Consider the following 72,089-nt stretch of genomic DNA (forward strand, 5'->3'; position numbering starts at 1 on the left):
ATTTGCCCCCTGGGGATGTTTGGCAATGTCGGGAAACATTTTTGATTGTGAAGTCTAGGGAGGAGCCTGTACTATTGGTATCTATCGGACAGAGGCCAGGCGTGCCGCTAAACATCCTACAAATACAAAAGATAGCACCCCCCAACCCACCCATGAAAAAGTAGTCTGCTTTCCAAATGTCAACAATGACAGCTGAGAAACCCTGACTTAAAAGTTCTTACATCCCAAAAAGAGGAATCCCCCAGTTCCTCAAATGTGTTTGGACTCATGAGCCTGTCTTGACCCAGGACCTGATGTTAGGGAAACTTTTTTCATAGCGTATGTTTCTCTAATTCCCGTTAATTTTATATAGTGCTTTACAGTGTTCATAAGGCAGGGGATTACTTTATTTGAAAGTGATCCCTCTTACTCGCTTAAAAACAGAAATGCTCAGTTTGAATATGAAGTCCCGATTTTCCTCAAGACTTTGCTCATAAACCTCCTTATCTTTTGCAATTCCCAATCCAAATTCACCCTGAAATTGGGATGAGATAAAGGGAGGCCAAGACATCAAATTCATTACTAGAGATATTGTGTCCCATGGGACTGAAAAAAATATGAAATCCTGAGCCTCGGATGACCCTTCTAAGGAAACAAATTCTGCTGCTCTTCTTAGAGTCTGTACCAGTGTGACCTTTCGGTTTTGACATTACTTCCGCCACCCTGCCTCTGCACAAGGCCAACAGGTAACGCGTCCCGGCAGATAAAGCTGGGCAGCCCTCGGCCCCCAAACAGAACGCAACTCCCCGCGAACAGCGCTTGTTCGAAGGTGGGCGGAGCGCGGGGGAATTGGGGGCCACACACTTCCCCTGCGTACTAGACGCGCACGGCGGCCGCCTAGCCAAGTCCAGGTTGGAGGGGGCGGTCCCGGCGGCGGGCGCAGGCGCTGGCTGGCGCGCACTCCGGCCCCACCGCCCGGTTCTCTGCCGCGGTCCGCCCTCTGCGGGGCGGGGGAGGGCGCGCGAGCTGCGGCCGCCAGGGCCCGCCCCTTCGCCTTCCCGAGCAGGAGGGCGGCGCGGGGAGGCGGGGCCGCGGCGGCCGGCCCTGTCTGCGCCTTGCTGGCCTCGGAGCTGGCAGACGCTGGGGGGAACATGGCGGCGGCGGAGCTGGCTGTCCCGGCGCTCCCCAACAGCGGCGGCGCGGGGGCGCCGTCGGGCACGGTCCCCGTGCTCTTCTGCTTCTCGGTCTTCGCGCGGCCCTCGTCCGTGCCGCACGGCGCGGGCTACGAGCTGCTCATCCAGAAGTTCCTCAGCCTGTACGGCGACCAGATCGACATGCACCGCAAATTCGTGGTGCAGCTCTTCGCCGAAGAGTGGGGCCAGTACGTGGACCTGCCCAAGGGCTTCGCGGTGAGCGAGCGCTGCAAGGTCCGCCTCGTGCCGCTTCAGATCCAGGTGGGTCCCGCGGGAGGGCCGCGCGCCCAGCCACTGTTGCCGGTCCCCGCGCGTCTCTGTCTCCGCCCCCGCCGCGCTCCTCAGGTGCCCCGCGCCGCCCTGGCGCCGGGCCCTGCGCGCCTCGCTGGCTGGGGAGGGCTGCGCCGCGAGCGCAGTCCTCGGGGACGGCTCAGAGAATGGGCCAGTCCGAAGGTGACGGTCACCAGCTGTCCTCGCCCGAAGCGGGGGCGTGGGCCTCCCGGCGCGTCTGGGCACGCGAGAACGCCCCCACGTGTGTGGTCCTCGACCGGCCGCATCCGCTTTGTGTGCCAGGAGCAGGTCCAGCCGCCTGCGTAACCGAAGGGCCGTGCGGTACTCGCTGTGGTTTTCTGTGGGAGTGCTGCCGAATGGGGGTGAAGAGTTGATGGGGGTATTGGCCTTAGGGTTTGTTACCCGGAGTTGTGTTTACCAACTGCGGAAACACAAACTTTAGGAGTCAGGCCTTTCCCCGCTCCTCTCTCCAGTTTGTAGTTCCTGGAGCTTAAGCCTCCGTTAACCTTAAGTGAAATAACCATTTGAGTAGCCTCATCCTGGTAACGGGTTACTGGATCTCTTGATTATATGTACGTCGCCTACGTTCAAAAAGTCATTTGACTCAGGACTGTAATACCTTGTTAATTACCCAACTTTCCCTCCACCAGGATTTCCCGATGGTGCTGGCCGAGAAAGTTATTGCACCTGAGGATTATTTTATAGCTTTTAAATATATATACATATATATTTTTTAAAATCATGCACTAATAACTATGCGGGCCTGTCTCTTGTTCTTTTTATGCTCAGAGGATTCACTGGAGGATTTTTATTTTTGGAAAGAGAGAACGTAAGATATATTTTAGGTGCTACACTATCAACAATTTTTCTTTTGTTGAGAAACCGATAAGCCATTTCTTCGGAAGACCAAATTGAAATGTGGGAATCAGGCTTAGAAGGCGTTTTATATTCAAGTGTCATATTCTTTTTTTTTTTTTTTTTTTACGTGTCATATTCTTAAGATTATTCTCTAGATTTTTCTTCCACCCAGCTGTAGTCAGTAGCTGCAGAATTGGTTTTGTTTCTTATCACCACAGCACCCATGCCAGCCCCAGCACCCCTGCAAGAAGCTTCCAAAGCAGATACTTTTACCTGGATAAATTTCCTGTGTTCAAAGGACAAAGGCTGTGAGGTTCCACTGTTTAGCCCTGTGGGGATTCTAAAAGGATGATCTCTGATACCCCAGAATTTGCCCTGTTGTCCATACAGAGAATTGTGAGAATGGTGGTTGGTAGGTGTTTACTACAACTCCCCCCACCCCCGCCCTCCATTTTTATGTCTTCAAGAGTTTTCGTGGCTGACACCTCTCTGCAGTCTTCCTTGTTCTTGTATTAGGTTATTGTTGCCAAAATACCCAAGAAGTTGGATGCACCTTTGACAAATCCATTAATAAAGGCCAGAATCCAAATTCTAACTGAGGAGGTCTGCAGCTGACCTGAAGATGCAGACTTCTTTGTGATGCATTTTCTGTAGTGGTTGGGAGGGAGGGTGGGCTATACCTAATAAGATACTATGCCAAACTAGTGACCCCCCCCCCACATCTATAAGTCTATTCCCCTTCCCCACAAGATAAGACTTACTTATTTTGAAAAATTCAAGGCCCATGTCTGCCAACTGACTTTAATGAAACGTGCTGGAAATTAGTAATGTATATGTGTATATGTGAAATGTCCTGTACATTCTCAAAAGCCATTTTATAATTTAGGTAACTTGTGGCTTTTGAAATATTTTGCTTGGTATAGGAGATAACATTTTTTTGGTGGTGATGTTTAAAATAATAATTATAATAGCACAACTCTGTTCAGTCTTTTTAAAGATATTGTTTATATCTCATTAAATAGCCCAAGAGTTCTGAAAAGTCTGTTACATAATACCTTAAGTATTTTAAAGTTTTTAACAGTATTTTTCTTTATGCTGTCTCCTTTTAGTAATAATACGTTGACTTCTTCAGCCCGGTGCCTCCTCCAGCTATAAAATAAATGTGGAAGGCTACATACATTCCATATATACCCATAAAGCTATTCTGATACCTATTTATATGTATATGAGTATATGTCTCTAATGTAGACATATGTGTACTTAGTGTGTATATACTTAGAAGTGAAAGGGAAGATAGTTCTTTTCATGAACAATTTATTACATGTTTTTGGAACCGAGCTGTGTAATCCTACAGACATGGATATTTTATAGCTAAATGAGACCATAGAGTTCATCACAGAAACATTTGAGTGGCAGCTTTAAGTGCCTGGCACAGTGAATTCAAACACGGATAAGACCCCATTCTTGTTCCTCACCTTATAACCTCTCATTTTGCAAAATAGCAGAAAATGGAAGAAATTGCCCAAGGTTCTCTGGTAATGGTGGAGCCATCAAAGCTTGTGAAGTTCCTTCCTGGTAGCTGACCAAAGCATTCATCTTCTCTTCTCATGCTTAATGAAAATATCAGGTAGAATAGAGAACAGGCCAGAAACATGAGTTTGTAATATCATTTGTTTTGCTGGTATTCGTTGTTCTTTGGAATCCGTGCCTGTCACTTAAGAAGACTCAGGATGGTCCTTCAGTGAGGCCATGCTCCTGGGGCCTGATGGTCCCTTTCTCCCAGTAGCAGGGACAGAGAGCGAAAGTTTGGCTTTATGTAGTCCTCTGCTTAAATAATGTAACTTGTTATTTGCTTCAACTGGACCTTAGAGCCTCTAGGGCCCTGGCTCACATACTTATATTCTAGAATATATTCTTAATTTACATAGGGGAGTGGCTTTGCTTTCACACTTGTTCTGACTGCTGCTACCATGACCTTGTAACACACAGTGGTTGCTTATGCCATATGGTGTGCACCTGTAGTGGGTTAGTGGTTCTGTGGGGACTGATCTTTGAGACCCCCATTGTGAATATTGGACTTTTGAGTGTCTTCTTCTCTGAAATCATCTCATAGGGACCGAGTGTCTGCTGACAGCTCAGGTAGCTGAAGACAGCTCATGTTTCTAGCATGGTTTATGTGTTTTCTGCTTTGTCAGAATGCTTGAAGTCCGAGGCATTTTGAGACACAAAGGAAGAAATGTAAATGAGAGGATTGAACAGTGGGGATTTAGGTCATTTTTATAACTTCCAAGTTTTAATTTTTCCTAAGGTATTTCCCAAGTTTTTACTAATGGAAACATTCAACCCTGGAGACTCCTGTACATTTGATATCCTACCACCTCCAGTGTATTTTCCAGCTTGTCACCATGGAAGGCAGAGCCCAGACAGAAGAGAGGAAGAGGTGGGCATGACGAGGATGCCAGTGAGGCCATTTTCCCTTTGTATGTAGGAGGGAAGGCTCTGGCAGCTTTGTGTGGGTGGGAGATAAGGGCTTCCCTGGGAAGGTTATTTTGACCTTTCCTGAGATGGTTAATTGGGAAGGTATTTAGCTCCAGAGCACCTTCACTTTTATAGAGTTTTATTACTACTACTAATATTCTATTATTATTTTTAACAGAGGGCATGGCATTTATTATTAGCCAGAAGAGACCCCAGAGTTCATGGTGGAAAGGGAGAGAAGACCTGGTTTGGGAAGATGAAGGAAAGGAATCTGTTTCCCCTTGGGCTTGCTATTTTGAAGGTGGTGATTTTTGATTATGAAACCTCTACTGTGGGAGCATGTAGGAGGAGCAGATAGATAATAATGCTCAGAAACAGAATAGAGAAGCAGGCGGGACAGATCTCTGGGAGGTGAATAGTGTCAGGGCACTGAGAGGAAAGAGCTGGAATGTGAGGGATGTGGTTTGTCTCTCCCCCATTGGCTTGATGGGGGGGAGAGAGAGAGAGAGAATGTATTGTGCGTGTCACTTTAAAAAAAAATTTAACATTTTGTATTACTGCTCCCAGCATTGCATACTTTTTTCCCCTTAGTGGAGGCTACCTGTAAACAAGCAGTGTTTGAGAGTAGGGACTATGAATTTATTGTTTGATTATATGAAGCCCATTTAATCCTTGAAGTAGCCCTCTGAGGTAGATACCGTTTTGTTGCTTTGTTACAGATTAAGACACTGCTGTTTGAAAATGTAAATGATTTGTCTGATTTCATGTAATTGAATTTAGGGAAATTGAGATTTGGTCTCAGATTCTATTGCCCACAGCTCTGCTACCCCAGGGGAGTAGCTGTGGTAATCACATTTCCTTGCAAACATTTCTGAGTAGAAATACTGATACCCGACCGTCCCTTCTGGACTCTCTCCCAAGCATATCATGCCTATCTTGTGACTCTCATAGACTGCCTCGGTTTTGAACACATCCCATTTACAATTCCAAACTTTAATAATTCCTAAATACACACAGTTTACTCCCAGTAGTAGTTCTCACGAGAAGGCTGTTAAACAAAAGTACCACACACTGAGTGGCTTATACAACAGAAGCCTACTTCCGCCCAGTTCTGGAGGCTAACATTCAGGGTCGACTCCTGAGGACTGTGAGCGAGAATGTGTTCCATGCTTCTTTCCTGGCTCTTGGTTTTCTGGACATCTTTGGCATTGCTTGGTGTATAGACCCATCACCTTCATCACTGCCTTCATGTTCCCAAGGCCTTCTCTGTCCAGATTGCCTCTTTTTTTATAAGGATGCTAGTCATGTTGGTGCTGGCCCTCACCCTGCTCCAGTGTGACCTCATCTTGACTAATTATTTTTTTAATGATTCTATTTCCAAATAAGGTCACTTTCTGAGGTCCTGGGGGTTAGGAATTCAACATACGAACTTTGGGGGACACAATTCAACATAAAACACTCAACGTGAATTGGTTTTGTGGAAACACAGAGAGGGGCACAGAGAGAGCATCACTGAGCAAGGCCGGCCTCCGCCGTGTATGTGCCTGTCCTGAGTCACCAGGGGCACTTAACCGAGGAAGGACAGGTTCCTTGCAGATGGACAGCTGCTGTTAGAAAATGGTCAGAACACAGGTGGTAATGAAGAGGGGGATATACTGTTGTAATAATATAATAATGTAAAATGGGACTTGGGGATGAAAGTCTTTTAAGTGCTAAATCTGGTCAGATTCCAGCTGTGACATTTCTTAAGAAAATGGACAAAAATTTATATTTGCAATTGATCTCTAAAGGGTGCTACAGGTTCTGACCAGTTTTTTGTATTTGAATATGTTTATTGAGATATGTGTTATTTATGTGTATGCATGTATAGAGATGTTTGCTGATATATAGATAAATGAAGGTATGTATGTTTGCACACACACATTTTTTATATGTGATTTTTTTTCATGTTTCTTGAATATGCAATGATTTGTAATTGCTGTGTTTTAACTTGTGACAGCATTTGACCCAGTGTACTTTTAATTTGCTATCTTGCAGTTGCAGCATATTCTGAGCAGCGTTTTTAGTTATCTACAATGTTTTGCTTTAAGAGAAATTTATGAGTCAAGTTAAGAAGTCCCTGGGTTTTAGAGTCAGTGTGTAATTGAATAACAACTTATTGAATTCATGTGAATTTGGGGGATGGATTGGTGGGACATGGTTAGAGTTTCTCAGGGTAGTTTTGTTTTGTTTTTTCTCCTTTTTATTGTAGCCTCAAAGCCTTCTTTCTGGCTTATCAAAAGTAGCAATTTTTTTTTTTCCCCCAACTACCATAGTGTAGGGATACCTCTTTGTTGTTGTTGTTGTTGTTGTTGTTGTTTTGTTGTTGTTGTTTTTAAATAAGCTTTCAGTTTTAGCACAGTGTTAGAGCATAGTTGCAGAGATAGCCCGGAGAGTTCCTGGATACTTGTACCTAGTTTCCCCCCTGACTGTCATCTTACATTGCTGGGCACAGTGCATGTCACAGCCAAGAAACCAGCACTGGTACATTCAAATCTCTTGAGTTCTACACTTTATTCACATTTCACTGGTTTTTCCCGAATGCCATTTTTCTCTTCCATAGTCCATTCCAGGATACTAATTATGTTTAGTTGTCATGTCTTCCTAGGCTCCCTTGGGTCTTCAGACTTGTTTTGTCTGTATTGTATTGTGTAGTTTTTGATGACATTGACAGTTTTGCGGAGTACTGGTCAGATATTTTGGTAGAATGTATCTCAGTTAGGTTTATCTGATGTTTTTCGCACACTTCAAATGGGGCTGTGGGATTTTGAGAGGCAGATGATGAAGGTCGTTCTTAACACGTTTTTTTCAAGTCGATATACTAGCAATGTGGCATGACTGATTCTTTCAGTTTTGATCACCTGGCTGAGGCAGTGTCTGCAGATTTTTTCCATTGTAAATAATCACCCTGTTGCCTCCTCTATATTCTACTTTGAGGAATCATGTCATTTCATGCAGTCCACATCCAAGAGGGGTATCAGGAGTTAAACTCTGACTTCCTGAGAGGAGACTGTCTGGGCATTTTTGATTCACTAAATTATAGCCAGTCATCTCTGCGCAAGAACATACATGCCTTGTCACATTATCTCTGTCGTTTCTCTGTTTGCTGAAGGTTAATAGATGAGTTCCTATACTAGAAGGGGTTTTCAAGGTGGTGAGGATTTTGTGGCTGCATTTTTTGACATCCTCAGTCTGTGTCTACTATGAAATATATCTGATGTGGCCCCCTGCCCAGAATAGGAGACATCACAGCTGAAAGGAGGTAGGAACAGAAAACACCAGGAGACCACAACTCTGAATATTTAGGGTTTCTGGATAGGTAAGGCTTTATTCCTTTATGTATCCCAATTCATTTGCCCATTTTAATATCATAGTCCTGAAGTATTATATAGTTTAACATTTTCTTAGTTGAGTGTGCTAAAATGATGTCCCAATTTATGTTATTATATATATACTGTTCCACTAGAAGTCTAGATGTGGAACTAGTTGAGTTTTGATCTGCTTTTAGTATACTTTGAATTTTTTTTCTGTCACCTATCATTTCTTGTTGAAACCAGTTTGCCTGTCTCTAGCCACTTACTTTCTGATTTGCTGTTAATAACCTTCTGTGAGTTTAGAGCCAGGAGGACTAAACTTGTTGGGAATGTGTACAGAGTTCGTCTGTTATCTGAGGGGAGATCTGCGAGCTAGAGAGAGAGCGGCCACGAGCTCTGAGTATGATGGTGCTTGGCCATCTGGCACACTTAGGTTGGTTTATTTTGCTTGCTTGCTTCTTTCACTGCCGTGGAATGACGAGAATGACTGAGTTGCATTGCTGTAATTTGAAACAGACCAGTTGCAGGTAAATTGCATTCTGTCATGTGCCCTAAACACATTGTGGGTGTCTAGACTTTGAGCCCTTTGATCCAAAATTTAATTTTTACTGAGAATTTAAAATATGTATTCATAAATAGTTATTGGTTTTAAAAATTGTGTCCTGGGTACTTAAATATATGTCACGCTCCGTGCTTTGGAAAATGATACTTGCATTAAAAATTTAAGGGAGCGAAACAGTTAAAGACTGAATATGTAATTTAAGATGCTTGAATATTTATTTTGGTCATCCTTTATTGGCAAAGTAGGGAAACCTTTTACATAGTGTTAGCATTACAGATGGCACTCCCATCCTGCCATGAATTTGCTCTGTAGAGGGAGATAGGTGCCAGCGTTCCTCAGACCAGCACATAGATAAGGAAGTACAAACTCACTGGAAGGATAAGAGATTTCTTATAATGATGCACCTAATTCCTGTAGTAACTGTTTCCTGGAAGTGTGTAGGGCCAGGCTGGTGGGGAATCCACCATCATGTAATTGGGACAAAGGATTTTCTCTAGAAAATTATTAACAGACATTATCCATGGGTGATTTTTGGGCAAAATGGGAAAATTGAGGGGAGATCTGAGGGCTGGCTAGTAAGAGGAGGGGCATGGGTTCATTCAGGACCAGATTCTTTCTCTGCAGTGCTTTCTGAAATTTGAGAAGGCAGGAAGAACAGCATCGTGGACCTTGAAGAATACATCAGTGACATGAAATTCTTAACATTCACCAGCGGTTTTCCACTTTTTTATAGACTCCTCCTGCGCCCACGTTGTTTCTGTAGAACCAACTATGGCAATTAACGTCAAGCTGGGTAATCTAATACCTGTTTTTAACCTTAATTCATTAATTTCCTGATGATGATGAATTTGTTGACGAATGCAGGTGTCCAATTTATGTCTGTCCATTGAACAGTGGTGATGTGCTTGGCATTATTTCATTGCACTTCTTTTTTTGAACTCTGAGAAGTTATTCCTGAGAACAGCATCTTAATATTTCTGTCTTGATGACAGCAGCAGTTCTGAATTTGTTCTGATTTTTTAGTTTTATGTTCCGTAGTCTCTGCTACAGATTATTTTCAGGGTTACTTTTTGTACTTAGAAGCAATGCCATCATCAAACTTAAGTTGTTTACCATCATAACATTTTTTTTTTCTAACAGTAAAAGCGATGTGTACTTTTAAATAACGTCTGGGAAGTGTTTTTAAATAGCATTTGGAGAAGGTAAGAAAAGTATAAAGAAAAAAGTATTACTGACACCCATAACTGTGTAACTACTTGTTAATATTTACATGTGTTTGCTTCTACATTCTATTTATATTTTCACATGATTGAAATACTGCTGAACTTCAGTGCTCTCTTTTTATTTATTTATTTTTTTTAAAGATTTTATTCATTTATTTGACAGAGAGAGAGAGAGACAGTGAGAGAGGGAACACAAGCATCTGGAGAGGGAGAGAAAGAAGCAGGCTTCCCACCAAACAAGGAGCCCAATGCAGGGCTCGATCCTAGGACCCTGGGATCATGACATGAACCAATGTCAGACACTTAATGACTGAGCACCCAGGCGCCCCTGTGCTCTCTTTTTAAAATTAATATTAGATCATGAGCATTTCTTCATAGATGGTTCAAATATTTTTAAAAACTTATTTGCATATATTATTTTAGTTCTTTAAAAAATTTTTTCTCATGGGAGTGTGTTAAACTTTGTGAAGTCTTTTCTGTATTGTTGGTCCTTGGTTTTTTTCTGATTTTCATTATTAAAAACAATTCAGTCAATATCTTTGTGGATAATTTTTTTTTCAATAATTCAGATCACTTCCTTTGGATAATAGTTGTAGAAATTGACTTACTAGGGCAAGCAGTAGGAACACTTTTCTCCTTTATTGACCTCCACTGAAAATAAATGTCGTTGTATAACGAGTGCTAAATCATTCTTTTTTCTTCTTTCCTCAGCTCACCACCCTGGGAAATCTTACACCTTCAAGCACTGTGTTTTTCTGCTGTGATATGCAAGAGCGATTTAGACCAGCCATCAAATATTTTGGGGATATTATTAGCGTGGGACAGAGATTGGTATGTTTGCTTGTTTATTTTTTCCAATTCCCTGAAGCATGGTATACATTTATATAGTTACAAAATACATAAATTGCTAATTATCCTTGTTTTCTGTTTGTTTTTTCCAGTTACAAGGGGCCCGAATGTTAGGAATTCCAGTTATCGTAACAGAACAGTACCCTAAAGGTCTTGGGAGCACCGTTCAAGAAATTGACCTAACAGGTGTAAAACTGGTCCTTCCAAAGACCAGGTTTTCAATGGTAATACCAGAAGTAGAAGCAGCATTAGCCGAGATTCCTGGAGTCAGGAGTGTTGTATTATTTGGAGTAGAAGTAAGTGCATTTTGTTATGTTTGGGGTACATTGTCATTTGTAGAAAAGCTGCAGTGCAGTTCTATGTGTAGGCTAGGTGGTAGGTGATAGTAATGATGAGAAACATCCACCACCCTTCCATGAACGTTGACTCTTTGCATGGCAGTGATCTGTAGCTCTTCAGTCATTCAACACTCCCAGTGACTTTCTGAGCCAATGAAGTACTTTGGGTCTCCCCCTATTACAGATGAGGAAACTAAAACACACATGCTGTGCAACTTGCTTGGAGCAGGTAGCTGGTTAAGGGATGCATATCACAGCAGAAAAACACAGTGCCCCAAAAGTAGTAGTTAAAAGCAGAGGCACAAGAATCGATCAGCCTACATTCAGAGGCGTTATTTTTATTTATGTGTTATAGGATTTCACCTTGGTCATATTTTTGCTGTAGAAAAACCTCAGAAGTCCTGTAGTTCCTTGTCCTTCCCTCTTGAATCACTTATGTACCTTTTTGAAGGAAAAAAATACTCAAGATTCTTTATGTGGATTAAAATGATTTTTTGTTTGATGGTTTTTTGGCATTTATATATACAGAATGTATGTATTTATTCATAGCATTTAAACATTTATTGAGTTAAATTTTAAAATTATGGGGAAAAAAACAATAAATACAGTGAAATCCAAATAGTATAAATTTAATATACCTATGATAGTAGGTTTTATACTGTAGGTTTTAAGAGTACAAGGATGCAGCCTTAGTTTTAGGTATGCATTAAGTATTTTTGTATTTTGACTTCAATAATGATAAATACAGAGGAAGCCTATTGATATAAATATGTCATGCCAAATACTTTTGCTGACTTCGGCACTTTTTTTTGCTCATTCGTCATTATTATACCTCATGCCTAATCAAAATCATCTTTGAACAGTCCTCCAGTGCCAATTTTAATGGCATGCCACTTGATAATTCTCCAAAGCTCACTCATCACGTGCACATAAGTTTGGCATCCTGATATTATTGAAATGTGCTTTCATTGCTTATATAACAGAACTCTTGTGGGGCATGGTTTTGCTCTGTATTGTCTGCTAATGAATTGTTACAAGTTAGTACCTACAAAGATGGAATCTGTTTGATACATCTGCTTGTGCTGTATACTGGATATTTTTTGCCTTTGTCACTTGTTATTTTTAACTTGGCCTACCTTTACTACTGGGTACCTTGTACCAACTTAGTTTTTCTACTTGTTTCTCCATGTACAGTACTGCTGACTCATTCTTTGTTGGGCACTCAGAGTGAGTTCAGAAATAAACCCAACCACGAGCAGCATCAAAATGGAGTGGTAGTAGTCAGCCTTAGGAAGGTCATCCAGATGACAGATGAAAATCCTTTTGAAAAAATTGTCACGGAGCTCCAAGGATATATATGCTCAAGGATCCTAGTGTGAGGAGGCTTGATGGAATCCAGTTTCTGAGTTTACAGTGAGGAAACCAAAGCCTGAGATGTTTATTTTCAAGATGACCTAGCAAGTTAGAGGCAAAGCCAGATGGAGGGCAAGGTCATGAGAACTGTAGTGCTTTTTTCTGTTTTAGCATGTTGTCACGTATTTGTAAAATGTGTGCCCACATTATTACATAGGATTTTTAATGTCCTTCCTAGACTCATGTGTGCATCCAGCAGACAGCTCTGGAGCTAGTGGGCCGAGGTATTGAGGTTCATATTGTTGCTGATGCCACCTCATCGAGAAGCATGATGGACCGGATGTTTGCTCTTGAGGTAATTGTCCTGCTTGAAAATAAGTAATTTGTCAATTTTTCCCGATTAATTTGAAGAATCATGAATACTTCATAGCGATGAAAAATTGACATCTTCAATTTGCATGTCTTTTGACAACTTCAGATTCACTGACTTCCGGAATCTTGGTGGTATGCTGACCGACCTTTCAGGTCTTACCATTAAATCTTGTTTTATATCTTCCATCTCCTCAGATCTAGATTTCTCGTGATACCAGAAGCTCTTATATATCTTTCCTCCTGACTTTGCTATGGTTTGATGTATGAACTCGTAAGAAGCCTTCTAGTAAGCTTAATCTGCATCACTGAGAGATTTGCAAATCGGAAACAGCCCACCTAGTTTAACTCAGCCCAACCCTAGGGCATGGCCAGCCTAAGCCTGGTTCAGCCTCTGTTGGGTTTTCTGTCTTGAGTTTCTGGGCAATGGGAGGTGTGTCACTGCCTCTGAACACCACTCACACATAGTGTTTCTTGGCTGCCTGCCCCAGAGGATCAGGGTGGACCATAGTCAGGGAATCAGAGATATTTTGTCAGTGTTGCTTAACAGTACTCTTTTGTAAGCATTTTCTCTTCCAAGGCTGTTGAAAAGCAAACTACCACATAATCCTTTGAAACACTCACTCCGTATTGTAGATTGTTCTCTCTCTCGCATTTAATTCTAGTTCTGCAATAATTTTAGAGTCATGTCCATGTGGATTGAGTTGGCATATTCTTTAACTGATGATTTTTATTGAGAATGGGAAATATAGATTTATTTTGTCGTTGTTGAGATCCTCCTGTGTTCAGGCCCAAGCTGGCCTATGAACCACTTTCTGTGTTGGATTGCAAAGTCATTGCTTCTGCCAGGAGTGTTCCCAGGGGTGTTGAGGTAGGGCAAATGAGAGAGTATAGGCAAGAAAGGAGAAAAGTCTGTGCAGAGAGGGCCGATGCAGAAGCAAGTGGGGAATTGGCAGCAGCAGCTTCTTTAAGGCCCTGGTTGGCCATCCCTTCTCTAGGAAGGCTAAGGGCCAGAACTTGAAGTGTTTCCACGGAAGTGGAAAACTAAAAACATCCAAAAATAACAATCTTGCTTATAAAGAAATTGCAAGGACTTTTGTCCTCCACTTAAATAAGTTTTTTTTTTTTTTAAAATAAGATTTTATTTATTTATTTGACAGAGAGAGATTACAAGTAGGCAGAGAGAGAGAGGAGGAAGCAGGCTCCCTGCTGAGCAGAGAGCCCGATGTGGGACTCTATCCCAGGACCCTGAGATCATGACCTGAGCCGAAGGCAGCGGCTTAACCCACTGAGCCACCCAGGTGCCCCACTTAAATAAGTTTTTGAGACATGTCTTTATTATGGCATTTATTATAGAAATTTATGATTGTTGGTACCTCTGCCTCCTCCTAACACTGGGGATACAAACATAGTGAACCTCTTTACCATCGGACACTCTTTGGGAAGTCGTCTTATCTCAGTGACTAGGAGTCTGGACACTGGAGGGATATTACAGGTTTGAATGCAGGGCCTGGCATTTTGTAAATGTGTGTCCAGGGACAAATTATCTAGTACACGTGCCTCAGAGTTTTTTCTTTCTTTCTTTCTTTTTTTTTTTTTTAAAGATTTTATTTGACAGAGACAGTAAGAGAGGGAACACAAGTAGGGGGAGTGGGAGAGGAAGAAGCAGACTCAATGCGGGTCTGGATCCCGGGACTCTGGGATCATGACCTGAGCCGAAGGCAGACACTTAATGACTGAGCTACTACCCAGGAGCCCCACTGCCTCAGATTTCTTATCAGGGAAGTGGATATAGGGAAAAGCCACCCTACTGGGGGATTTGGTGAGGGTTAGTGAGGTCAGGTGTTGGTGGCACTTAGTGTACTGTCCGACGCAGTAAACACTCAAATGTTAGCTGCTGCACTTATTTCTCTTGTGGTTATTATTTGTTGTTGTATCCGTGTGGTTAGTCCTACCCAAAATGTAGAAGCAGTAGGTCAGCTTCTCAGACCGGCAGGAAGGAGGGAGTGTGGTTCTCCGGTGGCTTTGGGGGAAGCAGAGCAACCAGCATCGTGTGGGTTCAAGCACAGAAGTTGTAAAGTGAAAAGAAAGAATCAGGTCATATGGCGATGGGGGAGGCATGCCACACTGCAGATTTTTCTCTTAGTCTTAATTTTTTTTTTAAACACAATTTTCTTGTTTGCTAACTCCAAGGCCCCCCTTTTTTTTTTTTTAATTTTATTTATTTATTTGACAGAGAGAGAGAGAGAGATCACAAGGAGGCAGAGAGGCAGGCAGAGAGAGAGGGAGAAGCAGGCTCACTGCTGAGCAGAGAGCCAGATGCGGGGCTCGATCCCAGGACCCTGAGATTATGACCGGAGCAGAAGGCAGAGGCTTAACCCACTGAGCCACCCAGGCGCCCCAGTCTTAATTTTTGATGGAGGTGTTATAGTTTGTACCTAAATTATTGGGAGAAGTGTTAGTTTTATTTCTTTTACTGTAGGACTTTGAAAGTTAAAGAGCAATCCGGCCAGCTCACCTTCCCTGTTCCTTTAGAACACAGCTCCTCACGGGAATTCCTAAGACTACCCACATTGCCTATTGAGATCATTATATTAATAAGATTTATAGATACTGTTATTGAAACTTCGGGGCATGGTTTTGTGGCGAGTGCTGTCTTCAACAGAATATTTTGAGCACCAACTGTTTGTCAGGCATTGTTTCTTTCAACTAATAATTGTAGAGTAAATGCAGAATAAAATAGAATGAAACCCTCTCTGGAACTTGATACCCTTGGACTTGCAGTGGGGGTGGGGGTGGTTCGTGTTGATTGGAAGTTTACTGGGTTTAGCCACCCCCCACCTTTGCCCTCTCTGAAGGTTTCATGGCTTTGTGCCCTTGCATTTTGAGGTTTGTGGGTCAGAGTAACTTTTCCTTCGACCTTGCTGGACTGGTTTTGTAAGTGTAGGGGATGAACTTTGGAAGCCGATGGAGCCCTATATCTGTGTGCATTAAAGAGGTGCAGTTTGAAGTTTGGCCTCATTCTCAGCCGGGAAAGAGAGTTTGGGAGAAGGACTGGAGGTGTCCTTACAGCGCCTGTGGATGTGCCCAGACCTGTTTGTGTCTGCAGAAGCTCCTGCTTTTCTCTCTTTGCTCAGGCACTCAGTTTGGGGTTAGTAGGCACCGTGGGAAGGTCTAGGAGTCAGTTCTAAAAACTTTGCATGTTGCTGAGCCACGCCTTCTGCTTAAGCAGGTTCTTTGCTTGATTTTGCGGGGGAGGGAGGAGGGCTTGATTTTTTTCTTTTTTTTTTTTTAAATCCAGTCAGCCTTGGCCATATCTCCATCTTGAAGCCATGGGTTGGCGTCAGTTGACTAAGATGTGTTTCTGTGCCTCGAGCATACCAGCCCACCTCTGCCACGGTGACCCGACTCTCACCAGGGACTATTGACCTGCTGTCAGTCCAGCAGATTGTGGTCAGTGGAGCCCTAGGGAAGCTGGTGTTTTCAGGGGTTATCTGCTTTCTTCCATAACCTGGGAATAGTTTTCTGTCCTTCCTGCCTCACGGAGGAACTAGAAAGATGAGTGAGAACTGACTTCTTTGGCACTTCTACATGCATCAGGCATGTTCACAGACACTGCAAGTGTGTGATTAAGATTCAGAGTGAATCCTTGAGAGTCCCCTCATTGAGCGTTGAGGAAGGCCAGGCTGGCCACCAGCTGGTCAAGTCAGGCGCTGCTCTATTGTTACAGTTGTCCCCTGCTCTTCTCTGGGAGGGAAGCACACAGTCCTGGAGATGTCTAAGGGTTTTGATAGTATAGTCAGAACTGGACTAAAAGGAGAAGGACTTCAGTTTCCAGAAGTCTTCAAAAAACTCACTTTTGGGTATTTGTCCCCAACATACAGGGTACTAGCACACTTGGTTTTTTTCTCCCTCTTTCCTATGTAATTCTACTGTTTTTTCTTTCCTCGAGCCTGCTGGTCAGCTACCCTGCATGCTTTCCCACCCAGGCTGCTGAGATCCATGATGGCTTTCTGAGAAGTGGGCTGAGCTTCTCCCTTCTGCGTCTTTGGGGACAAAAAGGAGGGGTTTACTCAGCCAGTGGGAAGGTTAGGCCTGCACATCTGCAAGCATCCGAAGGCTTCACCTTCGCTCCTGGAGGATGTCCTGGTTCTTGTTCTGACTCCTCCTTCATGAAGAGTCACTGACCCGGGTCTTTTCCCCTGACCTGCCTGGGAATTATGTCTCTGCCTGTCTCCTTGGTTCTTACAGCAGAGGGTTTGAGGGACAGCAGTTGGCCAGGTTTTTCCCTATGGTTTCTGGTAATAGAGATGGCCAGAGAAGACAACTCGAACTTTAGAATTCTCTCTCATTCCCTTCTCTTCCCCTCTCCTGCTTGTTCTCAATTTTGTCTTCTTTGCCCTCCTCTCTCCCTTCTTCTCTCCTTGAGACTTCTGTCCTTGCTTCTTTATTATGATGCCACTGGGGCAGTTTGGCAACAACATTCTTTGATCTGTCAGCAAAACTTTAAATTTTATGCTCTTGTTTCATGATTCTGAAGTTTATGGTGGTGGCAGTGCTGGTGAGTCTGTTATCAGCCTAGGGGCACACTCTTTTTTTTTTTTCCCCCAAGATTTCATTTATTTATTTGTTAGAGACAATGAGAGAGGGAACACAAGCAGGGGAGAGTGGGAGAGGGGGAAGCAGGCTTCCGGCAGAGCAGGGAGCCCAATGTGGGGCTTGATCCCAGGACTCCAGGATCATGACCGAAGCCAAAGGCAGACACTTAAGGACTGAGCCACCCATGTGCCACAGGGGCACATTCTTACAAATTGCATGAGGCTCTCCTACCACCAGTTCTTTCTGATTTATGGGAAGGACACACATTGCTATATGTCATATGTTTGGAGACAGAAAAAAGAAATTAAAAATCATTGTTTTACCCTGATAGTCTTGATGTCCCTTCTGTGCCTGGCACGTATAAGTCATAACATTAGCTACATATTTTCTTTTCCTTGTTTCTAGTCCATATTACTATTACTGAGAATAATTCTAATCATTTTGTGGTGTGACTAGTTGGAAATCTGTCCCCATCACTTAAGTGGATGGTCTGACTAAGGACCATGGCTTTAATAGAGGACACTAATTATTGTTAACCCGCCATAGCTTTTGTTGTTTAATACAATGTTCCTTGTTGTGCTCATTTCTTGATTTGCCTTTATTTTATTTTATTTAAGCGTCTTGCTCGAACCGGGATCATAGTGACTACGAGTGAAGCTGTTCTGCTACAGCTGGTGGCAGATAAAGACCATCCAAAATTCAAGGAAATTCAGAATTTAATTAAGGCGAGTGCTCCAGAGTCAGGCCTGCTTTCCAAAGTATAAGGACATTTGAAGGTCTGGTATGCTGCTCACCATCAGGTGACAGGACTGTAAGCCTGGACAAGCTCTTGTCTCTACTAGAATTAAAATGTTAAAGTCAAAACTTGGCTCCTTTTTTGCGCCTCTTAGTCAAACATAACCAATTAGACCATTTGGGTACCAACGTTTAGTTACAACTGTCAAAGGCTTCAGGTGCTGCCTACCTTCTTCTTCTTTTTTTCTTTTTTGGGTTAATGTGCTTTTATTTATTAAAATAATTGTAATGAAGGTGCCTGTTTTGTGTATATTGTGTCCACTGGTCACTATTTTTTTAACGTGAATACTCTTGTGACATTTTCTCAAATTGTGCACTGTAAAGAAAAAATGTACCAATAATGGTTTGACTTTCATAGTATTATTAAGATGTCTGTTGTAGCCCAGACTCAGTGCTTTTACTTTACAGATAGATTGAAATAGGATTATTAGGTGAGAATTTCAAACAGACCTATGGATCATGCTACCCCTTTCTTTCACAATGCAGTCAACTTACTTGAGTAAGTAGTGTTGATCTAACCAAACAAATGTATACTGAATAATTATGTATCTTTCTTGATGATGCTAATTTTCTTATTCTAGTCACTATCACTCATTTTCTGTTAATGTTCTTTTTTTTTAGCTCATTGGGCCATTCTTTGTTTTAATTTTTTAAACAGAATGGTTCGCAATGTTACAAAATCAGGGGAGAACTGTTTTAAATTTTTTTACTTTGGCTGCACGCGTTTACAACAATGTTGAGTATGTCTTCCGATATGCACCAGCTTTAGCGAAGAGTCACAGGCTAGATAAAAAAGGGTTTTCAAACGTCCATATTCTTGTTTGGTATTTTCTCTACCTACCCTCCAAATATTACAGTTAAGGCAAAGGCTTGAGTCATGATTTGGTAGTATTAATTTTGTAGTCATTGCTACCCTTCAATAAATTTATTTTCATTAAAAACTTATTAGAGGGTTTTAAAACTTTTTTTTATATCATGTGAAATATGAAACACTGCTGTCTTTTATATTAAAGTAATTAAAGAAAATGTATTATTTGAATGAAATTATTTTGTCCTCCACAACATGGCTCTGTGAGTACTATGCCAGGAATTCTAATATTTTTTTCAAAGTGTAAAATTTTGACCTTCAAGAATCTATCAGCCAAAGGGAATTTTCAAAGGAAAATTCTTTGCAGGTGGGGCAAATGGATTTTCCTGAAGGGCCTTGTCATTATTTAAGAGCAGTAGAAATGCTGATTTCTTTTGTCACGGGTAACAAACTGCAGCCAGCAATCTTGTGGGTGTGGTTGAGTATTCTCCCCCTCCACCCCGGGCAATTTGGGTATCAAAAAAGATAAAATAGTTTTGAAGAACTTCAAACCTACTGCTCCTCAAACTTTAATATGAATGTCATTCACCTGGGGCTCTCATTAAAACACTGAGTCTGGTTTAGTAGGTGTGCAGGAGGGCCTGACATTTTGCATTTCTAAAAGGCCTCTGTGCACCAGGGCCACATTTTGAGTAGCAAGCATTTCAGAAACCACCTGTTTCCTTCCCCTGCATCTATGCCCTTTGTTTCTCATGAAAAACCACTGCAGTGAAGCCTTTTCAGAGCTGAAACCAATTCCCTGACCCCCAAGTTAGCTTCCTATTATTCCCATAAGAAATTAGCGCAGATTTAGTGGCCCAATACCACAGAAACTTAATATATTATAGTTTTGTAGATTAGAAGCCTGAAATGGGTATCACTGGGCTGAAATCCTTCTTTTCCACTAGATTGTCAGCTCATTCTGGAAATACATTTTGAGAACCTGCTAAGTTCTAAACATTGTGCTATGTGCTGAGGATAAAAAGATGCTTGTAGGAAACTCCTGGTCTGGTATAAAGTCAGATCTATCATAACCTCTCAGCAAATGTAAATTGAAATAGGTTATGTCAAAAGTTCAGGAATGTCAATATTCCAGAGTTCAGAAGAATATAATTGGGAATTCTGGCTTCTCCTTCTTTTTCACAGATCATGCAAAAGCAGGGTGACATGGCCTTGTTATTATGAGAACACTGAATTGATTTTAATATATTAGGCTTTGAATTGGGAAGTGACTACAGTTTTGTAGAACAGTGTTCTTTTAACTAACGGAAACAAAGAAGTTGAGCACTGAAGCAGAAGAGGAGTCTGGTATTGAGGGGTTTGGAACAGGATTAAGATGCTTCGTTTACTGAAATGTAAAAACGTGCAGAACTTTAAAAGGAATGAAAGTGATAACTTACTCCAAGTAGGAACCAAGTACCCTGTTACTACCCATTTTAAATACCACATTTCTCTAATCGGAATATTTTCCCTTTTGACAAGTTGATGTTTGGATAAATATGACTCAAGCTGGTTGGAACTTGAAAGATCATGATCTCAAAGGTGAAATTCAGCTCTAAAATTCTAACATGGCTTTATGTTACGGATGTGGCCAGTGAGACCGAGAGATAAATGCCTTTTCTAAACATGCCCGACTGATTAAAGGTGTAGCAGAATGAAGACAAGGTTTCTTAACACATTATCTTGTACTTCCTGATACCAGTGGTTCATGCTGTGAAGATGATCATAGGGAAAGGGGAAAACAAGGGAAAGGATGCACGTTATGGTCTAGAACAGCATGGCCGTTGACATTAGCGAAGTTGATGGGACCCCCCGGTGCTCTATCTCTCCCTGGGCCTGCTGTCGTCAGTCTAGTCTTATTTCTCTCTGGACAGCTTTCTTTTTTTTTTTTTTTAAAGATTTTATTTATTTATCTGACAGAGAGAGATCACAAGTAGGCAGAGAGGCAGGCAGAGAGAGGAGGAAGCAGGTTCCCTGCTGAGCAGAGAACCCGATGCGGGACTCGATCCCAGGACCCTGAGATCATGACCTGAGCCGAAGGCAGCGGCTTAACCCACTGAGCCACCCAGGCGCCCCTCTCTGGACAGCTTTCTTAAGTAAATCGGGAGGATGGCGGGTAATACGGAAATTATGTGCATTGTCAAATAACGATAGATCAATATTCACACATCATTAATGCTTCCTTAATCCTCCACAGAGCCTAATTATCCACAGCTAACCTTTGATTAAAAAGAATTTAAAAACCACTAGGCTACCGTAATGGGAATTATCAATTATTTAGAGGAGATGGAAATGGAATTTTAAAAGAATTGCCATTGGCTTTTAGAATTCTGGTTTCCAAATTGCTTTTCTTTCTCTGTTAGGGCTGAACAGATCAAGAAAGTTTATATTTTTAGAAGAGATTAAAATCCAAAATGCTGGTTCAGGAAAAATAACCTAATAATTCCTATTGGATAGACTCGAATCCCTGTTTGCCGGCTGAAGGAAACAAAATTCCGAAATGGCTCCTCTAGTTCCCACTGTGGTGTGGGAGCGTGCGTGCGCAGGCAATGAAACCTCCCGGTGTCAGTGTAGCAGGAAAGGGTTTTTGCTCAGGTGATTCAAGTTTCAAATCAGTGCCCCTTAAGATAGACTGGCTTGGTGGCTTGTAGCTAATGAGGGGAGATTTTAAAAGGGACTCGGCTCTTCCTGAGCAGAGAGATCCTGAATATGAGCTGGATCCCTCACTCCCTGGGGCTGTGGGGGGGGATCTGCTGCTGACTTTGAACATGGATGGGATTGCAACCCTCAGAAATGTAGGTGGCTGGCAAAGAAACGAGGACCTCAGTTGTATAAGCACAAAGAGCTGAATTCAGCAAACAGCATGAGTAGAGTTTGGAAGAATACTCTCCAGAAGCTGCAGAGAAGAACGGGGTCTGGCTGGCATCTTGATTCTGGCTTGAGAGATCCTGAGCAGGAGGAATGCAACCACGATATTTCCGGACTCCTACCTGCAGAACTGGAAGGTAATACGTTTAAGTCATTACATACCTGATAATTGGTTCTACAGCAATGGGAAACATACTTTTTTTTTTTTTTTTTTAATTTGTAACCATGTTTATATGAAGAAAAGGAGGAAGGAAATAAGTGGGGTGCTCTTAGGACAATAAAATAATGTCTGTATTTTACATTCCAATGAGCTCTTACTAATTTGTTTCCAGAAAAGTTGGGGCAGGGAGAGAAAATGAATGTCTTGTAGTTTGTTATGGTTAATACTGCAGTTTTCCTTGTGCTTTTGGCTTTTTGTATTTCTCAGAGCAGCAAAGAGGCAACTTATAGCACACCTGTCATATGAGACTTGATTTCTTGATATAATTGTTGGTTGCACAGTGTATTTTACTACGGAACTCTTAAGAGTCACTAGGCTTTAGATTGGTTCATTGTTCTTGCAGCTGCTTCCTTGTTAAATTGTTCCTCCCACTTCAGGCACTAAATGCGAGAAATGAAAGGGGATGTGTCTCTGAACGTACAGTTAATACACAAGTGCTCATTGTTGACGTATATTGAATACACGCAGCTTTGAATTGGGCTTTTGGAAAATGCCTGTGTGCTTTCAGAATAGCCTGTTTGGTGGCCTCAGCCAAAAATGTGGAATACTTTGTAAACTACAAGTTGGAAATGGGGAATTCTTAATTTTTTTTTTAAGAAATTAAGACCCGAGAAGGAATGTATGCAACCTACAAAGAACACAAGTGAAAATTATTGGCTGCCACCCAAAACATTAGTAGCTTCTTGGCTGTATTGTTAATTTGCCAATAAGTAAGCGCTTTATTATTTTAGCGAATTTGGCAAAAATAAGCATCTTATGATGTCAGTATTGCATTTTAGCAATTTATTTCTGCAGATAGCACGGTTTCCATACACCACTGTTTGGGGCAGTGGCGGGGGTGGCGGGAGGGGTGTCTCACATACCTTTATGCTTAAGTTAAAAAAAAAATATGATTGGGGTTGTTGGTGAACGGAGTTGGCAGAAAAGAACGGGAAATTTTCTTTTTTTAAAGATTTTATTTGTTTATTTGACAGAGAGGGAGGGAGGGAACACAAGCAGGGGTAGTGGGAATGGGAGAAGCAGGGAGCCTGATGCAGGGCTCAATCCCAGAATCTGGGAATCATGACCAGAGCCCAATATCTGAATCACCCAGGCATCCCGGGAAATTTTCTCACTGGCAAAGTAGCCCCCATTCCTGGAGTGCATGGAGATGGGGCACCTGGCTTCGTACTTCCCTAGCTTTGGCACCTGGAGCAGATTTCCTGTCTGCACAACGAAGAGATCGGCCCACACTGCATCCTGAGTAGGGTTTGTTTGCAGTTGTAAACCCTATGCTTCAGATTAGGGAGTGAATTAAATCCAACATTTGTTTGAGTGCCCGTCATCTTAGGAAATGTGCCAGGTAGCAAAGTACTTTATATGAACTGAGTCCCTATAGCCCTGTTACGTAAATGCTGACCTGAGTAAGTAACTTGCCCAAGGTCATTGAGCTTCTTCGAAGTGGTGAGACTGAGATTCTGACTACAGATTGGAGCCTGGAATTTAGAGTGTGCAGGAATGTTGCTGCCGTGTTCCCTCCTGCTGTCCTGTGAGCCACACACCCTCCCAGGCACCAGGGAAACCTGAGGAAGCCGTAATGACGCCTAAAGCATGGGTGGCAAGGGGGAGTTCTTTACGCCCAAGTTCCTTCTTTGTATAGATAACCTTCTCTGCACTCTGAGATTTTCTATAAATAGCTAGGTTTTTGTTTTGTAGACTTCACTTTTTACTTTAAATATTTAATTTCTTTAGAGAGCTCCTTGAGAAACATAAGAATTTCACTAAATGTCAACTCTCTCACTCTCTTTAAACGTCCTTGAGACGTTCATTAAATTGCTTTAAGATTTGCCTTCCAAAATACAGTGTTCTTAGCTGGAAATTGTTCTATCAACTCACTCAACCTGTGTGTTCAAAACTTTCAGAGGTAAATAACTTAGCTATGGGGAATGCTCATTGCCTTCGAAAAATTAATTTCTGCTTATTTCATTAACAAAATATACTTAAGACTGAAGCTATCTCTTAAGCACTTGAATATTTTAGTTGGCTGGAAGGTCCCTGAAATATAAAGTCTTCTGAGACCTGAATGATGAGGACCAAAAATAGCCCAAGAACGTATTGGAATGATGAGTAACGGGAACACACATTTACTAGAGTCCTTGAATGCTTTTGTTTGGTATGTTGTTTGCCAGTCTCCATATTCTCAGTAATTCTAATCAAATCATTTGCTATAATAAGCTGTAAACACGAATTTTCAAGCTGAATTCATTGCCAGGTGTCGGAGCTGATGTTACTGTCCTTACAAGCTAAGGCAGCTCCAGGGGTGATGAAGCGTGTGCCAGCTGGAAGGCTTGCACTCAGTGGGTACCCACTTGAGCTTTCATAGCAAGCTACATAAGCAAGGCTGCCCTTCACCCAAAAGGAGATCTCAGGGTCCTCTCTCAAGGTGACCAGCTGCCTAAACAACACTGAAAAATGGCCTGGGTGAAGTGTTCAGGGTCCTGGACAAACAGCACATCACCCCGGGGGAGCCCAGGGAGGACTGTATCTGCCCACAGCCGGCTGGGGCGTGCTGCAGGGCAAAGAGCAGACGGAGTCTGTCAGGTTCTGATTCTTGGGCTAGCTCTCTCTGGTGGCCTTCAAGACTTCTGAGAGATCTCCGGCTTCTCTCCCATAGGATGTGGAAGTTAGGGGAGATGCCCAAAAGTGTCTACCTCTTCATCTACTTACTAGGTGTTAGCATTTTCTGAAAACCGACATTTAAAATAACACAGGTTGCCTAAGGCTAAAAAATGAGCCTTAGAGCCTTTTCACATAACCGAGCAGCACAACTGTAGTACGGCTGATCGCCCTCACGTGTTAAATGGATTCTTAGAAGAGAAAATGAATCATTGTAATTGTTCAATCAAGGATGCCCTTTGTAATTTCAAGAGAAATATATCTTAGAAAATGAAAACACAATTATAAATACATGACTAAGAAATACTACCTCATTTTCCTTTTCTTTGAATAAGCATAAAAAATGCAGTGATTGGATAAGGCGGAAGGGTGTTGCAAGCATCTAAAAAACGGCCATCTTTATGGGATGTGTGAAGTAGCTTGGAAAAACTTTAGAGTGATTGCACTGTTAGAAAATTGTTTTTCAAGAACAAAGGGATGAGTTCTTTGGTTGCATTTTTGAAACACATTGATGGGTGTTTATTTTAAATTGACAGAAGTAAATTCTGTGAATACGGCACTTTTGCTGAATAGTACAGTACAGCTTGGTGGATCGAAACATCTGGAAGTAGGTTTAGTCTTCTCTACCTCTTGAACACTTGTACTTACTGGAAGATCTAATAAAGATAAAAATGAAGGGTATGTGGGAAAGTGTTCAATGATTTTAATCCATACTAACTGGCAAAATAATGAAGCACAGTTCTGGAAAAATGAACCATCCTATCATTACTGATTGTGTACAACCCAAATTTTAACACTTTTAGCTAATTGGGATGTGGGAAATGGGTAGTCCAGGTGCATAGGGTTGTCTTTCTATTAACATTCTCCAATAACAGCTGTTCGGTCACTGATAGACTGACAGTGTAGATTTTGAAATATTTTAACACCTAAGAAAAATAACGCCATCCAACATCAGCTACCAAGACTTCTCTGGAATGCGTGTATGTGGGTTTATTTGTTCATTTTTTGAGTACTGCTTTAATAATTACCTACCTTGTGAAAGCCTCCCCAGTGGGGTTAGTTGAGAGAAGAGGGAACATTCTTTCTGAAGGGCCTTTGTCTAGCCATAGATGAAACAAAGGGCACAGGGCATGGTCTGTACAAAGATGACATACTAGACACCATTAGGGCATGCCAGATGACAGATTCTCCCCAGATGGATTAGAGCTTTGTGCGTCCAAAACCTATTCTCATTTTAATTTCATTGGTGCTTAGTGGGTGATTAGTTTGATTTGATTTGTTAAAATATTTTCTGGCCTTTACTTGAACAGAATAGGAAATTTTGCACCAAGCTCACTGTGCACAGGGCCTACCCAGCTTCAGTGCACAGGTGAAGGGCAGCAGAGCTACAAAATGGGTAACAGCAGTTTGATGTCGATTGAGCACTTGTTTAGGAGTCCAGCACTTCAATAGGGGCTTGATGTCTATCTCTGATTCTCAAAACCTTGACAGGGTTGTTGTTATCCCACAAATAGTGGGTAAGAGCCTGGAGCCTGGGAATGGAATGTGTGACCTGTTTCAAGGGCTTCATCCCTAACTCTCTCCTTTAATATTCCTAAATATCATGTATGAGAAGGGCAGCTTGTCAATGCATATACAGTGTCTAAAAACTGAAGAGGCTAATTTTTCATTTTGTGTACAGTCACTCTTGACTAAAGCAAGCTCTGCTGGGGACTTGCTCGTTGAACCCAGCGAGCTGGAGTCTGGGTGCATAGGCTTTGCTGAACCCCAAGTTCTCCAACTCAACTGCCTGCAGGGCAAGGCAGGGAACACAAGTGAAGGGAATGGGGCAGGTAGGCTGGCACGGGGGAAAGGGCACATACGGTCTAAGGGGGCCGACTCTACTTGGTCCCACCTGCTTGCTACCACGGGGGAATGCAAGCTCAGTGATGGCAGAGCTTCCAAATCCTGTAGAAAACAAAAGCACTACTTGTTAGACATTCCATTGGCCATGAGACCTATATTGTGCAACCTGTCACTTAAACACGATGCTTCTCTAATTCCTCTTCATTCCTGGTTTACTAGTCTTTGCTGTTTCACTCCATAGAAGCTAAGGCAGTGGCCTCAGAGCTTGTTGCCTATTAGAATCACCTGGTAAGTTCTTACAACCCAATACCCAGAGCATGCCCTACGTGAAGGAAGTCAGAATCTCCATGGAAGGACCCAGATACTTTGGAGTATTAACCCCCCAGGTTATTTGCAGTGTGCAGCCCTCTTGGAGAACCAGTGCTTAAAGACTTGGCTTAGTCAGTATGCCCCTCAGATCATTGCCATCATGCCTATGGCAAATACAGAACTGCAAGCCCTACCCTGTGCTTCCTGGGTGATTCTTCAGTGGGTCAAAATTGAAGAATCACCGGACATCATTTTAATCCTTAGCACAGTGGTTCTTAATCATGGCTCCCCATTATAATCACCAAGGAGTAAAAATGTACTCATATGCATGGCCTGTCATGGGATTTTCTAACTGAAAAATTGTTCAGTGCTAAGTCCCAGGCATCAGCATTTTATTTTCTAAAGATTTTATTTATTTGACAGACAGAGATCACAAGTAGGCAGAGAGGCAGGCAGAGAAAGAGGAAGAGAAGCAGACTCCCTGCTTAGCAGAGAGCGCGATGCAGGGCTCAATCCTAGGACCCTGGGATTGTGACCTGAGCGGAAGGCAGAGGCTTTAACCCACTGAGCCACCCAAGCACCTCTGGGGCATCAGCATTTTGAACATTTTCCAGAGCGAGGCTGATGTGCTGCCAGGGTTGAAGATCACTGCCTTAGTTCAGTTGTGTTCACAGTGTCGTTCTCTGATACCTCAGAAAGACACTGGGAGAATTTTCAGGTCACCAAAACTATTAGCTGTTCATCTAGGTGGTAGGACTGTTTTGTAATTACTTACATTAACTCTTCACTCACCACTTTTGAAAGTGGATTGGAGAGTTTTAATCTTTTAGTTGGGTGTTTTCCTCTAAAGACTTCGTATTCTTTGTGTGCTTGTCCTTTAATAAATGAGCTTTGGTTACACAGCCCTTCCCTCTGTGGTTTTTTATCTGTCTAGACAGCCAAATTGTTCAAAAAAAAAAAAAAAAAAAGTAGGAGTAGAAGCATGCACGCTTACTGTGCTTTCACGGAGAACCCCAAAAGGTGATTCTGATGGGGTAGAGAGAAAAGTCAGTCCCCAACCTGCAGTCCTGCACAGGCCCATAATACATTCCAGAATGTGTCGGCCAGATGTCTTACCCGAGGGGATTTGGAGATCACCTGGAATAAAATGAATTATGTCACTGTTCAGCTGCAAAAAAAAAAGGACAGGATTTTGTGTTACTTATCAAACTCCATAAAATGTTTTTAAAGCAATTAACACAGTGTCAAGTCTGTATAGCTCTCAGAGCCTAATTCAACTGGGCAGAATGTCTTCTCTTGACAGAAGATACTTTAAAATGGTGTGCCTCAAGGAACTTAGTTCCCCTTTAACTTAGACCCAAAAGAAAGCAGTTTTTTTTTTTTTAAATGAACTACTTGTATGCCTTTCAATCACATAAAATAAAAATAATTACCTTTGTTTATGCAGATAGCATGGCTCACCATAGTGAGGCAAGAGGTAGCCCCGAGAAGCCAAAAGGTCCTTATCATTGTGTAAATGGAGTTCTGTTTCTCCCCCCAGACAAATAAACCAGTTCAGCTGAGCAGTTCAGTTTATTAGCCTTGTGGAGCATGCTGGAAGGCTAATGCATGTGGATGAGCCTGCTATCCAGTGTACATGAAGGTTCTTTTGTCAAAGGGGCCAAAAGGTCACACCTGTTCATCATGAGTAACAGGCTCATTTATCTTGGTCATGTACCACAGTGGTTTACAGTCTTTGTTATCATAGCAGGAATAGAAATGAAAAGCTAACAGCTGTAAGACACTTTGGGGTAAACTGGTCACATTTGTCCAGGAGAGGCAACATACTCAAAGCTCTGGCTGTTCAGAGAACTGGAAAGATCCTTATCACAGTACAGTCATACTTGAAGCCTAGCCACGAAACACTTGCACCAGCTCTATGGCGCCCCCTTGGGGCACACTGTGAACATAAGGCTTTAACACTGTCTTTATCCTGAGCAGTTTGACTTGTTAGGTTTTTTTCATGTTCCAAAGACATCTTCATTTATAGGAGAGTAAGAGTCCTTAACTTTGTGGAGCTTACACTCTGGAGGTAGCTCTAATGTTTATTTTATAAAAATGGATCGGATCACCTAGAAACCACTTGAAGAAGATGAAAACCATGAATCTTCTTACTGTGGTATCTCCAACAGTGTCTTAGATTGTCTTTTAGTAACAGGTTCCTAGGTATTTTCCCCGCCTGATTCTTGTCTGTGGGAAGGCATATATCTTTTGTGATGATATTAATATCCCTAGTGAGCTACATTGAGAGGGAGTGAATGCTTAATTAGAAATTGAAAAATTTATCTAATAAATGCAACCTGAGAAATTCCCTCCATCTTTCGTGGACAAGATTGAGGTGCAGACCTCTGTTCTCAGTCAACTGTGTGTTCAGTGGGCTTCACTGTTTACCTAACCAGCCCCCCACTGTCTATCTAACCAGCCTCTGAGATTGCCCTGCCGTTTTGAGGGGCTAGTGTTGACTTTAAGCAAAGCTTTTTAAGGCCTCGTAGCTTCAGAAAGAGAAAGCCTGCTTCAATATATGAAAAATACAGATCCATTATTTCTTAATGTGAATTGTTAAATTGGAAAATTATTGTTGAGTTAGTATGATTACTTTTTTTTAACTAATTAGAATCCTATACTGTTTGATGCTAGTTCCTGAGAGGCTTTTAACCTACTCATTTGTGGTGTTTTTGAATGCCTAAATGTGATGAACATTTGTATTCAGTGTCTCTTCTGCACTGTGAATGCAGTGATGCCTAAAAAAAAGTCACAAGGTGGGGAGAGAATGAAATCTCCATTGCCCTGCTGAGTGTCGGGGCAGTCAGCTCGAATTGTTGGATTCGGTAGTGTTGTCCATTCTGATTGTTCCCTCCTTTTATTACAAATAACTAGTCAGAAATGTGACTAATACTGAACTGGACAGAGATCATCACTCCTTCTCTCAGATTTGTTTTGTCTCTAATTGCAATTTCTGTGTTTTCTATTTGTGAGATGAATTCTGATCAAAAGTCACTAACAAGGAATGATCTTACCTTAAGGCACTTAAATTCTTCAGGGAAAGTCTACTTCATCTAAGATTGCAGAGGTGAAACTTAACCTTAATTTCTCTAAGTAATCAGTAATACCATGTATATAATAAAAGCTTAGGTCTTCAGTCAAAACATTTGGTGAAACTAGATTCGTTCGTATATTTGGAAGTGTTAGAATTTTTCTTTTGTAACAGAACTAGAAACTATATGACTAGAGGAAATGCTAGGAAACCTAATTTAATGAGATAAAGACTTTTGGCAAAGCCATAACCCAACAATATATTTTTCCACAGTGAATTTTGTGTAGTTCTGTAACCCCAGGTGGTTAAAAAACAAACATAAAACCTTTCTATATGAAATTGAGGAGTATACTGTGAGCTAATTGTTTAAATTTTATGACAAGTAAGTTTGTATTTATTATTTCACTTAACTAGTAAAACAGAAGTGAATTTTCACTACTAGGCCTACTTTCTAGGTCATTTTATTTTTAATTTTTTAATTTTTAATTTTTTAAAGATTTTATTTATTTATGGGGGGAGGGGCAGAGGTAGAGGGAGAAAGAATCTGAAGAAGATTCTGCACTAAGTGCAGAGCCTGACGTGAGGCCCAGTCCCTCCACTGCAAGATCATGACCTGAGCCAAAACCAAGTCTCGGAGCTTATAGGACTGAACCACCCGGGCGCCCTCTAGGTCATTTTAAAGACAAGATAGGCTGATAGCTGGTCCTTTATTTTTCAGTAGTTCATTTTTTTTTTTTGTCCCCCATTTTCATTAAGTGTTTTAATTCCAGTAGAGTTCCACTGTTATGTATATTTTGTCCTCCAAAAAAGAATTTTAAATGAATACAGTTGCCTTCTCAAGATGGCTGATTTTGTCCACCCTACAATAAGGACAAATCGAGGGGAGCTGGCAAGTGCAGGGTAAAACAAGGTGATCTATATAGCCTCTAAATAGAGTGTGTGTTTTCTGTTGAGGAATCACACTTAGAAGGTAGCTGACAAAGACAACTGGGTGTGATTGAAAATTCATCCACAGGGGTAGAAGGACTCAGAAAGGAGACTGAGGAAATGTCTGAATGAGGTGCACTTGACACAGCACCACTCAGACCACAAAATGGTCATTTTCTAAGTCTACCTCAATTAATCTTACAGAAGCGAGAATGATAATAAAATATATTTAAGGACCACATTATGAAAAAATATTCCAAACTCATTCCTAGAATGTGTATTTCTTTCATCAAATATATTGACTTAAACAGAAACTACAGTTTTCACTCTCATTTAAACTAATGATTTCCATCCATACATAATGACCAAATCTATACCTTTGATGACTTTAGGCTTATCTCAAGGTTGAAAAAAGTCATACAATACCAAGGAATGTGATCACAACATAATTAAAATATTTTATTGGACAAAACCCTGTAATATTAAAAGGCAAACAACTGGGGAAAATTCTGTGACATTTAATTTAAAAACTAACATTCTTTTAAAGAAAAAAAAAGATTTTATTTATTTATTTGACAGAGATCACAAGTAAGCAGAGAGAGAGAAGGAAGCAGGCTCCCTGCTAAGCAGAGAGCCTGATGTGGATCTCGATCCCAGGACCCTGGGATCATGACCTGATCCGAAGGCAGAGGCTTTAACCCACTGAGCCACCCGGGTGCCCTAAAACTTAACATTCTTATGTAAAGACTTTTCCACTAGAAATTGAGGCAAATAAGAAATTATCAGGCATGTACCAAAGGAAAAGAAAAGAAAAGAAAGAAAAGAATGCAAATGACTGTGGCATGAAAAAAAATTCAATAATTAATCCTTAAAAATTACAAGTAAATACAGGAAGCTACCACTGTTCACAATACTTCCAAAAGCAAACAAATAAAATGGCAGTCTCCTACAGTTTTGAGTGTAAATTGGTGCAAACTTTCCAGAGGACAGATGGTAAAATAAAAAATACACATTAATACTGGTTAATATATAGTCTTGAAATTCAAAGAAGAGTTTCTCATCCCTGTTACTTATTAGGGAAAAAACATGGAAGATTATAAATGGTTGTGAGGAAATTTGTCAGAATAACCATTCGTTTTCATTGACTTTTGAGTCACATTAAACAAATATTTATTGACTATCCAATTTGACTGTGGCCAAAGTCCTGTATATACAGCATCGCCTCAAGCAAAAATCCCTGTGTTTAGCGCTTACATTTTAGTTGAGGCTGATACTTAGTGTCTTGTGTTTTATCCCATATGGTTTTCATTATTTACCATTTTTTCTCCAGAGCATGTGCTTTTTTGCATAATCAGAGGAAGGTTATGTAGCTTACTCTCTTAACAAAATGAGTATCTGTTCTTTTTAAGGATTTTTAGGCTGAAGATTGGCTAAGATGATTCTCTACCATGTCCCATGAAGAGTTTGGGCATGTTATATAGTGAAAGCCCCTGGCTGTATTCAAAAATCTATGCCTGTCTCTTAACTGTTTCAAGTAGAGCCATCTTCCTGTCAAGCTCCTAATAGACTTTCCAAACTTCATATTTTGAAATGTCTCCTGACAAGGAAATACTGTGAGAATCTGGGGAATGAGAACACCTGCAAAGAGGCTTTCTTTCATCTCGGGTGCTCCTGGATCCCAACAGAATCCTGAGCTGCACTTGATATTTCTGCCACTTGGAACTGGCCCTCTGTCTTCAAGGTAGCGGGGAGGAAGAAGTGGGTTTCCTCAGGGGTAGGTGTGCTGTGTGGTTGCCTCATTACCCACTCCCCCTGAGTGGTGGTTGTTGGTCTGGACATCGGAATGACCTGGGGCCATTTGTGTGAAGCAGATTGGCAGGCCCAAGAAATTGTGATTCTGTAAGCTTGGAATTGGGCCAAGTCTTGATTTTTATCAGGCTGTCTGAAGTGGTTCTGATGGCAGTGGCTACCTCATAAAAACAGTGAGAAAAAGCGCCCAGGGGCTTGAAGCGTATGTACCAGGAAACAGGAGGGGGGAAAATTGCCTCCAAGCTCCTCTGCTTCCAGCCTGGCCCACAGAGGCTTGCAAAGTCTGCACAATTCAGTGTCGAGCATTTCTTAACAGGTCAGCTTGAGGAGCTCTGCTTTTCTCTCGGCAAAAGGCCTGGGTCACCTTAAGCATGAACAGTTGTTTTCTTTGTAGGTTTTCCTATTTAGTCACTGCGTCTCAAGCTGGAGCTGGCTGTGCTCCATGGTAGGCCGCTTTCAGGTGGAAGGGTCTTCCAGATACCTCTAAATACTAACCTGAGAAAGAGCTACCTAGTTCTAAAAGAATGTTTTCCAGTTGGAATCATCATAGCAAAGGGGATTTTTCGCTTTTCGGAGCAGAACACATTTCCACTGGATTCAACATCAGTGAACACTTAAGAATTAAACACTCACCTAGAGCTTAGGGATTCTTAAATGTGTATGTAGCTTCTGTGGCTCTTTTGCTGCCAGTTTAAGGTGTATTTTTAAATCTACTTAAATGGAAAGACACTTCATGCCTGGTCATGACCTAACAGTGGATCAGATCTGTGAAGTAGATTTAAGTGGTCCCTTAACTCTGCTTGCTGATCCTGCTTTACCTGGCAAGGTGTTGATTTTACCACCTTCTGGAAACAGGCCCATCAGTTCTTTGCTGTGTGAGCTCAAACCTGCTTTTTTTTTTTTTTTTTTTTTTGTAAACTCTATACCAACGTGGGGCCTGAACTCAAGACCTCGAGGATAAGAGTCTCCTGCTCTCCTGACTGAGTCAGGCAAGTTAATTAAGCTCTGAATTAACAGCTGCTAATAGTAACTTCCAAAAAGAAGTGAATGTTTTACTTCTTCCTGTGATTTTTGGCGTTTTGTAAACAGGTATGATGCTGTTCAGGAGGGAACACGAGCAACAGTTCAGAAAAGATTGGTGGAGGGCTTTAGGGTTTTCTCTGAGATAAAAATCTTGAGATTTCTCCCTCCCCCTTGAGATTATTCTCTCCCCCTGGGAAACCACCCTGACCTTTGATATTTCTCCCTCAGGATTGTGATAATAGGGTTGTCACAAGAATATCTTCCTCATTAAAGAATTAAAATGTGCCTCCAAATGAGTGTTTTTTACTATTATTTTCCTTTGATAGTTTCCTCAAGCAAAACAAACACAGGGAGACGCATCTATATGAAATCCTATGCGTAGATAATGTATGCTTGAACATTTACCCGTATTTCCTATAAATTGCTGTAAAAATTAAAAATACTTTCAAGTAATGGCTTCTGGATGAACCAACTCCACTGTGCAAGCCTGGTGTGTGTTGTCTTGTATAGGACAATGGAGTACTAAAGTACATATCGTGTTGAAAAAATGTGCTGCAGTAAAAAGAACAAGAAAACAGCTGTACTAGCTAATGAAACTGTACAGATGTGTTTTGTCAACCCATCAGTGGGTTGACATCCACTTAAATGTAGTTTGTGATTTTTAGTCTTGAAAGGGTTTTGGTTTTGTTTGGTTTTGAGAGTCTATCGATGAGAGGGTGATGGAAGAGTTGGGCCACTTTTTTTTAGACATACGTAAGGAAAACTTGTTAATTCAGAGCTTAATGTGTTGCTTCGCTTGAAGTAGGCACTCACTAGGTGTTTGTTGATTGATTCAGGAAGTGTTAGGTGTCTACAGACTCTACAATGGCCAAGTGGAAAGTACACTAGGTTAAGTCTTGTCCCTGGCAGGCTCTGTGAGACCAAGACATTCATTTCATCCAGACTGAAATACTCATCAAATCGCAAATTTACCCAGTTCACAATTACTCACTTCTAAAATTCCATTGTTGATGGAGAAATCACATTGTCTGATAGAGCACCCTCTTTCATAGGTGGGGAATCAGAGGCCCAGATGTGTTGGAGGACTGGCTTTAAGTAGCTGGGAGCAAAACTTACTGATTTTCATCCCAGCTCTTAAGTGTATACTTAGGTCTAACGCCCTTAGAGGTTTATAGAGTGTAACAGGGTTCAGAGCTGACATTTTAACTCCTCCACAACTCTGTGTGGATGGAATTAATAATACCCATTTAACAGATGGGGGCACTGAAGATTAGGGAAGTGACTGACTCAAGGACCTATATTTTGTAGGAGTAGAAGCACCTTCCTTTTTTGCTCATCGTTATGTTGCCTTTTATAAATATTCAGTTCTCCTAAGTTATCTACCAAAGTTATGAATACAGTTGCTTTCATTGGTGATGTTTTTTATTTTCCCTTTTACTCTTTTGGAAATAATGAACTTCCATCTGATTGTGAAACTTGAGGAAAGTTACCTAACTAGACCCATCAAATAGAAAAAAAAAAAAAAAGGATAAAAAATATATGCATTCCTAGTAGCTAAAATTAATAAGCTTTACCATTCTGGATTTATTTTTAACCTGATATTGTAGTTTATGAGTATAATCTGAAACGTCCATCAGTGGAGTTTTTACTTGGGAGCAAAACACCGATTTTCGAAATTTTAAACGACTGTTTAGGAGAATGTAAAGGAAAGTTTTCAAATGAAGGGCCAAAGTCCAAGAAGCTAGAGTGTTCAAAGGTAGGAAGTTAAGTGATATTCATTTTCACGTGATACTGTGATACTTTCCTTTTCCTTCAAAAGATACTCTGTAGAACCACAGATCTCACTGGAGAGGTGGGGGAGAAGGGAAGTTCAGATGTAGCAAGAGGCCTTGGGAAGGGGAAAAGTCATTGAAATTTTGTTTCCAAATGATGAAGCTTTGGAACCACCATGAAGCAGAACAGACCTGCTTTTATAACCAAGCTTGGGAACTGGTTTATTTGGATGATAAGACTGGAGCAAGGTCCCTTGTGGTATCAGCCATATTTATCAGAACAGTTGATGTTTCACCCTTGAAAATGAAAATGCATCAATGGCACTTAGACTAAGAAACAGACTGTTGTGTTAATACTCTGATTTTACTGTTGAGAAAACCAAGGTTTAGGGAGATGAGTGGACTTGTCCACACTTCTACACCCAGGTGCCAACCAGACCCCAAACCCTCTCTTCCTGAGCCTCTATTCTAAAATAAACTATGGTCATTGAAAAAATAATCAGTAGACAGTAAATAGATTTCTGGGATCATTGTACGTGGGACATTTGCACCATCAACAAGGTGACATTTCTGCCAGAGATCGAGAATGTAGAATCAGCCAGATTGTAGGTGCCATTCACAGTTGGTAGAATGAGATGAGCTCAGATAGAAACCTATGACATAAAGATGGAATTTTTCAGTCAAGACTGGTAACAGCCCAGGTTTGGGAATAGCAAGTACATGTTAGAGGAGGTCATGAAGACAACAATGACTGACTCCACAGCTGGTTCTGGGCAATTGGAAGCCCCTTGTTCCCTCCCTGCCCTTGGAATGGAGTTCCAGCAGTGTTGTCATAGCTGCCTTGAGAGAGTAAGATCTTGAGACCCTGATGGTATACATGATTGTGTGTGTGTGTGTGTGTGTGTGTGTGTGTGTGTATTATATGTACACGCACCTAGATACATGCATATGTACATATGTACATACATACAAACTATGAAGATTTGGGCAGGTGGATGTGGATACCTCCCCATCTTGGAGCTGCCTTGTTACCTCCCTTGCCTATTAGAACTGCCATCTATGAATCTGGAATGGTCTGGCTCTTTCTGTGGTCTCTCCTTAACTTCTGTGTATGGGGGAAAAATAGGTGAGTGTTTTAGGATATAGTTATTAAAATGCCAGCAAGTAGATTTTTTGGTTTTTCAACCAAATGGCACAAATCTGAGAGACAAGCTTACACAGAAAATAGAGTCTCTGTGGCCCATGTACTCAAGAGAATAGAGCCACTTTAAAGCCCCTGAAGGCAAAGGAGTTGTGTTCTTTCACAGATGCTGGAGAGAAGTTACCTTTGATAACTTGTTCCAGTGTTTGACTTCATATATATTAGGAGTTTTTTAAAGCCTAAATATCACACGATGAGGTTTAAGTCTGTTTGAGTTGTAAAATCCAAGAAGTTTTAACTCACTGATTCTGTTCACCTTCAGTTTTCGTGCCTTTCCTAAGTCTTCTTCATACCCTTTTTGGCCTTATTTTCTACAGGAGTTACTCAAGACGTGATTTCCTCAAGCAGTTTTTGTTTTTTTGTTTTTTTTTTTAAGTTTATTTATTTATTTGACAGACAGAGATCACAAGTAGGCAGAGAGGCAGGCAGAGAGAGAGGAAGGGAAGCAGGCTTCCCAATGAGCAGGGAGCCCAATGTGGGGCTTGATCCCAGGCCCCCCCCCCCAGGTGCCCCCAAGCAGTTTTTGATTTACAACAAAATTGAGCTGGAGATCAAGATTTCCCACATTCCTCCCCCACCTCCCCACCCCTGCCCACACTCAGGCATAGCCTGTTCCCCTTTCCTAATTGCACTCACCAGGATAGTATTGATAATTACTTCCTTGTTATCCAGGATGAATCTTCGTGCATCATTGTTTACCTTAGGGTTCCCTTATGGTGTTCTACATTCTCTGGCTTTGGACAAATGTTAAATTACGTAGATCCACCATATAGTATCATACAGACTATTTTCTCAGCCCTGAAAACCATCTGCAGTCTGCTTCATCATCGCCCACCCCCACCCCTGCCTCCTCCTCCCTGCACATTCACCACCCTGGGGCCAACACTGATGCTTTAGTTTGCATAGTTTTGCCTTTTCCAGACTGTAATAGAGTTGGTGTCTTACAGTGCATGTGATTGGCTTTTCAGATCAGCTTCTTGTACTTAGTAATAAGTGTTGAAGTTGCCTCTGTGTCTAAACAGGCCAGGATAGCTTTGTCCTTTCTCTTTGAAAGCACCAAATAACATTGTCTTGTCTGGTAATGACAATTTTGTATTAATTCACCCACCAAAGGATGCATGGTGGCTTCCAAGGTCTGGCAATTGTGAATAAAGCTGCTGTAAACATCTGTGTGCAGAAGACATGAATTTTCAGCTGCTTGGGGTGACCATAAAGGTGTGCGTTTGCTGGATCATACATGAGGATAGCTTTAGTTTTGTAAAAACCTGGCAAAGTGTTTGCAAAAGCGGCTCTCGACTTTTGCCTCCCTACCAGCTGCGAGTGAGAGTTTGTGTGGACACATGCTGTTGGCCCCACATGATGGTGTCTATGTTTCCAGCTTCGGGTCATTCTAACAGGTTTGTAATGGTTCCCTTCATATCTTTAAGTCAAATAAAAATGGATGTTTATTTTCCAGATTAATGAGATATACCTATGATTTTTGGGTCTCCAGGGAAACCACTTGGTGTTCTCAGAGCTCTTGGTTTGCTCTCCTGTAGCTCTGAAGTCGCTTCTTCCTTCCTTCCTGCACTCTTGCCCTCATCCCCTGTATGTTCAGTGCGTACCTAGTATCCAGTAGACAGCATGTTTTATGCTGTAGATAAAAAGTTAAATCAGATAGCCTGGCCTCTGTTGAAAATGCAAATTTTAAAACGCAGGTTTGAAAAATGAAGTAGTTGAACATGTCTGACCATGCCTGTTAAAACAACACAGCTGCTCCTTTGTCTCCCACCCCAATTCCTAAACTCCAAACTATAAAAAAAAAAAAAAAAGTTTTTTTAAAAGTATGCATATCCTACCTGAACATCAAAATGAATTCACAAAGTGACCGAACTCCTGTAACCAGCAAATGAAGAAACACAACATTACCCATTCTCGAGGAGCACTCTTTGTATTTTGCTTTCCTCCCTTCTCCCTCCCTTTGAAAGTCAGTTCTGTTCTGACTTCTCATGCAACAGATGAGTTTGGTTTGTTTTTGAAGTTGATAAAAATTTTGCATCCATTCTAATGTCAGTGGACATCTATGTGGTTCGCCCTTTGGACGGTGACAAATGGGGTTGCTTCAAACAAGTGTTGTGTATCTTTCTAGTGAACAAAGGCACCGGTTTCTCTGAGGTTTATTAGTATAGATGGAATTACTAGGTCTTAAGTAGTCCATTCACAGAGATGTGGTAGAAACTGCCAGACTAATTTCCAAAGCAGTTCCATCCCTTTACAAATGACTACAGATAACCTTGTATGGGCACTTAACTGTGCCCAACCCCTCTCCATCTTTCTCCTCAAGTGATGGTTATCTCTTCTGTTGATCATACAGGTATATATTTCATATGCATATATATTTTAACCTAATATTCTTATGCATACCTCCTGTCGGCTTTAAGCAGTTTCCTTTGCCTCTCTACTATGTCAGATGTAAATTACTAGTGACTAACATCAGATTTTTTATTTGAATTTGTTTGGAGTTTCAGATTTACAGAAGTGTGGCAAAGACAATACATTCTCACTACTCTTAACATCTTACATTATCACTGTCTGCTGGTCACACATAAGAAACCAATGTTTCTAATAACTGAACACGAGACTTTATTTGTGTTAGACTGATGTCTGTCCCTTTCCTGTTTGAGCTTCTAGGACAGGTTACAACAATTGAACTGACTCCTTGTGTTTCTTTATTTTCCTTTGGTCTGTGAGCATTGGTTCATTTTTCCTGGTTTTCAGAGACCTTGACAGTTTTGGTTATTGACCGTTATATATGACATTATATATGATGGCCATTGGTTATTGAGGACAGTGTACCATGGTTCTCCTCAGGATTACATGGGAATTAAGAGACCTGAGGAAGGATGCCCCAAGAGTGAAATGCGCACATCACATCATTCTTAGGGGGACAGGACCTGCCCATGAACTCCTGGTGCTATAAGCCTTCCTTGTTGGTTGAGGCAGTGTTTGGCAGGTGTGTCTACTGTCAAGTTATTTTTGTTGTTGTTCTTACTTGATCTTTTAGAAACGAGTCACTATGCTGAACTGGTACACACTTTTTTTTTTTTTAAGATTGTATTTATTTATTTACTTATTTGACCCAGTGAGAGAGCATAAGCAGGGGGAACAGGGCAGAGGGAGAGAGAGAGAAGCAGGCTTCCCGCTGAGCAGGGAGCCCAATGTGGGGTTCGATTCCAGGACCCCGAGATCATGATCTGAACCAAAGGCGGATGCTTCACCAACTGAGCCACCTAGGCGCTCCCGATACATACTTTTAAATAATGAGGTTGGCAGAGTTATCTGATGACACCAAGGTCCCCCACCCCCGCCCTAGTATATGTGCTGTGTATAATCTCTTTGCCTTGAGTGAGGTCAGGGCTAGTGAATACAAGGAGACAACCATGAAGATGATGGCACAGTCTGCCTTCCAACTGAATTTCGCTATCTGAGTCAGAAGGGAGATTCTCATGGTGGATTTGAAAAAGTAAGCCCTGTGTTATGAGAACATCAAATGGTTAAGACCATTTGAGTGGCCTCCAAGAGCTGAGATTTTGTTCTAGAGCAAATAGACAATAAATGCCCCCAATTCTAGGAAATTAATATAAATACGTAACACAAACACATTTCCTTTTTTGCTATCAACATAGCCTATGGATTGCAACTAACTGTAGAAAAGCAGGAAGTACTGGACATTGTTGTCATGTGTGCTCTACTGCAAAACTTTGCTGTGTGCCAGGATTCCATTTTGTATGTTTCAAGTGTACAAATCAGGTGAATTTTACTTTCTCTTACACTACTGCTTGAAAATCAGAGCAAAGTATAATTCCTTTTAAATTTGGTTTAAAAATTTGGTAAAAATGTTATTTAAGACCCTTGATATATTTTTTTGAATTTTATTTTACTTTTTTTTTTTTTTTAGTGTTCAAAATTCATTGTTTATGCACCACACCCAGTGCTCCATGCAATATGTGCCCTCCATAAAAACCCTTGATTTGGAGGCACCTGGGTGGCTCAGTAGGTTAAGCATCTACATTTGGCTCAGGTCATGATCCTGGGGCTGGGATTGAGTCTTGCATGAGGCCTCCTGCTCAGCGGGGAGTCTGCTTCTCTCTCTCCTCTGCCTGTTGCTCCCCCTGCTTGTGCTCTGTCTCTCAAATAAATAAATAAAAGTCTTAGAAAAATAAAAAAATTAAAAAAATAAAACCCTTGATTTTTCTTAAAAAAAAGTTTCCCTTTCTTAAATACCTAAATCTGCCAAACTTTCAGTCATGACATTCTCATTGGAAGGCAGACATTTTCGAGTGTGTTAATTCCTATTCTAATTTGGAACATTTCATTTCTAGACCTGATGGAATAGACTTATATGATAAGATAAACCAGAATCTGGGCAGCTTACTACATTTTTAAAAAGTCTCTTTTCATTGTTAAATTACTTGTTTATCAAGATCACTTTTGTTTTTCTTACTGTGCTTTGTTGCTGGGTATCTTCAAATGGCCAGTGATCAGTGGCTTTTTGTTCAAATTTAAGAATAAAAATTCGTGATAATAATATCTTAAAAACAAAAACAAGCACAAAATGGGGCAACTGGCTGGCTCCTTTGGGAGAGCATGGTTGTAAGTTTGAGTTCCACGTTAGGTATAGAAATTATTTAAAAATAATAAAATCTTAACCAAAAAGGAAAAAAAAACCCCAAAACTGTGATGATATAAAGTATCAGGTATGGTTTTCTGTTCTACATGTACATGTGCTTTGCTCATTTGGACTCTGCCCTGAATGAGAAGGCTGAGGGTAATGTCTGTCTGTCTTGCTCTGAGTAGGTCTTGTTGACTAATAGGTTATGTGATTGGAGTCAGAGAATGGCCTTGTAAATGGGGAGGTCCCCAAATGCCAGAATGAGGACTTCTTCTGGGATATCCGCACCCACAAAAGGACTATAGCTTTTTCCAGGCAGCTTTTTACAGATCTTTACGAGAAGTTTAGAGGCTTAGGATGAAAGAGGGAGGTAAGCTGTGGGTACTTGGTGGCATATTTGCTCTATAGGAAGACACAAAATGAAAACTTGTGTTTGATTTTGCTCTTCTCTGTCCTGTGCTCTGTGATGCATGCACTGAGTTTAAGAAGGTCTGGGGTTCTACCGGGGAGTTTGGTGTTCATCTCCATTTTATTTATTTTTTATTTTTAAATTTCTTTTAAGAATTTTGTTTATTTGTCAGAGAGCACAATCAGGAGGAGTGGCAAGCAGAAGGAGAACCAGGCTCTCCACTGAGCAAGGAGCCCGATGTGGGACTCAATCCCAGGACCCTGGGATCATGACCTGAGCCGAAGGCAGACGCTTCACCGACTGAGCCACCCGGACATTCCTTTCATCTCCATTTAACTCCCTGGCAGATTTCATTTTCATTAGCATATTTCCATGTATACTTTGACAGTTGCAGGAAATTAATGGGCTCTAATAGCCCCCTGACCACCTCCAATTCTCTTTATGCTCACACATTCATTTATCTTTGTTTTCATTCACTGTCACGGGAAGGAGGAAGTGGAGAGGCAAGCCTCTGAGCCAGACACTTGCACCAGCAGCAAGGCGCTCCCCTTTCTGTCCTGGCTTTCACTGCCCCTCTCAGGCTGCTCCTTAGTTAGTTCTGTGTCTCCCTAGTTGTACTTCTGGTTACCTGCCAGTAGCCAATGTTTTCAGGCACGTGGGCTTCTTAAAAGTAGTAGTTGAGATTCTTGGGTTTCGTGCTTGACTCCCAGTGCTTCCTAATGCATCACTCTAGGTGAATTGCTTGATTGGTGCCTCTACCAGGACACAGTCACGATTATGCCTGCTGTCTGCTCTGCAGAGTCCTTCGTTTTCATTGCCACAGTGTTTCTAAAGCTGCCTTCTGATTTTAAAATAACCTTCTTTGTCATAAAGACCGTAAGCAGATGCAGAAACATGCCAGCAGGCAGAGGTAAACTGAGACTCTTCCAATGTTTCATCAACACATCTTGAAAATTCTTCATCATTCTCACTGGTGAGTGATTCCTGACCACCATCCAGAATGTGAGGCTGAGGAGCCAGCAAAGACGAAAAACAGCCATGTAACTTTTCTCAATCCTGCCCCTTGGTCCCGATTATCCTCAGTGTTGATTTCATGATGATTGCTTTTTTATAATTCTCTGACTAAATGAGAACTTGATGAGTCACTGAATAATTAAATAACGATGAAACAGTGGGACGTATACCCTGGCAGGACCTGTTTTCACTTCATTGGGTTGATAGAAGAAAGGTGACTGTTGGGGAATTTTTTTTTTTCCTACTTCATTTTTTTTAAACCTATAAAATATGTGTAAATAGGGATAAAGAAAGGGCTCACATCACACACATCAATATTTTTATTAACTGTGTAAATTTTATGAACTATTAACTTAAGAAGAGGTACAGCTTTTCAACTTTGCTCTATGTCTTTCCAGGATTGGGGATCATAAGATCTTTTCCCTCTGGGATCTGTTGCTGGCAGAGACAGCAAAGCATTATTGTGAGAGGGCTTGTTTATTGTCCTTTCTAACAGTATCAGGAGATAAGTTGAAGAGCAAAAATATACAGATTCCTTTGATAGTTCACAGGGATACCAACATACATGCCTATCTCTAAAACTTGGGTATTTTCTCAACAGTTAGTTACTATATTAGGTTAAAAACTCTGTAATGAAAAAAATATACAATAATATTACTGCTTATAAAATGCTGCTTTTTCAGTATATCTTTTCTTTTTTTTAAGATTTTATTTATTTGACAGAGAGAAACACAGCGAGAGAGTGAACACAAGCAGAGGGAATGGGAGAGGGGGAAGCAGGCCTTTGCAGGGCTTGAACTGATGCAGGGCTTGTACCCAGGACCCTGGGATCATGACCCGAGTTGAAGGCAGACGCTTAACAACTGAGCCACCCAGGCACCCCTTCATTATATCTTATAAGGCACAGATCAGGTCCTCTGTAGGTGACTGTTCTTCCTTTTCCTTCTATTCATGTCTCCTTTCTGACTTCTGTGATCCTTGTCTAGTATTGGGTTCAGGGACTAGGATCCATGGAAATGCGCCCTCACCTGGTTTACTACTGGTGATGGACTCTGGAGCTGGAGCCCTTTCTCTCTAAATAGATTAGTAGACACACTCACTTGACTCATGTGCGCTGTTTCTATCCCTATCGTCTTTGGAGCACTCCCTCGTCAGTTAGATACTTGAATGTCCAGACGTGTTCACTGTGGCCATCTGCAGACTTAGCAAGACCATATCCATCATGGATCCCACGAAGGCCCTTTGCTTTATGCCACTTCTCTCGGGGATAAGCTTATCTGTGTATGTGTGTGTGTGTTTTAAACATAAAAATATTTTTCTTTGCGCCCATTATCCATAACAAAAATGTCTTCCCCTTCTCTGCTTTGAGTTTATAAGAGCAGTTGTGTATGGATAGAAACTTGCTACTAAGGGCGCCTGGGTGGCTCAGTCAGTTAAGCGTCTGCCTTCAGCTCAGGTCATGATCCCAGGGTTCTGGGATCGAGCCCTGCATCATGCTCCCTGCTCAGCAGAGAGCCTGTTTATCCCTCTCCCTCTGCCCCTCCTCATGCTCTCTAGCTCTCTGTCAAATAAATAAATAAAATCTTAAGGGGAAAAAAAAAGGAAACTTGTTACTGATTTCTGAAAACAGGTTATCATCCCTGCTGCTTCACATTGCCTTCCTCCCCCACCTGCGAAACACTGTGTTCAAATAATTTATAAAATAACGTGTCTTCCTGGTAAGCTAAATTTCCCAAAACCGTTTAATTTCTTCATTGATTAATTCATCAAAACTGCTTCAAGAAGGAATGATTTTCCTTTAGGAACTTAGTTTCTCATTACCCCGTAAAGGTGAGGAACCTTGGGTTGTCACTTAAATATTTTCTTGACTTAGGGTAAAGCAAAATTCAACTTATTTCTATTTTTATTTTTTATTATTTTTAAAAGATTTTAGTTATTTATTTGACAGAAAGAGATCACAAGTAGGCAGAGAGGCAGGCAAAGAGAGAGAGGGAAGCAGGTTCCCCGCTGAGCAGAGAGCCCGATGCGGGGCTCGATCCCAGGACCCTGAGATCATCACCTAAGCCAAAGGCAGAGGCTTAACTCACTGAGCCACCCAGGGACCTTCTATTTTTATTTTTTAGAAGGACAGAGAGTGAGTACACTGCAGACAGAGGGCAGAGGCAGAGGGGAGAATCCCAAGCTGCCTGAGAAGGCACAGAGCAAGGAGCTTCCCAGAGGACCCTATCTCGTAACCCTGAGATGATGACCCCAGACAAAATCAAGAGTCAGATGCTCAACTAAGTAAGCTACCACATACCCTGCGAGTTCCAGCTTATTGAGAGAATATATGCTCTTACATACCTAAACAATTCAGCCCAGTGCCTGGGATTTTGTTGATACAGAGTCAAAGCTATATATTTTAATCTAATACCTACATTTTAAATTTACCTTCATTTAAGTTGTGATTAAACATAAAACTTGTCTGGGTACCTTTTGTAGTCTATCTTTATGTGTAAGTCTTTTAAAACTAGAATGAATTATGTGCACACATTTTGAGAAAAGTACCTTTAGAATACGACGAGTGATTAATACATGTTTGGAATGAACTATGCAGACTAGATTCTTCGGCAGAGAAAAGGCGGGCATATTTCATGTAGTTTTATAACATCCAAGTGCTGTATGTGGCTTAGTGTCTTACAATTCCTAGGCAAGGTGCTGAAACTATATATATTTTTTCTTACCAGAAAATAATTGGTATTTTGTTTCTTCTGCAGAGGATAAGAATCAGCCTTTTTATTTTTTTTTAAGATTTTATTATTTATTTGACACAGAGAGATCACAAGTAGGCAGAGAGGCAGGCAGGCAGAGAGAGAGAGAGAGGAGGAAGCAGGCTCCCTGCTGAGCAGAGAGCCCAATGCGGGACTCGATCCCAGGACCCTGAGATCATGACCTGAGCTGAAGGCAGCAGCTTAACCCACAGAGCCACCCAGGCACCCCAAGAATCAGCCTTTTTAAAGAGCAATATGGGAACATTTGGTGCCTGGGGACTCCTCAGGTCAGGGTCCTCTAATCCACCATTTTTAACTAACTAAACTTTTATTTACTGTCTTCTTCTTCTTCTTTTTTTTAAAAAATATTTATTTATTTGACAGAGAGAGACACAACGAGAGAGGGAACACAAACAGGGGTAGAGGGAGAAGCAGGCTTCCCACTGAGCAAGGAGCCTGATACAGGGCTTAATCCCAGAACTCTGGGATCATGACCCGAGCCAAAGGCAGATGCTTAACAACTGAACAACCCATGTGCCCCTGTTTATTGTCTTCTGTGTGAAAAGGACTACACTGACTGCAAGAGTTAGAGAATGAAATATTATCCCTGAACTAAAGCTGATGACAATTTAGTAGAAGAGAGAAGACCAAAGACTCTCTGGAGGTACACATTTCCATGGGAACAGTGAGAGAGAGGCCATTGATTACATTTAGAGTGATGGCCAAAGCTACAAGGAGCTTGCATTTGAACCTAAATTTGTTGGCACCCTTTTGAGCAGCCGTCTCTTGCTGGGAGAGGTGAGAAGCTGTCTGATCCCACCCAACCAACTTCTAGTCTTGTTTGCCGCCTAAGTTTCTTGCCCTGTCCAATTCATTTTTTTTTTTTTAAGATTTTATTTATTTATTTGACAGAGAGAAATCACAAGTAGGCAGAGAGGCAGAGGCAGGCAGAGAGAGAGAGAGGAGGAAGCAGGCTCCCCGCTGAGCAGAGAGCCTGATGCGGGACTCGATCCCAGGACCCTGAGATCATGACCCGAGCCGAAGGCAGTGGCCTAGCCACTGAGCCACCCAGGCGCCCTGTCCAATTCATTTTAAGGGACTGATTTTGTACATGTGGAATTCCTTGCAAAACTGGAGATGGGATGAAGAAGATAAAATGGTTCTTGAACTTTTTGTACCTTGTGGGCAACACAATGAGTACCTTGCCAGCCACTCGAGAGTTTTCCCTGTTTTTAAAGGAATTCTCAAAATAAATGTGAGGGTAATTAAAATTCATGATTTTGGCAGAAGCCTTTAGAGGTTTAACTTGAGTTGGCAAGTTAAACTCACACTTGTTTCCAGTGAAGTGAAAAGTGACAGGAGAATGAGGAACATGGGTGTGTTTCTCTGACCACGCTGTCAAGGATAATGTCATTTTGTCCATCAGTCTGAGAGGTATAGCCTAGGATTTCTAGTTACCCCAAACCTCCTGCTGTGTTACATTTCAGTGTCTATTTACCTGATCACCCTTTCACCCTCTTTATTGTGCTGTTTAATTAGTATTATTAATAGGTGTAAAAGAAGGCAAAATTAAAACCAGATAAACAAGCATAAACACCTCAAGGGGGGTAGGGCGTAGTGAGGGACATGCAGCAAGGTGGGAGGAGGCCACATTGTCAGCGGGTTATTTGTTTGAGATGTCAGGCGTTTCGCTTTTCTGTGTTCTTAGTGTACTATCTAATATAATATGATTTCTTTTGTACTCTCAAAGATTTCCATTATGAAATTTCAGAAGCTTTTAATGATAGTAGAAGTACTATTCAGTCCTTTTATGTTGGACTAAAAATGTTTTTTAAAAAAAATGTTAGGGGCGTCTGGGTGGCTCAGTGGGCTAAGCTTCTGCCTTCGGCTCAGGTCATGGTCTCAGAGTCCCAGGATTGAGCCCCGCATCAGGCTCTCTGCTCAATGGGGAGCCTGCTTCCCACCCCCTCTCTGACTGCCTCTCTGCCTACTTGTGATCTCTCTCTTTCTCTGTCAAATAAATACATAAAATCTTTAAAAAAATATTTAGTGTCCAATCTTCCTCGAGAGACCATCTGACCACTCGGGGCTGTGGAGAGCAGAAAATACTGGTGTCTGACTTATTGAACCTGTACAGAGAGAGGAGTGGTTTTGGATCAGGTGCCCTCTGGGTCAAAGGTCTTAAAAGTATGACCATTTCACTGAACTGTCACTGTTGCAGGTACAACGGCTTTTTCTCAAAAGGACTGGATTCTTTGGTAACGGAAGCTGACTTTCAACAAGCAAATGACTATTCCCAGGGCACATTGAACTATACCCCCGTTATTGGCTATTTTGAATCCGTGAACCAATACTAACCTTGAAGCAGGGATATTTATGCTGAAGTGCTTCAAAGTCTACTCAGTTTTACAATTAAGCAGTACTAAAAATTAAAAATAAGTAAAAATTACTAAAAATGATAGGAAAAATTAAGGCACTAAACTATAGCTATTGAACATTTTTAAATTTCAGCATTAACCAATAGGTTATAAGAGAAATCAATAATAAATCTGGGGAATTTATACATATAAACTATATGATTATAAATTATAATCACAAGATATTCTTCAGTACAAGGTTAACTTTTTACTTTTAACCTTTAAGTAGATGATGTCAGGATTCTCTGGTTTCCTGCATCGAAAAATAACTGGCGATAGAATTCTAGCTTTATGTGAAAATTCTATTCTACTGAAAAAAGATACACAGAAAAGTAATTTATGTATTTCCTGTAACTTCTTCATTGAATTGCTCTTAAAATTATGTCTTATGATAAGTAAGGTATGAAGAATTGAACTTTGTTTAACTGAAATTCTGAAAGGGATGGCAATTAAAAGGAATGTTTGTTTACTCTGTAATAAACTTTGGGTCAGAGGTTATGAATGGATATTGCATTCTTTCTTTTTAAATTAATATATAATGTATTATGTGCTTCAGGGGTACAGGTCTGTGAGTCATTAGTCTTACACAATTCATAGCACTCACTATAGCACATACTGACTCCAATGTCCATAACCCAGCAACCCTATCCTTCCTCCCCACCCCCCAGCAATCCTCAGATTGTTTCCTGAGATTAAGAGTCTCTTACAGTTTGTCTTGCACCCTGGTCCCATCTTGTTTATTTTTTTCCCTTCCTTCCCCCATGACCCCTGCCCTGCCTCTCAAATTCCTCATATCAGAGAGATCATATGATAATTGTCTTTCTCTATTGACTTATTTTGCTTAGCATAATACCCTCTGGTTCCATCTACATCGTTGCAAATGGCAAGATTCTGGTTTTTTTTTTTTTTTTTTTTTGATGGCTGCATAGTATTCGTGTGTGTGTGTGTGTGTGTGTGTGTGTGTGTATCAGTCACATCTTTATCCATTCATTTGTTGATGGACATCTAGGTTCTTTCCATAGTTTGGCAATTGTGGATATTGTTGTTATAAACATTCAGGTGTACATGTCCCTTCGGATCACTACATTTGTATCTTTAGGGTAAATACCCAGTAGTGTGGTTGCTGGGTCATAGGATAGGACTATTTTGAACTCTTTGAGGAACCCATACTATTTTCCAAAGTGACTGCACCAGCTTGCATGCCCACCAACAGTGTAGGAGCGTTCCCCTTTCTCTTCATCCTCACCAACATCTGTCATTTCCTGACTTGTTAATTTTAGCCACTCTGACTGGTGTGAGGTGGTATGTCACTGTGGTTTTGATTCATATTTCCCTGATGGTGAGGGATGTGGAGCATTTTTTCATGTGTCTGTTGGCCATCTGGATGTCTTCTTTGCATAAATGTCTGTTCATGTATTCTGCCCACTCCTTGATTGGAATCTTCATTCTTTGGATGTTGAGTTTGATAAGTTCTTTATAGATTTTGAATTCTAGCCCTTTATCTGATATGTCATTGCGAGTACCTTCTCCCATTCTGTCAGATGTCTTTTGGTTTTGTTGACTGCTTCCTTTGCTATACAAAAGCTTTTGATCTTAATGAAGTCCCCATAGTTCGTTTTTGCCCTTGCTTCCCTTGCCTTTCACGAAGTTTCTAGGAAGAAGTTGCTGTAGCTGTGGTCAAAGAGGCCTATGTTTTTCTCAAGGATTCTGATGGATTCCTGTCTCACATTGAGGTCTTTCATCCATTTTGAGTCTATTTTCATGTGTGGTGTAAGGAAGTTGTCTAGTTTCATTCTTCTGCATGTGGCTGTCCAGTTTTCCCAACACCAATTGTTGAAGAGACTGCCTTTTCCCCATTGGACATTCTTTCCTGCTTTGTTGAAGATTAGTTGACCAAAGAGATGATTGTCCATTTCTGGGCTTTCTATTCTCTTCCACTGATCTATCTGTCTGTTTTTATGCCAATACCATACTGTCTTGATGATGACAGCTTTGTAATAGAGCTTGAAGCCTGGAATTGTGATGCCACCAACTTTGGTTTTCTTTTTCAACATTCCTCTGGCTACTCGGGGTCTTTTCTGGTTCCATAGAAATTTTAAGATAATTTGTTCCATTTCTTTGAAAACACTGATGGTGTTTTTTTAAAAAAAATTTTTAATTTTTATTTTTTTATAAACATATAATATATTTTTATCCCCTAGGGTACAGGTCTGTGAATCACCAGGTTTACACACTTCACAGCACTCACCATAGCACATACCCTCCCCAATGTCCATAACCCCACCTGATGGTGTTTTGATAGGGATTGCATTAAATGTGTAGATTGCTTTAGGTAGCATAGATATGCTCACAATATTTGTTCTTCCAATCCATAAGCATGGAACCTTTTTCCATTTCTTTGTGTCTTCCTCAATTTCTTTCATTAGTACTTTATAGTTTTGAGTACAGATTCTTTGCCTCTTTGGTTAGGTTTATTCCTAGGTATATTACGGTTTTGGATGCAATTGTAAATGGGATCAACTCCTTAATTTCTCTTTATTCTGTCTTGCTATTGGTGTATAGAAGTGCAACTGATTTCTGTGCATTGGTTTTATATCCTGACACTTTACTGAATTCCTGTATAAGTTCTAGGAGATTTTGAGTGGAGTCTCTTGGGTTTTCCACATAAAGTATCATATCATCTGCAAAGAGTGATAGTTTGACTTCTTCTTTGCTGATTTGAATGCCTTTAATTTATTTTTGTTGTCTGATTGCTGAGGCTAGGACTTCTACAACTTTGTTGAACAGCAGTTGTGATAGTAGTCATCTGTGCTGTGTTCCTGACCGTAGCGGAAAAGCTCTCAGTTTTTCTCCATTGAGAATGATATTTGCTGTAGGTTTTCCATACATGACTTTGATATTGAGGTATGTACCCTCTATCCCTACACTTTTTTTTTTTAAAGATTTTATTTATTTGACAGACAGAAATCACAAGTAGACAGGCAGGCAGAGAGAGAGGAGGAAGCAGGCTCCCCGCTGAGCAGAGAGCCCGATGTGGGACTCGATCCCAGGACGCTGGGATCATGACCTGAGCTGAAGGCAGCGGCTTAACCCACTGAGCCACCCAGGCACCCCTATCCCTACACTTTGAAGACTTAATCAAGAAAGGATGCTGTACTTTGTCAGCTGTACTTTGTCAGATGCTTTTTCAGCAAATATTGAGAATATCATATGGTTCTTGTTCTTTCTTTTATTAATGTATTATATCACATTGATATGCAGATGTTGAACCAACCTTGAAGCCCTGGAATAAATCCCACTTGGGTGTGGTGAATAATCCTTTCAATGTACTGTTGTATCCTGTTGGCTAGTATATTGGTAAGAATTTTTGCATCCATGTTCATCAAGGATAATGGTCTGTAATTCTCCTTTTTGGTGGGGTCTTTGTCTGGTTTTGGGATCAAGGTAATGTTGGCCTCATAAAATGGGTTTGGAAGTTTTCCTTCCATTTATATTTTTTGGAACAGCTTCAGGAGAATTGGTATTAATTCTTTAAATGTTTGGTAGAATTCCCCTGGGAAGCTGTCTGGCCTTGGGCTCTTGTTTGTTGGGAGATTTTTGATGACTGCTTCAATATCCTTACTGGTTATGGGTTTGTTCAGGTTTTCTATTTCATCCTGGTTCAGTTTTGGTAGTTTATATGTCTCTAGGAATGGATCCATTTCTTCCAGATTGTCAAATCGACTGGTATATAGTTGCTTATTATATGTTCTTATAATTGTTTGTATTTCTTTGGTGTTGGTTGTGATCACTCATCTTTCATTCATGATTTTATTCATTTGGGTTCTTTCTCTTTTCTTTTTGATAAGTCTGGCCAGGGGTTATCACTCTTATTAATTCTTTCACAGAAATAGCTCCTAGTTCCACTAATTTGTTCTACTGTTCTTTTGGTTTCTATTTCATTGATTTCTGCTCTGATCTTTATTATTTCTCTTCTCCTGCTGGGGTTAAGCTTTATTTGTTGATCTTTCTCCAGCTCCTTTAGGTGTAGGGTTAGGTTGTGTACTTGAGACCTTTCTTGTTTCATGAGAAAGGCTAGTATTGCTAAATACTTTCCTCTCAGAACCACCTTTGCTGTGTCCCATAGATTTTAACACTTGTGTTTGAATTTTCACTTGTTTCCATAAGTTTTTTAAATTCTTCTTTAATTTCCTGGTTGACCCATTTATTCTTTAGTAGGATGCTCTTTAGCTTCCATATATATGAGTTCTTTCCAACTCTCCTCTTGTGATTAAGTTCTAGTTTCAAAGCCCTATGGTCTGAAAATATGCAGGAAATGAACCCAGTCTTTTGGTACTAATTGAGACCTGATTTGTGACCCAGGGTGTGACCTATTCTGGAGAATGTTCCATGTGCACTGAAGTAGAATGTGTATTCTGTTGCTTTGGGATGGAATGTTCTGAATAAGTCTGTGATATCTATCTGTAGATAGATATGTGATTCAAAGCCTTTATTTCTTTATAGATTTTTGGCTTAGATGATCTGTCCATTTCAGTGAGGGGGGGTTAAGGTCCCCTACTATTATTTTATTATTTTATTATTGTCAATGTGTTTCTTTGATTTGTTATTAATTAGTTTATATAATTGGTTACTCCCATGTTAGGGGCATAGATACTTAAAATTGTTAGATCTTCTTGTTGGACAGACCCTTTAAGTATGATATAGTGTCCTTACTCATCTCTTATTATGGTCTTTGGCTTAAAATCTAATTTATCTGATATATGGATTGCCATGCCAGCTTTCTTTTGATGTTCATTAGCATGGTAAATTGTTTTCCACCCCCTCACTTTAAATCTGGAAGTGCCTGTGGTCTAAAATGAGTTTCTTGCAGACAGCATATCTGTGGGTCTTTTTTTTTTTTTTTTTAATCTATTCTGATACTCTATGTCTTTTGATAGGGGGCAATTAGCCCATTTACATTCAGGGTAACTATTGGAAGATATTAATTTAGTGTCATTATATTGTCTATAAGATGACTGTTACTGTATATTGTTTCCTTCTTTTCTGGCCTGTTAATTTTATTCTCTCTCTTTGCTAAGAGGACCCCTTTTGATATTTCCTGTAGAGTTGGTTTGGGGTTTGCAAATTCTTTTGATTTCTATTTGTCCTGGAAGCTTTTCATCTCTGCTTCTATTTTCAGTGACAACCTAGCTGGATATAGTATTCTTGGCTGCATATTTTTTCTCATTTAGTGCTCTGAATTTATCATGCCAGTTCTTTCTGACCTGCCAGGTCTCTGTGGATAGGTCTGCTGCAAATCGAATATTTCTCCCATTGTATGTTACAGACTTCTTGTCCCAAGCTTCTTTCAGGATTTTCTCTTTGTCACTAAGACTTGTAAGTTTTACTATTAGATGACAGGGTGTGGACCTATTTTTATTGATTTTGAGGGGAGTTCTCTGTGTATCCTGGATTTTGATGCTTGTTCACTTCACCAAATTTGCTCCAATATAATTTGCTCCAAAATACGTTCTGTCTGTCTCTCTCTTTCTTTTTCTTCTGGGATCCCAATTATTCTAATATTGTTTCATGTTATAGTATCACTTACCTCTTGAATTCAATTCTCCACTTGCATTCCAATAGTTGTTTATCTCTCCTTTTCTCAGCTCCTTTATTCTACATCATTTTGTCTTCTACATCACTAATACATTTTTCCTGCTTCATTTATGCTAGCAGTAAGGGACTCCATTTTTTAGTGCACCTCATTAGTAGCTTTTTAAATTTCAACTTGTTAGATTTTAGTCCTTTTATTTCTCCAGAAAGGGATTTTATTTCTTCAGAAAAGGAATCTCTAGTATCTTCCATGCTTTTTTTGAGCCCAGCTAGCACCTTGATAATCATCATTCTTTTTTCTTTTAAAGATTTTATTTATTTATTTTTCAGAGATCACAAGTAGGCAGAGAGGATAATCATCATTCTGAACTCTAGTTCTGACATCTTACTAATGTCTGTATTGATTAGGTCCCTAGCCATCAGTACTACCTCTTGTTCTTTTTTTTGAGGTGAGTTTTTCCACCTTGTCATTTTACCAGGTAAGAATAGGTGAATAAGAGAACAAAATACTAAAAGGGTAGCAACAAACCCAGAAAAATATACACTAACCAAATCAGAAGAGACCAGAAACCAGGGGGTGAAGAAAAGAGGGAAAAAAAAGAAAAAAAGTACTTTAGATAGATTGATAGATATTAGATATAGATATCTAATTATATATAGATATATTTCTAGCTGTGTATATATATAACATATATATTATATATAATATATTTTATATAAATTATACATATTAATATTATATAAATTATATATAATATTATTGTATATAACTTATATATAATAATATATAATATATTATTATATATAAGTTATATACAATAATATTATTATTATATATAAATTATATATATTATAATTTTTATAAGATTTTTAATTATAATAATAATAATATATAACAATAATATAATAATATAATATATAATATAATTATAATAATTATAATTATAATAATAAAAATATAATAATTATTAAAAATTTATAAATTTTTATAGTTTATTATATAAATTATATATAATATTAATGTGTATAATTTATATAAAATATATATTATATATGTTATATATATACAGAGAGAAATATATCTATATCTGATATATATCTATATTATATAAATCACATATAAAAATATTAATATATTATTAATTATTATATTTATATTATTATATAACTAATTATTATATATAATATTTAATATGTAATATATTATATATAATAATATGTAATGTAATATATAACAAAATATAATATATAATATAATATACATTATATTATAAATAAAGTATATATATATATATATATATATATACACATATATATATATTAAACTGGTGAGTAGAACAGAGCCACACACTTGATTTTGGGTGTATTTTGGTCTGTTAGAAGAAACTGCATCCCAAAATTTTAAAGAAAGAAAGAATATATATATATATATATATATATATATATATATATACACACACACACATACATACATTCATATATACATATATGTGTATATATAAACACATATACACACACATATTTTATATATATATATGTATATAATAAGGATCAACATGATGAAGGGATAGAATATGACTGTAAAGATGTAAAGATGAAAATTTAAAAAGGTTCTAAAAAAGGAATTGATAAGATAACAGGTTGGTTGAATAAAAAAAGAAAGAATGTGATCAGCCAGAAGACTAGAACAAAGCCATGTGCTAGATTTAGGGTATATTTTGATCTGTTAGAAGAAAGTGTATCCCAAAATTTTAAAGAAAGAAAAATCTATATGTATACAAAAAATAAGGTTAAATACAATGAAGGGATAGAATATAACAATGAAAATTTAAAAAGATTTTTTAGAAAGGTATTCATAAGGTAAAATAGTTTAAAAAGGTTTCATAAGATAAAATAGTTTAAAAAAAAGTTCATAAGATAAAATAGTTTAAAAAGGTTAAAATAAGAAAGAAAAAAGATTTAAAAATTTAAAAAAATTTTAAAATTAACTATGAAAGGCTACAAAATCATGGGGAAAAAAGCCATGAATTCTTTGTGCTTTTTTCTCCTATCTCTGGAGTATTCCAGTTCTCATTGATTGGTAAACTTGGTCTTGACTCCATGTTCTTGCTGATCCCCTGGGGAAGAGCCCTGTTGCCATGATTCTTAAATGTCTTTGCCTGAGGTGGAATTGCACAGCCTCTGCCTGGAGCCAGGCTAAGTACTCTGCGTGGTTTTGGTCTCAGGAGCTTTTGTTCCCTGAATGCTTTCCATACAGCTTTGGAGGATGGGAATGAAAATGGCAGCCTCCCAAACTCCCGCTCTGTAGAGGAGCTGAGAGCTTGGGCCCCACTCCTCAGTGTCCCCTCAGAGAAAAGCTGTCAATCCCTCCCATCTTCCTCATCTCCAGCCACAATCCATGCTCGCCCAGGCTGTAACCGGGCATTTCTATCACAGGCACACAGCCCTGTTTGGAGTCTTCAAACCCAGCAGATTCCTGCTGTTTACTCCTGTGCCACTCTTCCTGGAAGAGAAAGGAGGGGGTCTCCAGAGATCTGCCACTTGTGGGGTTGCTGCTTGAAGAGCAGTGGCCTGATTGTGCCTTGGATCATGATTTAAGGTAAGCCTGAGCTGAGAACTGACTCCTCAGCTCTGCCTCTTGAGCCAGTTTCCCTGCTCCAATACCTGGGAGCTTCACCACACTCAGATACCCCCGGTCTTTTTGTGATTCCACGGGTCCTGAGACCACACTTGTCCCCGGGAGAGCTCCACCCCCTGGTTAGCCCCTGTAGTGACATCCCTCAGTGGACCAGACTTCTAAACGTTCTGATTTTGTGCTCCGCTGCTCCACTGCTCCACTGCTCCACTGCTCTCTGGGAGCCAGTTCCCCATCCCCGACCCCACGGACTATCTTCTCATCACATCATATTCATTTCTCTGCATGTCCTACCTTCCAGAAAGTGGTTGCTTTTCTGTTCCTAGAATTGCTGCTCTTCTTCTCTTCCATCTCCTGTTGAGTTTATAGGTGTTCAGAATGGCTTAATAACTATCTAGCTGAACTCCTGGGACTCAAGGATATTTAGGTCTCCAACTTCTCTGCCATCTTGCTCCCTTCTCCTAGATATTGCACTCTTTCTTTTTTTTTAATTTTTTATAAACATATATTTTAATCCCCAGGGGTACAGGTCTGTGAATCGCCAGGTTTACACACTTTACAGCACTCACCAAAGCACATTAGATATTGCACTCTTAATGTAGGAATTATTTTGCACTATAAAATGTCTTATTAAAATACTACTATGTAGGGGGCACCTGGATGGCTCAGTGGGTTAAACCTCTGCCTTTGGCTCATGTCATGATCTCAGGGTCCTGGGATCAAGCCCCACTTCGGGCTCTCTGCTCAACGGGGAGCCTACTTCCCTCTCTTTCTCTGCCCGCCTCTCTGCCTACTTGTGATCTCTCTCTCTGTCAAATAAATAAAATCTTTTTTAAAAAAATACTAGTATGTTTGAAAAAATAGCTACAGTTCATTTGGTAAGAAGATGTAACACACACAAAACCTTGGCACTCTTGATCATTCTTTTTCTGCTTTACTTTTTTTTCTTTATTCTTTTCCCTAAAGTCACTTATTAACTACTAACAGGTTACTTTACTAATCTATCATATTTATTATCATTGCTTTCTCTCCATGATACAATAAAAGCTACATGAAGGAAGAGATCTTTTTCTGTCTTTTTTGGTCTATAAGCATCTACAACTATGCCAAGAGCATTTTAGGTATTCAATAATGGATATCTGTTGAATGAATAAATTAACATCAGTGAGATTTTTTTCTTAAAAAGCATAATTTTACCTGTGATATTATTTTTACTAAAGGTTTCCTAGGAATAGATATTTATAGTGCACTATAGGAACTTAAGTTACTAAAATACTTCATAGCATACTTTACTATGCTAATTCTAATATTGTTTAATTATTAGGCACTTTTTGTTGAGGTAATCTTAGCTTCTTTATATTTCATGGTATCCTTTTGAGGAAAATGGGTTTGATACCTAGAATTGACAAATTATAAATTTGTCATTACTTTAAAATCAGCAGTAGCTATTTTTATTTATCTCAATCAACTTCTTTGTTTTCCTGCTTATGGCCCCAGAATATTTCTCTCAAAGACATCAAATATATTTCTCTGGAAGTAAAAGGTTATATTTGATAGGATAAAAAAAAAATTTCATTACATATAAAGTATACTACTTTAGAGAAAAAGATAAATTTTTTATTTTTTAAAAATAGAACTGAAATTTTCCAGCCAATATTTGTAATTTAAATCTAAAAATTCTTAACACAAATTGTTTTAATATAGGCTGCCTGAAATGGTTCTCTTAGAAATACAATGAAGGTAAAGAATATAATGTGAAACTAAAATATGTATAATGAAAATATCTCAGTTGTTACGTATTTTGTTATGTTTTCTACTATTAGAGAAAGAGAATCCTCTCAAAATTAACATTCATGGAGAGAAGGAGAGTTTTCCTGGTTAGTTTTGAAAATTTTCATTTTTCAGTTCCTATTTCCTATCTGTTCATTCATCAAGACTGTGTTTTCCTCTTTGTCTTTGACCACACTTTTCTCTAGTTTTTGAGCCTATTTATACTTCCGGTGTTAAATATTGTCTACGAGGGGCATCTGGGTGGCTCAGTGGGTTGGAGCCTCTGCCTTCAGCTCAGGTCATGATCCCGGGGTCCTGGGATCCAGCCCCACATTGGGCTCTCTGCTCAGCAGGGAGCCTGCTTCCCTTCCTCTCTCTCTGCCTGCCTCTCTGCCTGCTTGTGGTCTCTGTCTGTCAGATAAATAAATAAAATCTTTTAAAAAAATTGTCTGCTAAATTTACCATCTTGGCCAATTTAGATTAGATGTCTAATAATTTTTTTAACATGTTCAACAATAGTTTTTATAGTTATAGCATTTTTAAAATTTTATTTAATTTTTTTCAGTGTTCCAAAATTCATTGTTTATGCACCACACCCAGTGTTCCATGCAATATGTGCCCTCTTTAATACCCACTACCAGGCTCACCCAACTCCCCCCTCTCCTCCACTCCAAAACTCTCAATTTGTTTCTCAGAGTCTACAGTCTCTCATGGTTTGTCTCCCCTTCCAATTTCCTCCAACTTCTTTCCATTTCCCAGTGTCCTCCATGTTATTTCCACAAGTAAGTGAAACCATACAATAATTGACTCTCTGCTTGACTTATTTCACTCAGCATAATCCCCTCCAGTCCCATCCATGTTGATACAACAGTTGGGTATTAATCCTTTTTGATGGAGGCATAATATTCCATTGTAGCTATGGACCATATCTTCTTTATCCATTCGTCTGTTGAAGGGTATCTTGGTTCTTTCCACAGTTTAGCGACTCTGGCTGTTGCTGCTATGAACATTGGGGTACAGATGGCCCTTCTTTTCACTACATCTGTATCTTGGGGATAAATACCCAGTAGTGCAATTGCAGGGTCATAGGGTAGCTCTATTTTTAATTTCTTAAGGAATCTCCACACTGTTTTGCAAAGCAGCTGCACCAACTTGCATTCCCACCAACAGTGTAAGAGGGTTCCCCTTTCTCCACATCCTCTCCAACACTTGTTTATTGTCTTGTTGATTTTTTCCACTCTAACTGGTGTAAGGTGGTATCAATGTGGTTTTGATTTGACTCTCCCTGATGGCTAATGATGATGAAAATTTTTTTCATGTACCTGTTAGCCATTTGTATGTCTTCTTTGGAGAAGTGTCTGTTTATGTCCTCTGCCCATTTTTTTTTACATGATTATCTGTTTTGTGTGTATTGAGTTTGAAGAGTTCCTTATAGATCTTGGATATCAGCCCTTTGTAGTGTCGCTTGTGAAAGTCTTCTCCCATTCCATGGGTGGCCTCTTTGTTTTGTTGACTGTTTCCTTTGCTGTGCAGAAACTTTTGATCTTGATGAAGTCCCAAAAGTTCATTTTCATTTTTGTTTTTCACTCCTTGAATGATCCGTTCTTAAGGTTGCAGACTTCTCTTTATAAGCTCTATTCTTTGACTCAGTAAATTTCCGCATGTTCTCTGTCCCACTGAAAACCCATTTGCTCCCATATGATTTACTCAGTGTCTTTCCCACTGATGTACATGTAAGGGCCCATGCTGACTGCCGTATACAGATTAACAACAGTTTCTCTGGCTTTGGCTTTATCTTCTGAGATGCTACCTTTTGGATTGCCTCTTCTTCCCTAACTGTCCCCAAGTGACTGTCTGAGTATGTTCTACTACATTCCATCTTGTTTTCCAGAATTAGGTATCCTTTAGGTTAGAAACAAAAGCAACCCACAAAATTAGTCTTGGGCATAGTTTGGCATGAAGAAAAAAAAACACCTAAGTAGGCTATGAGATAAGCTTTTTTCCTTTAAACTTTTGAACACATATGTATTCTACATGAATGGGTGTTATTTTTCTCATGTCACATGCACAACAGCAAATGATTTAAACTGGGTCTCTATTTCTGGGGTACTTATGGTAGTCTGGAGGACACAGATCATTATAATACTGAGAGATGTTCTACAATAAAGACATAGAAAGAGTCATTATAGTACCTAGTTGAAACATCTATCTTAGTCTACCAGGTGAAGTTCTTTGGGGGAATAATTTTTTTTAAAGATTTTATTTTTTTATTTGACAGAGAGAGATCACAAATAGGCAGAGAAAGAGAGAGAGAGAGGAGGAAGCATGCTCCCTGCCAAGCAGAGAGCCCGATGCAGGACTCGATCCCAGGACCCTGAGATCATGACCTGAGCTGAAGGCAGAGGCTTAACCCACTGAGCCACCCAGGCACCCTGGGGGAATAATTTTTAAATGATTAAAAAGGTCAGCAAGCGAGGAGTTTGGACGGTATGGGAAAGATGGTGGGGACCTCATAGCATCTTCAATGGGTGATGGGGTTTGTTAGGATCAACAGCAGGAAAGGTAAGCTACTTCCTCACTGGCCTTGTGAAGAAGTTTGGATTGGATCCTGAGGCAGCGGCTCTTAAAAGGTAATGTTCATTCAGACCACCTGGGAATGTTACTATGACACGGAGTCTTACTCCCTAGCTTTCAAGGGGAGCCCACTCTTCTGCATTTCTTTTTTTTTTTTTTTTAATTTTTTTTTTAATTTATTTATTTGACAGACAGAAGTCACAAGTAGGCAGAGAGGCAGGCAGAGAGAGAGGGGGAGGCAGGCTCCCTGCTGAGCAGAGAGCCCGATGCCGGGCTTGATCCCAGGACCCTGAGATCATGACCTGAGCTGAAGACAGAGGCTTTAACCCACTGAGCCACCCAGGCGCCCCTCTACTCCATTTCTAATAAGCTCCTAGGTGTCGCTGATGCTGCACATTCATGGACCACACTTTCAACAGCAGTCTTCTGAGGGAAATAGGGTTTGAGGACTCTTAAGCAGAGAATAAAAAAAGATCAATATTTGTGTTCTGAAAAGAGAGGTGTGATTTCAGAAGAGAGAATTAATGGAACAGGAGCAAGATGAGACACAGGAAGTTTTCATTGCAGGGTATGTTAGTAATCCTGTCAGATAGAAGAGGGGTTTGGACTGCCAGAAGGCTGTGGTGATGGAGAGAACTGCGCAGGCTCCAAGATGCTTAGGAGGTAAACATGAGTATATTGAAAATAGGTTGGAATTTGGAAGTTAGAGAGAGAGAGAGAACAGAAAATAAAGATGACTATGTTTCTCTTTTGGCCAAACTTATTGCTATTCAATGTGACCTAAGGGCTCTGTGGACGGAATTTAAAACAGGCAAACAATGTAAGAAGATAGTATTTTTTTTTTTATCATGACACTAAAAATAACTGCTTATCATCTGTGAATATAGAGACCTAGTATATTTGGCAGGAACATGGAATAAAAGATCAAGAGTTTCTCTCTTTTTTGAGTGGATCAAATGGAGACTGTTTTTTCCCTTGAATTTTAATACTTGGGACCAGTCAATAAAATGAGCTCCCCAGAGTTTGGAATGATATGCCCAAGGAACTGTTACTAATGCAGTTACAGCTGGGAAGCTCTTAAATGTTTCCTGGCTGTCATCTTTCTGCACTCGCATTACTTAGTTAGACTCTGTAAGTGGGTAAATTAAAGGGTTATGATTTTAAAAATCTACTTCAAGACACTTTAAGTATTATTTTGCTAAATCCACTGATGTCAACAGTTTTTTTTTTCTTTATTAAAGTTTTGTTTTTTTTTTTAATTCTTCTATGGTGCAATGAGATAACTAATTGGAATAGCAACATGCTAACCAAATAAAACAAGTTTTTCCCAATATTGTCATTTGTGAAAATTCAGTTAGTACATTGGCTTGTCTTCAATAGATAAATGTTATGGCTATCAAAAAATTTTTACTTTGGGGGGGTGCCTGTGTGGCTCAGTGAGTTAAAGCCTCTGCCTTTGGCTCAGGTCATGATCCCAGGGTCTTGGGATCGAGCCCTGCATCGGCTCTCTGCTCAGCAGGGAGCCTGACTCCCCCTCTCTCTCTGCCTGCCTCTCCGCCTACTTGTGATCTCTCTCTGTCAAATAAATAAAATCTTAATTTTTTTTTTTAACTTTGGGAAGATTATGTCCACAATGGAAGGTTCTTTGAGAAATGTAGTTACTGGATTCTGTTATAGCCCCATATTTCTCTTCAGATGAACTGAATTTTGGAAGGATTCTTAGACTTGATCAGACTGGCTAAGTCAACTATGGGTACAGCGGTATGAATTGTTTGCTTAAATCTGAGGTTTGCAACTTTTTTCATCTTAAGAATCAGTTGGGGTGCTTACTTAAGAGAACACTTTTTTTCTGATTCCCTTTAAGAAATGACAAAATTAGAATGTTCAGAAGAGAAACCTAGTTTAACTCTGGGTCCCACAAAGAAACAGAAACAATGGGATAAGTATATATGTGTACATATGTATGTGGGTGTCTCTATGTGGAAGTTTATTAATAGAAATTAGCTCACTTGGTTATGCAAGCCAAGAAGTCTCAGTCTGCCATCTGCAGCCAAGAGGACCAGGAAAGCTGCTAGGGTAATTCATTTAGGTCTGAAGGCCTGGAAAGCAGAGATGCTAACGATATGAGTCTGGTCTGAGACTGAGCGGTAAGATGGGATGTCTCTGCTCAGCTAATGAGGCAGGGGAAAAAGAGGCAAATCCCTCCTTTCTCTGCCTTTTATTCTATTCAGGCCCTCATCAGATTGTATTCTCTTTGTTTTCAGGGAACACCTCAGTTGGTCTTGATTCTTTAACTGGTGAGGTGACCCAGTTTTTCATGTCTGAAGTAGTTGGGCACTTAGAACTCCTGCTTGGATTGGGTTAGTGTAGTGACCTGTTGACCTTAGTTCCAGAACATGGTACTACTCTATGATGTCCTAAGGAATTGCCTGTATTCCAGACATACTCTGCCTTGCTTCCGTTATGGAGTAGTAGTCCGTTATTTTTCTTGGTGTTAGATCATTTACCCCAGGGGACAGTAAAACTTCCTATTTGGCCTGTTGACTCAGAAACCTGAAGAGCCCAAGGTGGCCAGCCAGTGGCAGTCTTAACCTCCAGTTAAACGGATTCATTGTTATGTCTCCTCGTGGATTTTTCTTCCTGAGGAAAAATATTCCTAGGCCAGCAGAGCCCATTACCCAGGAACACAGCAAAAACTTTGCTGGTTGGTATTGCGAGTGAAACCGAGTGGTCTCACAGCTATTTCTGCTACTTGATTTTTGGAACTGTTTCCCCTGGCTTCTGGAAAAATAGTACCATATATGGATTCAGAGCATATACCGCCTTCTAGAGAGGCTTGTTAAAGACCTGCAAGGAATTGTTACTGACATGGTGCTGTGAGTGAGTCTTCAAAAGTCCATTACTCTGTTCCGTCTAGCCAGCTGCTTTGGGGTGGTGAGGACCATGGGTGAGTTCGACGAGCAGGGCCCATCCCTGTACTTCTTTTGCTGTAAAATGAGTTCCTAGATCTGAAGCATTGCTATGTGGAATACTGTGAAGATGGATAAGGCATTCCATAAATCTATGGCAGGCAGTTTTGCTGGAAGCATTGAATGGTGGAAAGGCAAGTCTATATCGAGAGTGAGGGTCTATTCTAGTAAGGACAAGATGTAGCCCTTTCATGATGAAAGTGGTCCAGTGTAGTCAGCCTATTAATGGCTGATCACTTAAGGGCGTGGTACTCTGTGGGTGTCCTGGAGTTGGTCTTTGCTGCTAGCAGATGGGGCACTCAGTGCTGGCCATAGCCAGACTGGCTTCGTGAGTGGAAGTTCATATGCATGATCCTGTCCATATCTCTGCTACTGCTATCACCGCTGCTTTGTTCATGAGCCCATTGGGTGTTGATGGGAGTGACCATGGAAAGAGACTGACTAGTATCTACAGAACAGTCATCAGGTCCTGCTAGCCACTTGATTATTGAAATCCTTTGCTGCTCAGGCCACTCTTTGGTGAGAGTTTACATGGGACACAAGTACCCTTTTTTTTCCCCTCCCAGAGAGGTTTAACCCCATACTTTGTCCCCCAAATTTCTTGTCTTGGGTTTTCTAATTAGATTCCTTCCAAATCCCTGACCATTCAGCCAAACGAAATGCCGCAGCCATTGAATTGTTGTATAATTGCCTATCTGACCATTTCTCCTGCCAAGCAAAGTGAACAACCATGCACATTGCCCATGCATAGGATTCCCTTCACCATTTTCCTTCAGGGATACTATCCCACAGAGAGCTGTAGTATTGCAGCCATCAACTTGAAGGTAGGACCTGCATTTAGTGCAGAACCATTTTAAAGATCTTTAAAATTTATTTATTTGAGATAGAGAGCATGAGGTAGAAGTAGAGGGAGAAGGACAAGCAGGCTCCCCACTGAGCAGAGAACCTGACATGGGTCTCAATCCCGGGACCCTGGGATCATGACCTGAGCAGAAGGCAGATGCTCAACCAGCTGAGCCACCCAGATGCCCCTGTGCAGAACCATTTTAAATCAGCCTCTAGTCTTCTATCAGTGATAGTAAGGAAATACCTATGAGGCCCTAGATATAGGCTGGAAGAGAGAAGGCAGTGTACTACTGAGCAGGGGCATTTGAGCCACTTTTTGGAACTTCAGAACCTGCTCAGGGCAGTCATGTATATACCACTTCCATCTGATTATGGAGTCTTGCTGTGCACACCCAACTTTATGGCAGGGTGATCGGACAGCACCATTCTAAACTAGTTACTATTTCTTGCTCTTTAGGTGTAATCAGCCTATTATAATCAATATAATAGACCAATGTGCTACCTTAAAGAATGTAAAGAGGTCGTTATCTCTGAACTAAATTATGACATATGACTGGAGAGTTGTGGTATACAGCTGAGGTAGGACCAAGATTAACCAGTCACCATCATAGATTTACATGAGTGAAGTTATGCTCCTAGCCTTGCCTCTTGAAAGAAAAGAGTTCTGGTAGGCATAAAGGAAAGAGGTGGAGTAAAAGCAGTTTTCCAGATGAATGGCTGAATATTTGGTACCAGGGGATGTGTTAATTTGCTCAAGTAATGAAATGACATCTGGTATAGCAGCTGCCGTTGGAGATACCACCTTGTTAATCTTAGAATAATCCACCGTCATTCTCTAAGAACCATTTGTCTTCTGCCCAGGGCAGATGGGAGAGTTGAGTCAGCTTGTGCTGTAGCAATCTGTTCCTTCACATCCCTGATGATGGCACCAGTCTCTACAATCCTTCCGGGAAGGTTCTATTTCTTTTGCCTTGTTTTCCTACATAGAGGCAGTTCTAATGGCTTTCCCTCAGGCTCATCTACCTCAATAGCCCCCACTCCACAGATAAGCAAGGCACTTCTGGGCTCTGGCATTTCTCCCAGTTGCTAAGTAGGTCTGTTGAAATTATACATTCTAAAACTGGGGAAATACTCACAGGACTGGTTCGGGACCACTGGTCACCTGAAAGGTGGACCAGAGGGAAAACCCCATTGATCACCTGACCTCCTAAGTCCTTTGGTGGGCCACAGTAATGTTTTGAGTGTCCTGAAATTAGTGCTATTTCAGAGCCAGCGTCTAGCAGTTACCAAAAGTTCTGATTAGTTCTTTTCCCCCAATGTACAGTTATCCTGGGAAAGGACCATAGCCTCTTTAATGAAAACTGGATGAAATATTAACACAGCATGAGTTTTTGGCAGTATAATGGGGTCCTTGCTGTAGCAAGGTTAGGTCTATAAACTGGTTTACCTCTGGGAATGGGGAGCCATAATTCTCAGTGATTCACTTTAGACTCTTGTTCATTTAACCCACGACTTCTTTGGTTACACAGATTCATTAAGAATTTAATGGGCTTCTGGTCTATTTTACTTGTAAGAACACTTAAAAAAGCTAGCCAGTATCCTAGGTTTACATAAGTCAGACTATTGTGATTGCTGTTTGACTCTCTTGACTGCATCCATTCCACCTCGTCCTGGGTGGTTGGGACTACCATTTGGCCCCTGCCTTCCCATGAACACATTACTTCCACAGAATTTAGATTTCCCACTTCAGTGATGGCTCTTCCCACTGTGCGTTCTGGGCTACAGAGTTGCGCAATCACAGAGCTCTTCTGGGATGCTGCAACTGCCCTCCCAAGTTATTTTTTCATTGTATTGGTGGAAGGTGTGTCTTCTGAAATTAATCCCATTAAAAGTTCTTGAGAGAAGAGATGTTGAGGGCACCTGGGTGGCTCAGTGGGTTGGGCCTCCATCTTTGGCTTGGGTCATGTTCTCAGGGTCCTGGGATCGAGTCCCTCATCGGGCTCTCTGCTTGGCAGGGAACCTGCTTCCTCCCCTCTCTCTCTCTGCCTGCCTCTCTGCCTACTTGTGATCTCTCTCTGTCAAATAAATAAATAAAATCTTTTTAAAAAAAAGAGAGAGATGTTGGGATACCCAGTTTTGGAGGATCCATTGGGCTACCTTACAAAGGAGGGCCTGAGTGGATTTGATAGCACGATAGGAGGTAGAATGAAAACATGTCCTAGTTAAATGGAATTGTAATTATAAATGGTATTGGTTATCCTTTTACCTCTTGTTCTTTTTCAAATTTGCTATTATGCTCATTATTGGAAAACTTACCAGCAGGGGGTAGCGCTGTTTAACAAATACATCCTTGATCACAAAACAAGGGACTATGAATGAATTACTGGTTTTAAGCACAATAATATTTAACCCCATGAGCCACCCAGGCTCCTGTAAGCACAATAATATTTAAATATGTCACAATATTAAATCATGATTCAGAAAACCTGACTCCAGATCCCAGATGTGTTACTTATTGGCCCCATCACTTTGCAAAAATACATTAATCTCTTATGTTTATAAAACACAAGTAAAATAGGTATAATACTCATCCTGGCTTGTGATGTTTTAAGGGTGGAAATAGAAAATGATGGTGACACCATTGTCGAAAGGATAAAATGCTATGTAATTACAAATATTTCTCCTTGCTTTAGCATTTTATTGTTCCACAGCCATTTATGTTAGGATGTCTCCTTCTGAACAATAGTGGTGGTCATCTTGTTAGATCTTAAAAGGATGATGTACTCATAAATGTTAAATGATTTTCCTATGGGTTATATGTTCAACTATTTTTTGGCCATTTTAAAATTCCATTTCATTTCTGTGAGGTGTACGCTGCCAAAGACACATATTTGTTGGCTTTAAGTGTAGCTCTAGCCTCTGAAGGTTTTTTCAGGTACAACCCCTTGCTTACCTAACATCTACACATGAATGAAATGAAATGCTAAAGTCCAAGAGAACCCAAAGAACTTGAAGGTGTTTTTCAAAGGAAATGGCATCTCCAAGTACAGTTCTATTTACAGTAATGGCTACATAGTGACCCAGCAGTTTACATTTACTGAGTATTTACTGTGTGCTGGTAAGTGTACTAACCACTGAAAGGTTTCAGAAATACAAAACTCAGAGGCTCCTAAAAATTCAGAACTTTGATCCCTTTAAAAAAAATATATATTTTATTTATTCATTTGAGACAGAGAGAGCAAGCAAGAGCAGGGGAAGGGACAAGGGGAAAGGGAGAAGCAGACTCCCTACTGAACAAGGAGCCTGTTGTGGGGCTCAATCCTGGGATCCTGAGATCATGACCTGAGCCAAAGGCAGAAAATTCAGCGAATGAGCCACCCAAGGCACCCTGATCCTTTTCGTTGTTGTTGCTGTTTGTTGTTGATAGATATTTATTGATCACGTTCAGTAGACCAGGCACCTTACTGGATACTGGGGTTATATATAGTCTGTACAAGATCTCCCTAATTCTCAAAGTTGTGTCTTTTGCAGATAAGTCATAGACTACCTATAAAGAAGAGCAAACAGGTAATGTACATAAGCGTAGAGACAAGACTAGGGAAAAAGAATGCACAGCCAGGTGCTATCTAGATTAAAGCCAACTTGGACAAGATCAAAGGAGAAGAGATTTTAAGTGGACAAAATGACCCCTACAGAAGCAAGTATTTGGTTTGGAGGCATTTGTGTATAAATACTTATGGCCAAAGGCTTTGGAGTCAGAATGACCTAGAAGAGAATAATAACTCTACCATTTACAAAGTAACCTTTGGCAAGTTACTTTGATTTTTGCTTATTGGTTTCATCATGTGTAAAAAAGAGACGTTAAGAGTATCTGCTGTGTAGGTTTCTTGTGAGAATCACATGTTAAAATTAGTGAACATTAAACTCCAAATGGGGAAACCAAATCAATTTTCTTGAGATCCATAAAATACTTAAAATAACAGTTTGTATGAGGTGCTGCATGCTGGATTCTGAAGTTTGGCTTTATTAGAGTAGGCGATGGGAAGTATAGATTATTGTCTAGAAAGAGGTATCAGTGTAAAGATACCCGAACCATCTTGTATCAGTATGTATAGGGTGTTTTAGACCAGAAGAAATGTAGGCAGGAGAAGGTGGTCGTCTCACAGAGAGCCGTATGTGATAAAGATGAGCTTAGATTTGGGTAAGGAGTTTGAGACACTTGAATCCTATATGAGATCTAGAGGGAGAAAGAATTAAAAAGTTACTCCAATGACAAAAGCTTGGGCAACAGTGGTGGGGTGAGGAGGGGAGGTCATATCTTTACCAAAAATAAGAGTTGTTTTTTTTGTTTTGTTTTGTTTTATTTAGATATATGTATGAGGAAAGCAAATACATTTATTCTTAAGGGATGGTAGCAGTAAGAAGACTAAAAGTACCAGGTAGAGTGTTAAAGATCAACGCTAAATATTTTTTTTGAAAATAATTTGCTGACTTCGAAATTGTTCATTGAAACCAGCTGCTATTGGGTGGTTCAAGGTAATAGGAGAAAAAGGAAAAAAAAATCACATAAGTATATTTCAAGAAAGACTATTTCTGGTGCTGACAGAACATTTGAGAAAGTGATAAACTTACAAGCTCCACAGTAAGCCAAACTCTGTTTACATGAACTTGGAAAAGTAATGGTCCCTTCATTTGCAGGGTTTCCCCCCAAATCCTTTAAAGTCTCACCGTTCTTTAACAATGTCAGGAGTTGAATTGAATTAGAATTCCTGATACTAACACATAATAACTAAAGTAGCATCTGGCTGAAGTATGTATAGAGGTCATATAGCAAGCACATCATATTCTATTAAATTACTATGTTTTTCAGAAAAAAACTTAGTTTTCTTAGGTTTGCCGTATAAAGAAAATGGAGTGTCTTTCTGGAACAAACTGATCACCCATAAAACATGCAAAAAGATGGAATAGTGAAATCTCTTTCAGAGACTCCAGGAAGACTTCTGAAGAACTTATACCCACCATGATGTCAGGCAACTATACTGAATGTTGAGATAATATAATACCTGTTTCTTTTTTCAAAAAAGATTTTATTTATTTGACAGAGAGACACAGCGAGAGAGGGAACACAAGCAGGGGGAGTGGGAGAGGGAGAAGCGGGATCATGACCTGAGCCAAAGGACACCTAAAGATTGAGCCACCCAGGCACCTTGGTATTGGGTTTTTACTTGAAGCTTTAAAATTGACTAAATGTTAAGAGCATTAAAGGTAATAGAAAGGTTATCAAACAGTCCTATTAAGATCTGATGTATAAAAAGTCACTTATTTTGCTAAATGCATGTATTCTAGTAACTACCATGGTAGTGGTTCATCATGTAGAACATTTCCATGACTAACAATTCCCTGTGCTATCAGCCCCATCCCTCCACTTCTGGCCACTGGCAATCATTCTGCTGTCAGTGTAGTTATAACTTTGCTAGAATTTTATACAAATGGAATGATGCAATGTATACGTTTCTGTGTCTTATCTCTTTCACTTAGCACCATGCTTACATTGTTACTTGTATCAGTAATTTGTTCCTTATTTTTATTTATTGACTAAACTCCATGGTTTTAAGATTTACTAGTTTTTCCCTAAGGTCTTTTTCTGGGATCCAAGTCCAAACTATCACATTACATTCAGTTGCTATCTCTTTCAGTTCCTTTGAACTATAACTATTGCTCAAACTTTACTTGTTTTTGATGACCTTGATATTTTTGAGAGGCATTTCTCAGGTATTTTAAATGGTGCCTCATTTTGATTTATGTGATTGTTTTCTTACAGTTACACTGTAATTGAGCATTTCCAGACTAGAACCACAGAGGTGAAATGCTTCTGAGTCTTCCAGGTCAAAGAAACATAGCTATTAACATGAATTATTACTAATGTTAATTTTGATCACCTGCTAATTTAGCATTTCTGTTTTTGCCTCTGAAAAATCACTTTTTCCCCTCTTTTACATAATGTGGTATAGAAGCAAGTCAATGAGTGTAGCCTGAAATTATGCATGGTGTGCTGTGTTCCAACCCTTTAAGGGAATAATATCTACAGTAACTACTTGGAAGTCTCCTATACAGGAGAGTTACCTTTTTATTCCATATTAATTTAAATAATCATTTGTTATTATGGACTCACATAATTTTTTATGCTTTGGTTATTCATCCGGTATTATGTATTTAATTGTTCATAGTGTTCCAGATTTGGCAGTTAGGAGCTCTTTTACTTGATGAGAACAATAAAATATTTAACCATTCATTATGATGATTTTAGCTGTAGATATTTTTTCAGATGTGCTTTATCATATTGTGAAAGTTCACTTCTGTCTCTAATTTGCTGAGATTTTATTTTTTCTTATTTATTTATTTATTTTGACAGAGATCACAAGTAGGTAGAGAGGCAGGCAGAGAGAGAGGGGGAAGCAGGCTCCTCACTGAGCAGAGAGCTTTAAAAAAAAACAACAAAAAATAAACCAATGTATGTTTCATGTAGTGGATGGAGTGTTCTAAAGATAGCCATAGGTAAATTTGGTTGATAGCGTTGTTCAAGCCTACTATATCTCTACTGATTTCTTACCAAGTTTCTCTCTTCATTATTGATAGCATAGTATTCACATCTTCAATTATTGTTAAAATCTCTATTTCTCCCTTCAATTCTGTCACTTTATTTATTTATTTATTTATTGGAGATAATGTGTTAGATTTATATGTTTATGTTTTTATTTTTTTTAGATTTATTTATATATTTATTTGGCAGAGAGAGAGAGAGAGAGAGAGATCACAAGTAGGCAGAGGGGCAGGCAGAGAGAGAGAAGGAAGCAAGCTCCCTGCCAAGCAGAGAGCCTGATGTGGGACTCAGTCCCAGGACCCTGAGATCATGACCTGAGCCAAAGGCAGAGGCTCAACCCACTGAGGCACCCAGGTGCCCCATGTTTTTATTTTTTTAAACATATTTTATTTATTTATTTGTCAGAGAGAAAGAGAGAGAGATCACAAGTAGGCAGAAAAGCAGGCAGAAAGAGACGGGGAAGTAGGCTCCCTGCTGAGCAGAGAGCTGGATGCGGGGCTCCATCTCATGACCCTGAGATCATGACCTGAGCAGAAGGCAGAGACCTTTCCCCCTGAGCCACCCAGGTGCCCCTATGTTTTTTTATTTTTGTTGAATTGACCATTTTAGCATTTTTGGATCTGAAACTGTATTTTCTTACTGATACTGGTACAGCCATTACAGCTCTGTTACAGTTACTGTTAGCCTCATAGAGCTTTCCTCATATTTTTACTTTCAGTCTCTGTCATTGAAACTGAATTTCTCTGGGAGAGAGAGTACAAATGTGTCATATTTATGTGGTCTCAGTTTTGTGAATCTATGCCTTTTGATTGGGAAATTCCATTTACATTTGCTATAATTATTGATATGTTGAATTCATGTCAACCATTTTTTTTTTCCATGTCAACCATTTTGTTATTTGCTTCTTCTTCTTTACTGCCTTATGTTGGATTAAACAGATCTACTTAGAAGTTAGTTTTTCAATGGTTCCTTGAGAATTATAATATATGTGTTAATTTAAAATCTATTTTAGATGAATACTAATGTAATTCAGATGAAATAAACTTTGTTCCAATGTAGCTCCTTTCCCTCT

General features: G+C 40.1%; 1 protein-coding gene across 1 annotated transcript; it reads left to right on the forward strand.

The window, feature by feature from the left end:
* The first annotated feature begins 1,052 nt into the window (after positions 1-1,052).
* Positions 1,053-19,185, forward strand: ISOC1 (isochorismatase domain containing 1). Its single transcript, XM_059416583.1, has 5 exons — positions 1,053-1,433; positions 10,649-10,768; positions 10,879-11,082; positions 12,716-12,832; positions 18,063-19,185. Exons 1-5 carry the CDS (start codon positions 1,131-1,133, stop codon positions 18,207-18,209), a joined length of 891 nt encoding a protein of 296 aa, XP_059272566.1. The 5' UTR covers positions 1,053-1,130; the 3' UTR covers positions 18,210-19,185.
* The last annotated feature ends 52,904 nt before the right edge of the window (positions 19,186-72,089 follow it).

This window comes from Mustela nigripes, chromosome 12 (genome assembly GCF_022355385.1).
Source record: "Mustela nigripes isolate SB6536 chromosome 12, MUSNIG.SB6536, whole genome shotgun sequence".
Lineage (NCBI taxonomy): Eukaryota > Metazoa > Chordata > Mammalia > Carnivora > Mustelidae > Mustela > Mustela nigripes.

Excerpts from the sequence above, each read along its gene's own strand:
- ISOC1 (XM_059416583.1), top strand. The coding sequence starts at position 1,131 with ATGGCGGCGGCGGAGCTGGCTGTCCCGGCGCTCCCCAACAGCGGCGGC. Across the intron at positions 1,434-10,648 it reads TCGTGCCGCTTCAGATCCAG|CTCACCACCCTGGGAAATCT; the intron begins GTGGGTCCCGCG and ends TTCTTTCCTCAG. Across the intron at positions 12,833-18,062 it reads ACCGGATGTTTGCTCTTGAG|CGTCTTGCTCGAACCGGGAT; the intron begins GTAATTGTCCTG and ends ATTTTATTTAAG.